The following is a 55,324-nucleotide window of genomic DNA, read 5'->3' as shown; positions in this document are numbered from 1 at the left end:
GATTAGTGACATAAGCATTAGCAACCATAGACAAATGATTCATCTTATTAAGAATTTCTTGTTCGGATAAACTATCAATATTTCATTCATATAATTTATCAGCAAAAATAAAAAATTGGTTTTAAAAAAACCTTTTTTCAAATTGTAAATCAGGAGGAGTTGGTTTAGAATACCAATTCTTGGTAAGGTTTACAGGTTTGGTTTTATCAAAAATTCTTTGAAGTTTTGGTGAAACATCCATTTGTCCAAAGTTTTCTTCAAGGTAAGTTTTCCTACGGCAGCAAATTCATCCAGAGCTACTGCACTTGAGGAAGCTGTCATTGGTCCTAGCATTGCTCCTCAAGCTGCCGCTTACATATAACGAAACTGAAATAATCAAAGCTACACGTGCAGCTGTAGCAATGAAAGCTTGTACAAATGGAATAGGCGCAGATCATACAATCAAAGATCCTGGATTAATGACACACTACAAAAAACTTAATATTTAGCCACGTACAGTTAGCCACGTGCAGTTGGCCGCGTGGGTCCCGCGTGATTGATGTGGGTGTTACTAAATGTGCAGTTTGCAACGTATATTCAATACACATTGCTATTTAGCCACGTGTATTCTATACACATGGCTAAATGTATTTTTCTTTTTTTTTAAAAAAAATGGAAAATTATATATTTTTTTGCCACGTATTCTTATCACACGTCGCCAAAATCAGTATTATTGCTAAAAAAAAATAAAGAAGACAGATCTGTTCTTTTCTTCTTCTTCTTCTTCTTCTTCTTCTTTTTTTTTTTTTTTTTTTTTTCCTGTTTTTTTCCTTCCTAATATTGTATACGATATACGTATACGTACGTATATTTCACTGGATCCGGAGAAAGGACCGGTGTATCCGGCGAGATCCGCGCCGGATCTTCATTCAACTCGTCGTCGACGACGTCATCGAGATCCGGCGAGGGCCGGCGAGAAAACCCACGCCACCGATCGACAAAAACACCCACGCCGGCCACCGATTGACGAAAATACCCACTCCAAAAATACCCAGTTGGCCAAGAATGAGCAAAAAACACCAAAAGACACCAACTACTCCGGTGACAAACAAAAAGGACCCAAAAAAAAAAGGTAACAAAAATACCAAAATAACGACCGACTTCTTCTCCATCATCGACGACTTTTCTTCTTCTCCGGGTGTTGGCGATCGAGTCGGGCTTTCGGGTGGGGGTGAGTCGTTGTCTGCTGAGAAAAAAATACAAATAAAGTCAGAAATTTTTTTGATGAAAAATGGGGAGAGACGAGAGAGTTGGGAAAAAGAAGAAAATCGGGAGAGTTGAAAAAAAAAAAGAAGGAAAAGAGGAGAGACGAGAGAGAGAGATTTCTAAAAAGCAAAAAAGAAATGAGGAGAGATGAGAGAGAGAGAGAGAGAGAGAGAGAGAGAGAGAGAGAGAGAGAGAGAGAGAGAGAGAGAGAGAGAGAGAGATTTCTAAAAAAAAATTAAGAAGCCAGGCAATCGCCTTGGCTTTTAAAACGAAACGAAAAAAAAATAATTAAAAAATTAAAATCAAAGATAAACTTAAAACAGAGGCGCGACCCTTTCCCCCAAAACCTGCAAATGGCAACATGTTCATTAAGCATGTTGCTAAAATTTAAAATTTTAAAAATATTTTAATTCCTGAGAAAAAAAAAATTTAAAAAAATATGAATATTTTAGCCACGTGTCTTATTATACACATGGCTAATTGATGATGTGAAAATTATACACGTTGCTAAATGGCCACGTGGATTTGTACACATGGCTGTATGGGTACGTGTAGAAATTCACGTGGTCATTTGGCCACGTGTAATTAATACATGTGCCCATTTGGACACGTGTATTAATTACACGTGGCCATTTAGCCACGTGTATTAATTACACGTGGCCAAATGGCCTCGTGTAATTAATACACGTGGCTAAATATTTTCTCGCTGCATCTAGCCACATGTTCGTCTTGACACGTGTCTATCTGGCCACGTGGCTACAGTAACAACTATTGTAGACACGTGGCGCATATCACATTTTTTTGTGGTGACATATGGTGTTCTCCATATTAGAACTTGTGCAGCTAAGAAATATGCATCCTTTTGTCCAAAAATCGTTCCTTTTAAACTTCGTCCTTCTTGTCACTCTATTAATTAGGACCCAAAACAATCGTTGGGTTCATCTGCTTCCTTACACGTGCATGAGCTCTTGTTGAGTTTGGAATTCTCTAGAAAAGAAGAAAAAAAAATGTTAAAATAGTGGACTATGTGCTGTAACTGCTGTTCTTTTCCATTACTTAAACGTTAAGACTGTGTGTTGTTCTTAAAAAAAGGTTAAATGTTAAAAACCGTTAGTGCCGTTTAAAATAGCCCGTGAGTTATTTAAAAGGAAGACGTCATATGCCTTAAAAATTCTGTCATATAATATCCATAGTTGGTTTTTTAATGGCAGATGTGCTGCTCTTTTCTTTTATAATTAAGATATTTCTTGTAAGTAGTCTCTTATAATTACATATTTAAATATTTTTAAATTCAAACAAATAATTGTAAAAGATTTTGATACTCAATTCTTATAGAAATTTTAGTCAATGCTGTCTAATTAAGGCCTCGTTATAATAATAAAAAATTATTATGTTAAAAGATAGAAAATATTCAATACGCAATGTATTGCGACTTTAAAGGAGAAAGTGAGTGAAATGAAAAATCACAAAGACAAAGTAAGACCTCGATTATAGTAAAAATGTTAATCAATGCTATTTAATTAATGACCCAATTATGAATTTATGAGAAAATGACTTAGTTTCAAAAAAGTAAAATCATTAAACAATTATGAGATATGATATATTACCGCCTTAAGACATAATTACTGACCATTCACATGTGGTAACTTGTATTTTATTTTATTATTTTATTATTTTTTAAAAAAACCTAAAGATAACTAGGAAAAAAGTTGCTACGTGAATAAGGCAGTTAAAAGTTATGTCTTGAGATAGCAAAATATTATATCTCTAATTGTCCTAATCCTGAAAGTTTTCTCAAATATGATACCTAGTTGATGGTTTGGATTTATTTTCATAACCAATAGTTTTGAAATAAGTTTTACAAATTAAAGAAAGTCCTCAAATTGTATACTAAATTTTATAAACAGGCTAGATTATTTTTCAAATGCATATATGATTTACAGAATTTTATTGGAAACACTTATTACAATTGTTTCTACATAAATAAGTTTTTCAGAATTAAAATTGATAGAATTTGACCTAAAATCAACAATATATATATATATATATATATAAAAAAAAAAAAAAAAAAAAAAAAAAAAAAAAAAAAAACTTTAGCCATATTATTAATTGAAAAAAGTATGTTAAAAAAATTTAGTATAAAAATTTAATCAATAATTTTACATCATAAAAGATTAGAAGAATGATTATTAAATAAAATATAAAATAAATATTATTTAAAATATAATAGTAAAAAATTCACTTATACTTGGTACGTTAAGCCTCAAAATTTATCAACCTGCATGTATGGTCATAATGCGCAACTGCGCGCTCACGGTGTCTAAATGATTTCTTTACTTTCCAAAATACATTTTTATGTTCTTATTATTTTCTTCATCAAAATATTGAGATTCATAAAATATAAATTTATTTCTTACTCATTAATCTTCCAATCCAGAATTAATTTTTTTATTAGTGGTACTAAAAAATTCTCCTTACATCACTGTTATGGTCATAGAAAATTATTGAGCATCTATGATCGATGCTTTGGGACAACGAATATTACATAACATAAAAGGGTGTAACAGCATTCCAAGCAATTTTTAAATTATTTTTTTGAAGTATAGGGAATAAAATTATTTTATGTTTTTCTAAAGAAAAACTCTCTTCAATAACTTCTTTTTATTTTTCTCCATGTCATTAAAATATTAATTTTTTAGTTTTATTTTAATTAAAAGTAGAAAAAAAAATAAAGCAGGATAAAGATAATATATTTTTTTTACCTTTACTTTAATTAAAAGTAGGAAAAAAAAATAAAATAAGAGAAATATAATATATTTTGTGAATAAATAATTAAATGAAAAATAAATAGTGTTTCCTAATTTTCGGTTTTGTTCTTTAAACCAAAAGTTTTAAAAAAGGGTTAACTTCACAGAAGGGTATCTAACTATCCGCAATTCCACAGAAGGGTACTAAACTATCATTTCTCTCGAACCCGGGGTTTTAAATATCAAAATGAGTCCCATAAGGGCATTCTGTCTGTTCTCGATGTCAAAACGTGACGGAATTGGTACCACGTGACTTCCACGTGACTTTTTCAATGCGTTTGGTCTTCTTTGCCCCTGACTTCAACGGATACAATTTCGAACTTATTTGGCAAGTCGATCATATTATCCGATTTTCTCCCAAATTGCTTTGCAAGTCTCCGAAAACCCTAGAGATCCCAATCCGTACTCGTGCGCTAAGAACCCTAACCGTGCTGTTACATTGTGGCTTGTTTCGACAGTATACACAAGAATCAAGCATCAAAGGCTGATTTTGACTAAAGGTAATGAACTTTTTTGCTCTTTCTTTTTCAGTGTAAATGAATATTTATTTAGTCATATTCGTTTATTTACGGATTACTTGTTTTTTTTTTTTTTTCGAAGTGCTGGGCGTTATTTGGGGTTTAGGGACACTTTTCCCGTTGTTTAGGGTTTAGGTTGTTACGGGACCATGTGTTTGGTCATCGGCAATATCTGGGTCTTATTGAAGTTGCCGAGATGGTGTATTTGATATATTTTTTGGGTTGTGGGTCCTATTTTGTTTGGGTTTGTGGTCCCATTTGTTCCTGTCATTATCTTGTTTCAAGTTTGTTGTTCTCTTTTTTGTGGTTTGTTGTCCCATTTCGGGTTTGTTGCTTAGGGTTGCAGAAAAGATCGATTTTTTTAACACTATTTGTTGTGGTTAATGGGTCTTGATGTGTTTGCCATTATGGGGTGACTTTTGTTTTGGTTTGCTGGCTGATGCCTTTATTATGTATGTTGTATCCAGAATTGCATTGCTTTACTCTGCTTGTGGACCCAATGCCTTTACTCTGTTTTTTTGTTTTTGTCTGCTCATTAGGACGTGTCATTGTTTTGTTTATTTGTCTATTTGTAGGACACGTAATGTATCCAGAATCCATAATCTTTGAGGTGCACCATGGTGGCCGATTTAATAGGGAGCATAGGGTCACATATGTTGGTGGGGACATATCACATTAACCTGACCCATATGATAGAGACGAGTTGTCTTTTATTAAGATAGAGAGGGTAGTTAGGACTTATGGGTATGGTCCTGGTGACCTAATTTACTATAATCTACCTACCAAGAGTCTAGATGAAGGGCTACGACTTATTTCTTCTGACCATGATGTCATTCAAATGGTGGAACACCATAGGGAGCATGGAATTGTAGAGTTATATTTGGTTTCCTTTGGTGTAGTAGATGTAGAAGTAGAAGTACACGGAGAAGAGGGTGTTGATGATGAGGAAGAGGAAGACGAATATGAGAGAGTGTCTGAAGAAGGAAGTGACCCATTATTGGATCAGGTTCTAAGTGATGACTCTGATGCTTATGATTTACATGGAGATGCAGAGGTGGGTTTAGAACATGATGATGTTCGTGTAAATGAAGGGTTTGGACTACAACCAGAAGATGTTGTGGATCAGGAGGTTGGAGTAGAAGCAGCAGTTGGTCAAGCAGAAGAGGGTGAGGGTGAGGGTGAGGGTGAGGGTGAGGGTGAGGGTGCGGGTGGGGGTCAGGGTGAGGGTGAGGGTTATTCAGATATTTCCGGTAGTGATGAACTGAACTCACCTAGTGCTAGTGATGAAGAGGGTGTGGCTGAGGCTGAGTCTTCAAGACGGCCCTGTGTCACCAAGAGGGTTCCATTTAGTAAGAATGATTTGGAAGATCTGAATTTGCAGCGAGGTAACACTTTTCGGGATGTCTATGAGTTTAGAAAAGCCATTAAGCAGGCCTCTGTATTGAAAGGGAAGGACTTGACTTACCAAAAGAATTCAAGGAGTAAATGCATTGCAGTGTGTGCAGACAAGAATTGTAAGTACAGAGTTTATCGGAGGCAGTTGAAAGATGAGTCCACGTTCATGCTAATTTCAATTAGGCCTAGACATACATGCCCTAGGAGGTACAAGAATCACTTGATCACTTCGAACTGGGTTGCCGAGGGGTGCATGGACTGTTTTAGGGATCAGCCGAACATGCCTATAGATGTCCTGAAGAAAAAGGTGAAAAAGAAGTAGAATGTTGAACTCCACGACAGTTCCTTGTATAGGGCTAGGAAGAAGGCACAACAGACAATTTATGGAAAGTTGGGTGAGCAATACTATCGATTATGGGACTATTGTGCAGCAATTAGAAGCACAAATGTTGGGAGTTGTGTAATTCTGATGGTTGAGAGACCTATGCCCGAAGTGCCTTGTAGATTCCAGAGGATGTACATGTCATTGGCAGCCATGAAATATGGATTCAGAGATGGGTGTAGGCCCATCATAGGGCTTGATGCATGTTTCTTAAAGGGAGTTTACAATGGACAGTTAATGGCAGCTATTGGAATGGATGCCAATGATAACATGTACCCAATTGCTATAGCTGTGGTGGAGGCAGAGACTAAGGACAGGTGGACATGGTTTCTCGAGGCCTTATTATCAGATCTTGGTCTTAAGGGTCCACGTGGGTGGACTTTCATTTCAGATAGACAAAAGGTAAATATTTTCATATATCTTTTTTTTATGATCTACATGTCTTCTATGTGATTTGATAGAGATATTGTTTTCATGTGTGCAGGGATTGGTACCAAGCCTACATGAGGTGTGTCCTCATGCTGAACATCGAACATGTGTGCGACACTTATATGCCAATTTCAAAGACGATGGTCATAGGGGGGTGTTATTGAAGGACATGCTGTGGAGAGCTGCTTCATCTTACACACAAACTAGATTCTATGCTGCAATGGAGGAGCTCAAGGGCCTAAACCCTAAAGCACACGAGTACCTAGAAAAGGTTGACCCTAGAACCTGGTGTAGAGGATGGTTCAACACAAGTACAAAGTGTGACCTTCTGCACAACAACTTGGCTGAGTGCTTCAATAGTTGGATCCTCAAGTTTCGGGATAAGACCATCCTAACAATGTTGGAAGGAATCAGGGGCAACTTAATGAGAAGGTACCAAAGAAAGAGATATGCTATAAGGGCCATGGAGGGAAATTTGGGGCCAAAAATTAAAAAGAAGTTGGAGATAGAGGAAGATGAGGCCAGCCATTGTACACCAATATTTGCTGGTGATGGTTTGTTTGAGATTGAATGCAAGGGCATGAAGTATGTGGTCAATTTATGCTAGAGAACATGTGGGTGTAGAAAATGGGATGTCTCTGGCATTCCATGTTGTCATGCCATCTCGGGAATATGGCATGGTGGAGAACCCAGAGGATTATTTGAGTCATTACTTTGGAAAGGAGATGTACTTAAAGGCATATGCACCCATCATTTACCCTGTACCAAGTGAGGAGCAATGGGTTAGGACAAATCAACCGAAGGTTGAACCACCTAAGTCAAGAGCAACTATAGGTAGACCTAAGAAAGTTAGAAATAGAGGTGCTGATGAGATATCAAATTCATACTCAATTAGAAAGGGTGGTAAGAAGAACCAATGTGGGATGTGCAAGAAATATGGTCACAATACAAGAACATGCACTGTGAGGATGAGGCATGATGAAAGACAACAACGTAGGAGAACTTTCTACAGAGAATATGCTGCAGATACTGACTGCAATTTTGACAGGGTAATGTTTCTTCTTTGTGATTATTTAGCATGCATTTAGTACCTAAAGGCATATGTTTCTTCATAGTGTGAGTTTTATATGTTTGAGTTGTTTTGTGAACATAATTGATACACATTATGTTTTGTGATGGTTTCTGACATTGGATGTGTTCTTTTTAGATTAGTGAATCATCCAGTGCACCTGCTGTGGGCCATTCCAGTGCACCAACATCTAGTGCCCCATCTACTGCCCCATCTATTGACAACCCTACTGTACCAACAATGGGTCGGGGTCGAAAGAGGGTAAGAGCAAGAGGAGAGAGTACAAGCACTACATCTACTGCACCAAGTAGGGGTGAGAAGAGCACTAGAGGAGCGGGTGCAAGCACAAGATATACTAAGAAGAAGGCTAGTACCAGTTTGGCAACTAGAAGCAGAGTTGGTGGAAGATTGAGAGCACATCCTACACAAACTAACCCAAACACTCGAGGAAAGGTGATGGTTGACCTCACTGGGAACCCTTTTGGACCACCTAAGGTTCCAGGAGGTGGACCTGCATGCTCATGGGGTCCTCCCAGGGTTGCAGGTGGCATTACTTTCAGACCAATTCCCCCTGACTTTGACATAAACAAGGCAAAAGCAACAGGTTCTGACATTCCTCCACCTGTAGGCAAAAAGGATAAAGGGAAGAAGAAAATTTGGCAAGTCTGACCGGATATGTGTTGTACATTTTGGAAGGGCATGGACAACGTGATTACATTTTGCTGGTAATGTGTATTTTTGGATTTCTGTTATGTATTTTGGAAGGGTATTGATGTGTTTTGATGTTATTTGAGTAATTATGAACTTTTATGTATTGGTTTTTATAATTTTCTTGAAATTTTTGTTCTTTAAACCAAAAGAGGACAGATTCTCTTTAGATAAATTACTGTGAATGATTTGATAGAGACACACCAGTTTCCGGTGTCCACCTCTTGTAAGAGAGGCATGCAACCCGCGTATAATTGATGTTTTTTTAACATTTTCCTAACATAAATGTCCTTGGCAGTACTATTTGAATCTTTACTTTTTGATAGTGGATCGGAAAGTGAGGTTAGCATCTTTTGTGAAAAGAAGAGAACTTAGAAACTGTACTCTGACGGGTATTACAGTGCTAGCTGTAAGCCTATAAGCGCATCCTCAATTATCAGAACCATAACTTGGCCCCCTTCATGCATGCGCTCCACTACCGGACGAAAATAGTGATCCAGCGTCACTTCTGCTGGGACGTGCCATCAATGCCCGGCTGTAACACTTTTGACTTCTCTTCAGATTCGGCACTTCTTTCCTAGAGGATAGAGGCGCGCAGTTATTACTTACTTACGTACTTACCGATTATTTTAGTTTGTTTTGAGTGTCAGAATTTTTGAAATCAGACGAATTTGGAGATTTAATTTGGGAGATAAAATTTAAAAAAATTAAATTAAATATAATTTATTTTTTTAAGAAAATAAAAAAAAAATCAGAATTTAACTCTATTTTCAAACAAAACCATTAAAGCATTAAGATTCTTAGACAACTATTAGATATAAATTAGTCTTATAAATTATTATGTGTCGGTAAAGTATGAGAGAAGCTTATATTTTTTTTTTATTGGTGTTATTAAAAAAATATATGAGAAGTAATGATATTAAAATTAAAAAAATATGTAAGTTTTACATGCTTTAAAAACATATAATAATTTTTAAATCAGTCTAATAAATTATTATAATGTAAATAATTACTACAAATTAATTTGTAACTAATTCATGTCTTGCAATTAAATTCTATTGTCACTCTCAACGCTCAAGTAAGTTTTGCTTTATTAATCTTAAAAAAAAAAGGTATTGCTTTATTACATCCGCGGGTTTATGCGTTGAATATCAACGGTTTGTATTTATTAGAGCATTACTAATTAGCACCTTATTTCAAAAATTTTATTGAAGTTTGGTGAAAAACTAAAAAAAATGTACACTTTAACAAACGCTTTATAATTTCTTTATTTTATTCATCAACTATTCGTTAACAACATCTGCATGAAAAATAAAAATAAGCTTTAGAGTTAAACACTTTTTTAGCCCATGAGTTTTCACAATTTTATTTTTTTAATCCCTGAGTTTTAAATTGTATCACAAATAGAACTTCAATTTTAGAAAAAGATTGAATTGATACTTTGATTAAATTTTCTGTCTAAAAACTAACATTCCGTCACTATTTAAAAATATTAAAAATCAATATATATATATATATATATATATATATATATATATATATATATATATATATTAAAAATAAATATAAAAAAATTGAAAAAAAAAATGGGTGGTTGAACCACTCCCGTGGCTCTTAGGGTGGTTCGGCCACCCAGATTGGCCGCTTTGGGGGTGGATGAACCACTCTTGTGGCCTATGGGGGTGATTCGGCCATTTTAAGGACAAGACGAAAAAAATAAAATTTAGAGGGTTTGGCCCTTGGGAGTGGCCGAACGACCCCAAAGGACCAAAACTGATCTTGAATTTTTTTTTTGTTTTGGTCAAGGGGTGGCCGAACCACCCTCCATGGGATGGTTCAACCACCCCAGACTGGCTAAGTGGGTAGCTGAGCCACACCTTTGTTTTTTTTTGTTTTTGTGTACTAATTCAATTTTTTTTTTTTTTTTCCAAAATTGAACTACCATTTGTGATGGAGATTGAAACTCAAGACTAAAAAATAAAATTGTAAAAACTTAAGGATCGAAGAGTATTTAACCTAAACTTTATGAACTACCCCCCTATGGGGTGGTTCAGCCACCCCAGACCGGCCAAGGGGGTGGCTGAGCCACACCCTTGTTTTTTTTTTTTTTTTTTTGTTATTTTTAATTAATTTTTAAAGATTTTTTTTTTTTTTATACAGTGCCACGTGTTAACTTCTGGTGAGCCGTTAGTTTTTGAACGAAAAACTTAATTGAGGTACCAATTCAATTTTTTTTCAAAATTGAAGTACTATCTGTGATGCAAATTAAAATTCAAGGACTAAAAAATAAAATTGTGAAAACTTAAGGACCGAGAAGTATTTAACCTAAACTTTATGAACTAATTGTATTTTTTTAAAGTCTTATGAAGTGATAATTATGCGAAAGTGATATATCAAACTATCAAGTGCGTTAGTTTGTTTTCTCTTTCAAATATTATGTGATTTTAGATTTATTATTGAATTAAAATTTAATAATAATTATTTAAAATGTAATAATAAATTTAAAATATACGAAAAATTTTAGGAGAAAAGAAAAACCAAAATCTCCTGTAGAATTACTCAAATGTATTTTTACTCTCCTTGAATCAAGGGGTCATCGACTTGAGCAAAGTTGTTCAGCAAAAGCACATTTGCTTTGAGTGAAAGTTGTGCATCATTTTCCCTCCACACATCCCGCTAATTTTGGCAGAGCATCTTTTAGTAACTAGGCCATTTGAAGTACGCGGTGCAATCTTGACATAATTTACAAATTTGACACGGATATAATACAAATATATAGAGTTAAGGTTTATGTTATAATCCATTTATAATCCGTCATCCTATTTATGACAAGTTTATAACCTATTAATCCGTTTATGACACAATTTTTTTTTATTAAATTAGCTAAACAGGTTGATGCGACAACCTGAATTGCCAAGCCTAATTTGAAGACCTCATGCATGCGCTCCACTACTGGACAAAACTATAAAGAAATGATATTTATATAATAAATTTATATAATTTTTGCACAACACATTTACATAAGATGAGACTCATGTGAGTGAGATCCACCACATATAAGTGTATTGTGTAAAAGTTGTTGTGTAAGAATCATAATCCCGAAACTATATATGAATTACTTGGCAATTACACTCAACGCCTACCTGCTCTTCTCTAAACCCGCATTTACCTTTCTCACGTTTTCACTCATTATACACTTGTTTGCATTGAGTAATGATTCACCACCATTCAAAAATATAATTTTTTATCACTTTACTTATGTGATAAGGTGATTTTTCACTACTTTTTTAGTTTTTTTTTTATTAAAAAAAAATACAAAAAAAATGAAGGTGAAAAACTACTTTACCATATAGGTAAGATAATGAAAGACTATATATTTTAATAATGTTGAATCATTACTCGCTTGCATTTGACTGACAGCTGGCCGTCTCTGGTAGCATACTTTACCCCGTCAATTTTGAAAGATGCTATAATTTCCATCTCGGGAATAGAAGGTTTTGGTAAAAAAAAAATCACACACACACATATATATATATATATATATATTGATTTATTTTCTTTTTAACTCTTTAATTTGGATAGTTGACTTTAGTTCTTTTCCCATTGTTTGTGTGCATATACATTTGTGCATATACATTTGTATTCTGTTTGGTATCCGATGCAATACGGGAAAAACGAAATCACGCCAAAGTTTTGTACATGAGCTTTGTATATTTGATTAAGGTCGGTCTGAGTTTGTAATTTTAGAAAATGTAATTTAAAATAACGATTTTAAAATGTGTAATTTTAAAAAAAAAAAATTAAAAACGTAATTAAGGATATGATAAAATTGCAAATTAGCAAAGACGGAGGGAAGGGGGGCTAGTAGGGCCATGGCCCGCTTCCAATTTCCTAAAAAAAAATTATAAGGTGAAAAAAAAATCTAAAAAATTAGAAGATAGAAAATATAAATTTAACTTACTTGGCTCTTATCTAAAAAAAAAATTTGGTCGTTCGCTTTTGCCCATAAGAACTTTTGGCTTTTTCCCTGCAAATCAGCCTTTAAAATCTGCGTTTTTAAAAAAGTATCATCTTACCTGCGATTTAAAAAAGTAAATTTATATTTTATAATTTAATTTAAAATTATACTTATTATTTACAAAATCGCAATTTCAAACACATCCTAAAAAGACTTAAACCGCATGTAACTATGAAAAAAGTAAAGCGAAAGAAATATTTACCATCAGATTTGGTAAATCTCACGGGTACTCCAACATTTGCTAGTGTTCTTCTGTTTCTTTATGAACCTTTTGTTTTTTGTTATTTTGTTTTCACATCTTTATTGTGCACATAATATAAAAAGTGTTTTTAAAGCTAAAAATGATATTAAAACTGCTGAACAAACTTTTGCTATATCTAGTAATAATGAAAAATATGAATTATTAGATAAAAAAGTTATTAATGATGCTTTGGTTGAAGGCTATAAGTTTTTGCATATTGGAGCAGTTCAAGTTGCTGTTAAACCACTAGCCAAGCTAGATACTAATGCTTCGGTTATACTTTGTCTTCGTCGTGATGCTAGATTTATTGATTTCCAGACTAGTATTCTTGGTATGATGCAATCTTCTTTGTTTAATGGACCAATCCATTTTAATATTTTCCCTAGCTTCCTTCTTTCTTTGAATGATGTTCATATTACTAAAGCATTGAATTTAAATGTTTTGACTTCTGGTTGTGACATGGAAGAAGGTAGAAGACCTCTTGCTGTCATCTACCGCATTTATTACAAATTGCTAAAAGACGATCTAAATCCTCACGCTGTTGTCAAAAGGTCTGGGAACTCAACTATGTTAATTCAAAGTTCTACACAAGATGCTAAAATATATATTCCTAAAATGATCCAATGGAATGAAATTCACTTTCCTGATGAGTGGATTTTAGAAAATGTTTGCGAGCCTGGTATAGAAGAGGAAACCACTACTCCTGGTTATAATATCCAACAAAATTTAGATGGATCTGTTAAAATTAGGTTTTTCTGATTTAAATCCTTCTAATAGAAGAGAAAGACCATTAACTATTAATTAGGGGTTTAAATTTGGACCCGTTGCCCTAAATCCCGATTTCTCTTCAATGCATTTCGTTCTTTCATTTTCACTTTTTCCTTTTGCGCCGCTGCCTTCTTCAAATCTTCTTGTCTTCTCGCCATTCTTGAATCTTCACGCCATTCCTCACGCTTGCCTTCTTGAATCTTCATTCCTTTCCTCTGTTTCTTTGTTTGCTTTTGCTTTCCTTCACAACACTCAGACCGAGATCGAGAGAGACCTGAGAGGGTTGCTACTGCTATGGTTACTGTCAAAGAAGTGAAGAACTCGAGAGAGAGCAAGAGTTCTAGATTAAGGTGGGTTTTGTTTTAGTTTCTTTTCCTTTGCTCCTTTGTACTGGGTTGTTGGACGTGAAGAACAAATTAAAGGGACGGCTAGAGGAGAAATAAAAGGAGAGATTTCTTGGGTGTTTTTTTTTGGAAGGGGAGGGCTAATCGGCCTCAACAATAACTTACTGACTTCGTCTTTGTTTCTCTACAGATTTGGTGATTTCAAAAGCAGATGGAGAAAAGGAAGTAGACGGTTAGGTTAGATATGGTTTAATTATTTGTAGATCTATTCTTTAAATTGGTTAGATCGGTTTAGGTTAATGTTTTGGTGCTTGAGTGTGTTATTGCTTTCTGATTTGAGTGCACTTTGCTTGAGTGTAGTGTTCTGTGCTCAGTGTGACAAAAGGTGCATGAAAGTAAAGTGAAAATTTTAGGTTCTATAAGATTATGTTTTATTCACACAACTAAGATTGTTTTGATTTTACTTGTAATTCAGTAACATGTTTTTATAGTAATTAATTTGAAGTCTGTTTCGTGCTGGGATATTGGGATTTGGTATCTTGTTGTAGGCAATGATGTAGAAATTTGTTATTTGCATGAACTGGAAAACAAACCTGATTTTTAGATCTGTTCTTTACTAAAGTTTATGCATGTTGTGTTGATATGAGTGGGTTTTGTTTTGTGATTTTTTGTTGCTTGATTTTTTCCAGATTTGAACAATTGGTGTTATATTATAGGGGTGAGTTACAACTAGGCTTATTATGAAAAATGCCAATAAGTCATATGACAAGCCTGTAACACCATTCACAAATGATGAAACCCTATCACCTTCCTTTCCTTCCAAACAGAATTGGAGAACGAGAATATTATGATAAGCATGAGAAATAGTTATAAATTCATTTTGGTTTTCATTATTATTAATTCATATTAGTTATTTATTCATTTAACTCATTTTTTTTCTCTCTTTTATTGTAGTTATATATGATTGAGAGTAGACATGCTGAAAGCTAGAAACCGGACGATACTTGGATATGTTTATAAACTTTTAGTTATGAACTTTTTTTAATATGTTTATGAACTTTTGGTTATGAATTTTTTTAATGTGTATGGATTTTTGGTTTTTAATATGTAATTATGTATGGATGTGGAATTTCCTTGAGGGCATGATAGTTAATATGTATGATTAATAATTTTGATTCATACAATTACGTTCAATGTCTTTGGAATGAAATTTTAAGAAATAGGAACTTGGTTAGCTATTTCTATGGTTAGGTTTCTCTTCAAACATGTTGCGGATCATTACACTAATCTTAGTTCGATAAGATTATGTTTTTAAAAGTTGGGTTAAAATGTTTAAATAAATCTTATATAAGCCCAATACTTATATACGCCCAAAAAGTAAATTTTAATTTTTTTTAAAAAATATTACTCGGTTTGAATAATCTGTATACACTTTTTTGGAGCTGGTTATTGAAATTCAGTAACAGGGAACGACGGAGTTGATTCCTAATTATGACCCTGATTCCTAATTATGACCCAATAATCGGGAATTGTTTTCGGTTTACATTCTTACTATTAATGAAAGAAGAAACCCTTTTGCTAGATCTACTACAACAGAAGAATTTCAGTGGAGAGACAAAGATCTTGAAAAATTTGTCTAGTTCTGATTTTCAACTAAGAGGGGTTTCCACTAATTCATAAGTTTGCTTTGCTTTTTATTCTGCTAAACATTCTACTGCTACATATACTGAAGAAGAAAATGATGTTTCTCCCTCTGCTTTTGATTTTAATGCTCCTCTTATTCACTAATGCAATGTTATCCATGCTTCTATTAAAACATTTTTTCACAAATCGATTGGCCAGCCTAGCAAAAAGATTTAAAAAGAAAATCAACAGCGAAGGCATGCTTATAGTGCTAATTCTTCTGAGAGTAAAAAAGCCTATATTAAAATTCAATGGACTAGTAAAATGATTGAATTAGTCTTCTCCTATTGCTTCCCTGTTACTATTGCAAATAGGTTCATTACATTCAGTCCAGAACCTACTGTAACTATTTCACTGCCCTTACTATTGCTTTTGATCCCTTTATTAATCCTTCTTAGGAACCCAGAATTCCTTTTGTTAAAATTGATCAACCATTTGCTTATGCTCACTCAGCCTATTTCCAACACCTCTTTTGTGTAGAACTAAGCATTGCTTTTGTTAGTGACCCAAACCAGTTGGCGCTCTCTTATTTCCCCCATCGCTTTTATTGGATTCCTGAACATTCTTTGAAAGATATCTCTTATTCCACTAATATATTGAAAGAGACCAAATCGGATTATTTCAATCCAATTTTTGATAAAATGGACACTACCAAATTCCTATATCATGCTGTCTATTTTGATAAAATTATTATAGAAGTTGTTAATAAGGATTTTGCTAAGAAGACTGCATGTTCTATAGCTCCTCCAACTGTTATTGCTGCTAAACTTATTACTTCAGAGGAAAAGAATTATGCTGCTATTACTTCTCCCTCTTTTTCAAAGACAAAACAGTCTAAAAAGAAGAAGAAATGTCCCTCAAAGAAAGAGATGGACATGCTCATGCTACTCCTAAAGCCTTTTAAAGATGATGATGATGAAAATGATGATAATGAAGAAGATGAGGAAGAAGAAAATTCTAAAACATCCTCTTCCCTAAGTCATGGCTTTCTTTTTGGGCATGACCCACTTTGCTCCCAGGATCCGGTCCCGGGTATTGATGATATTTCTTAACTCAACTATTGACTCATGCAAAAGACAGCATTATTAACTCCACAGAACTTCACCGAAAGTTCTTTTGTCTTGATGCAGGATTATTAGCTGCACTGAAAGCTTTGTTATCACATGGCTACAGTGGACAACACTATTGACTTCTACAATCCATTCGATTGTTGTTCTACATGTTGTTCTCTTGCTATCCTACTTGCAATCTTTCTTGTTAATTCTGTAAATATTTCAGTACTTTGAAATAAACTTGCAATTATTAAATTTTGTTTTAAATTATTTTACCATTATTTTCATTCTTGCAAGGCTAGTTTTACCGCCTGATTACCCTATCCACTGCATCATATTTACTGCAACTGTTATTCTCTACACATACTCACCTTCACATTCCCACAACTAGGGGTGTGCACGGGGCGGGGCAAATTTCTGCCATTTTTGCCCCTACCCCGCAACCCTGCAGTTTTGGAAAATGCCACCCGTGAACCGCAAAAGATGAGTTAGATCCATGGGGTGCGGGGTGGTGCAGTGGGGGGGGGGGGGTTGATGCGGGTTTGGCTGTGCGGGGCAGGTTTGGACAAAGAAGATGAAGAGACGAAAACAAGAAACAAAACCAAATCTTGATGATCAACAAAACCCAAATCCAAAATCCAAATCCTGGCAATCAACAAAACTCACATAGGCACATACCCATTGAAACAAGAAACAAAACAATGAAATAAAATTTTGGTACTAGACGGAGCCGCGTGACGCTCACAATCAAATGTACGACATAGCCATGGCTTAAAAGATCACTAACAAGGGGAAAACGAAGATGAAGAGCGGCGGCGAGGTTAACCGGTGAAGAACAAGGGGAAAACGAAGATGAAGAGTGGCGGTGAAGAACAAGGGGAAAACGAAGAGTCTTGGAGGCTAGATCTTCGTGCGGTGCTAGGTTTGAAAACGAAGAGAAGAAAAAGAGAAATGAAAGTCTTGGAGGCCGGAGGCGCTAGGTTAGAAAAGTAGAAAACGAAGGGTCTAGAAGACTAGAAGTTAGGAGCCTGTTTGGTAACCTGTTTTGAAAACAGGTTTTCTGTTTTCAAAACAACAAAACATGTTTTGGAACTGTAGACTAGCGTTTGGTTACTTGTTTTAAAAACAAAAACCGAGAAAACAAAAACACGAAGAAACACAAAAAATGAAAACATGTTCAACCTGTTTCCGAAAACAGCTCTTACAAAAACAAGAAAAAGGCGCCTTTGTTCCTAAGTGCACAGTGACAAAGAAAGATGGTTGATCTGGGGTTCGATTCAGGGGAATACTCAAAAGCATTTCCTGTATCTCAACCTCCACACGAACCTCGTCTCTTTTTCTTCTTCACACAATGCCTCACTTCGTCTTCCTCCTCTCCCTCCCTGCCTCTCTCTCTGGCCACAGAAATTGGAACAATTCCTTTTGTCAATAAAATATTCCCAACAGAAACAAAAGCAGAGCTAGTAGGAGCTTTGGCCGGAGAGAAAAGTGAGAGGGAGACAGAGGGAGAGGTTTAGACTCTAGCAATGGTTGCGTCGGCTTCCACAACATCGTCGCTGTCAAAGGAGGAGCTGACGCTGATAGTGAAGTGGATTTCAGCTTTATGCTCAAATTGTCAAATTTGGTTTTGATTTTGATAATTTTGTGATGAATTCATTGATTTCTGCTTTTGCTAACTGTGGTTATATGGAGGATGCACGCCAAGTGTTCGGTGAGAGTACGCAGAAGGATGTGGTTGCTTGGACTTCCTTGATTGGTGGGTATGTGAGAAATAACTGTGCCCTACAAGGATTGAGGTGCTTTATGGAGATGAGATCGACGGGTGTTAGAGTTGATGAGGTGACCGTTGTTGGTGTACTCTGTGCGGCTGGAATGGAGGGTGATATTTGGTTTGGAAAGTGGGTTCATGGGTTTTACGTAGAAGCAGGGAGAGTACAATGGGATGTTTATATAGGCAGTGCTCTAGTTGATATGTACTCCAAGTGTGGCAACTTTGAAGATGCCCGTAATGTTCAAAGTAATCACAAAGGAATTATAAAGTGTTGGAAAGTAATCACAATAACAAATGACCACCTTGTTAAATGCCTTGAATGAAGAGCTTCCAAGAATACATGACCAAGTTTATTATGGGCATATACATTCTCGCATTGAAGTTACTACATGAAGTTGTCACTCATCTTGGTTATTCTTAATGAGCAAGATGCAAATCTATCTTATATTTTGGATGGCTTCTGAAAATTGTTAGCGTCTATGGCTTTCATGATCATAACTTCATTAGGAAGCATGCAACGAAAGATATTGAGTTCCAATCATATGATGATAATGAGTTTCATGATAGTGATTTATGTGAACTTCTTTATAGAATGGGGAATGCTAGACATCCCAAATTTTTTTCCCAAAAGTTAGTTCCCAAATGATGTGTCACAATCTCATGTGATCTATCATTTTGGGAAATTTGTCACAATTTCATGGGATTGTGACACATCATTTGGGAACTAGCTTTTGATAAAAAAAATTTGGGATGTCTAGCATTTCTCTTATAAGAATATGGATGGTGCTTCAGATGGATTATGACATTGTGCTTTTACTCATATAAATTTTGAGGATTTGTTGAGATTTCTTATACAAGTGTCAATTTGTTTGATAGATGTAACCTTGTCATTTTTTTGTCAGAATAAATTCATGAATGGATATGTATCAATGATGCTTAGGGAGTTTTTTTTTTTTTTTTTTTCCCTTGTTTTATAGCTTGGTATATTCTTCACATATGTATAACTTGGTATGTTTTCTTCCTAAGTGGAAACTATTTTAAAATCAATTGTCCAAACCCTTTAACCATTGTTTTCTATTTTCAAAAATTGTTTTGGAAAACAGTTTGCCAAACGCTTTTTTAACGAAAGAATAACAAAAAACAGTTTTTTGTTTTCGTTTTCGAAAACAGTTTTTAGAAACAAAAACAGAAATGGATTTGCCAAACGAGCTCTAGGTTTCTTTTGTTTTTTGTTTTTTGTTTTTTGTTTTTTGTTTTTTGTTTTCTGTTTTCTGTTTTTTGTTTTTCTATGGTTGCGGGGCGGGGCGGGTCCCTGGGGTTTTTTTAAAACCACAACCCACAACCCGCCCCGCACGGTTTGGACAAAATCCAACCCATATTCGCAAAAAAAAAATACTTAAAAACAGGTATTTGCGGGGCGGGGCGGGGCGGGTTTTTGCCCACCCCTACCCACAACAGTGTCATCCTTTCCTTTAATAAGGATGGTTTCAAGCGCGGGGGGAGGGGGGGCTAGCTTGAATAACAGTTTGGTCTGTTTTGACAAAAATGTTTTTAAACAACATTTAAAATACCAACAATGGGGTTATAGAAGTTTTGGAGAAAAAAAAAAAAAAAATAGGATATGCTTTTTATTTTCAATCATCTTTTCAACCCACTGAATTTTATTTGATCTTTTTCAAGTGTTTTGAAAAAGTATTATTATAAGCAATTCTATGCTGTTGGTTTTCTTTGGAAAGAAAATTCTTTTGTAAAGATGGCCCATCAAAATCATGAAAAGTCATTTTCTTAACAGGAAACAAGAAGTAGAAGGAGAAACATTCTTTTCTTCTTCAATATGAGAAGTGATTGCAGATTGGTTAAGTCATCCATGTAGGATGAATCAGAATTAGAAGAATCTCTAGATTGTAAAATCCTGATGAGATCATTCCTTTCTTCTTCATCAATTTTTAATAAATTAATTTTATTTTTTAATTTACCAGGTGGGTTGGGACACTTATCAGCATAATGCCATTTTTTTGCACAGTTAAAGCATTTTCCTTTAGAAGGTTTAATATTCTTTCGTCTAGGTTTTCTAAATATTTTTTCATCGGTTTATTAAATCTTCTTTTCTTAATATGATGGGATCTTTTTCTAATAAACTTATCTGGTTTTTTTTCCGTCTCTTGGAAGGAGCAATGGGAGGTAAACCAAATTGTTCACAAAAATTACCTATTTTATATTTAGCATTTTTTAATTGTTGTCTTATTATTATTTTTTTTTATCAATACACATTTTTATACCAAGTTTTTTAATAACAGAAAACAAATCACCATAGGTTAAGTTTTCATAATTAATGGTTCCAGTAGTAGAGTCAGCAAGTTCATCTTTTACTTTGTGAGCAAATAAAGAAAGTAATCCATCCATGAATTTTTCTTTCCAATAAAGGTTTAAAGTATTAGTTATAAGCATAACACGAGAAAGAAAAACATCTTGATGCCATCTATAATCAGACATAATAGGACATCGAAGATTATTCAAATAATCAGAGATACGAGTAGTAATATTGGAAGGAATTCCAACAAAATGTTTAATAATGGTATAGATCAGAGTATTAATGCCATCTGGCAATTGTTTGTCATGATCAAGGATGTGTATAGCATCATCATCTTTTTTAACAGCTTGTCTAATCTGGATTCTAGTCACTTCAGTAAGGTATCTATCTCACCAATTTCAAATAGTACTACTAGAGAATCCAGTAGTAATAAGGTTAACAATTTCTTAGTGGCTAAGACTATGATTAGTGACATAAGCATTAGCAACCATAGACATATGATTCATCTTATTAAGAATTTCTTGTTCGGATAAACTATCAATATTTCATTCATATAATTTATCAGCAAAAATAGAAAATTGGTTTTAAAAAAACCTTTCTTCAAATTGTAAATCAGGAGGAGTTGATTTAGAATACCAATTCTTGGTAAGGTTAACAGGTTTGGTTTTATCAAAAATTCTTTGAAGTTTTGGTGAAACATCCATTTGTCCAAAGTTTTCTTCAAGGTAAGTTTTCCTAGGGCAGCAGATTCATCCAGAGCTACTGCACTTGAGGAAGCTGTCATTGGTCCTAGCATTGCTCCTCAAGCTGCCGCCTGCATATAACGAAACTGAAATAATCAAAGCTACACGTGCAGCTGTAGCAATGAAAGCTTGTACAAATGGCATAGGCGCAGATCATACAATCAAAGATCCTGGATTAATGACATATGGTGTTCTACATATTAGAACTTGTGCAGCTAAGTAATATGCATCCTTTTGTCCAAAAATCGTTCATTTTAAACTTCGTCCTTCTTGTCACTCTATTAATTAGGACCCAAAACAATCGTTGGGTTCATCTGCTTCCTTACACGTGCATGAGCTCTTGTTGAGTTTGGAATTCTCAAGAAAAGAAAAAAAAAAAATACACGTTAAAATAGTGGACTTCGTGCTGTTCTTTTCTATTACTTAAACGTTAAGACTGTGTGTTGTTCTTAAAAAAACGTTAAATGTTAAAAAAATTTAATCAATAATTTTACATCATAAAAGATTAGAAGAATGATTATTAAATAAAATATAAAATAAATATTATTTAAAATATAATAGTAAAAAATTCACTTATACTTGGTACGTTAAGCCTCAAAAATTACCTATGATGATCTAAGACCATCACAAAGCTAAAATAAAACAAAAATAATATACATATATCCATAATTTCATAAAATTCATAATAACATCAAATAAGATTAAAGAGAGGTTTATGTGTTCTTTTCTTGAATTCTTTTCTTTTTAACCTTAATTATTTCTTTTGCACATAATGAACATAATCAAGCTTGAACTAATGAAATTCAAACTTAAACCATAAAATCAATGAAACAAATTATTGGAAGCTTACCAAAATACTTCCTAGCACACTTCAAAATTTGAACCACACAAAACTACACAAATTTCACAATTTTCTCTCTTGATCATGGATGTGTGTGTGTGTGTGAAGCTTGATGGGTAATTTATCCTTCCACCTTGGTTCTATTTATAGGAGAATGAATGGTTAGGATCAAGTAGACACATTTTGATCCAATGGATGAGAATTGGTGCATCTTAGCCTTATCTTCAATGCAAGTGGGTTTCATCATTACTAAGGTAGTGCATTTGCATTATAATTAAAGAAATGAAATTTAAGCCAACTCTCTCTCTCTCACTCATGATGGCTTGGCCACTAGGGGGTTTTAATACAAAAAACACAGATCTAGAAGATATTAGGGCCGGCTAGTGTTAAGCTTCTAATTCATTTCTGCTAAAAATTCGTTAGTTGGATCAATTAGGCACCGATTTTGGTCAAAAAGTCAACTGTTACCAAATTGAATACCGACTTCACAAGATTCAAGTATAAACTTAATATATACAATATTGAATAATTAAAAACCATAAAAATATATTTATCAAGCTTAAATTTAGCGGTTAAAGTTCAACTAAAAGTGTCACTTGGCACCTAAATAGTCAACTATAAACCCAAAAAGTCAACATGTAGACTTTTCACTAAATTTTACCATAGGATAGATCTTTCTTTTGTGAGAACAAGAGTCTTTGAATCAACTAAATTCGAGTCCGTTTGACCAGTTTTCGGTTCGATCAAAGTTTAAGGTCTTTTGAACTTTTATCAAATTGAACAAAAACTTGTTGGACCACAAATGGTGCAAACCCAAGTGTAGGTTTTCGCAAGTAATAATTCTCGGTAAGTACGAGGTCGATCCACAGGCAATAGTAGATACTAAGTAAAATTCCTATTATTGTGCAGAAAGGAAAATTGGATTGATTTTTCCACCAAAAAGTGGAGCAATGGATAAATGATAAACTAAACTAAAATTAGCTAAAATAAATTAATAAAAAGAAAATGCTAAGGCTTCAGGGATCCACCTAGCAATTTATTACATATTCTTGAGACATAATATAAAATAGATCAAACATGGGGTGATTGATAATTTGATTTCATAAACATGACACAAAAAATTAAGCATTCAATATATTTTCGAATCATAACAAATCAAACAAAGTAAGCATTTGATATAAACAAAAATCATAATGAATCAAAATAAACTTGTACCATTAAATTACTTTCAAATAAAAAATTAACCCCAAATTTAATTAATAATATAAGAGTATCAAGAATACATAATAAAAAATACTAGGCTTCACCCCTAGCCTTAGCTAGAGATTTAGCCGCTCAAACAATAAAACCGGTTTAGAGCCTCCATAACTGCCCTCTCCTTTGGCTTCTCCCCCATTCGCTTCTTCGCTTCTTCCTCTGGGGCTCTCGTTTCTTAAGACCAAAACATGGTATTTATAGTGCTTCCGAGGTCTTTTTGGGTTTTTCTTGGTGGTCAAGCTAAGGAAAGAATCACATCTTGCATTAATTGCACAGCAGCCCGAGGATGGAAATAAATCAGATCTTGAATCCATGTGTCTTGGTAAAAATTATGGAAAGAAATCATGACATGTCAATCTGATTTGTGCTCCACACGTCCATCACTAGGTATATATGGAAAGAATATGAACTTGTGCATGGAAGGCATTTGCTTTGGAAAGAAATCTGATTGATATGGTCCCCTAATTGTACAAATCCTTAGAAATTTCAATCCTAGTAAGAAAAAGACTCCAAATTCGCACAGAATTGCGTTCTTTTATTGCGGGGCAATTTGGGCATAGTAAAAGTCCGAAATAGGAAAAACCTATTTCAGACTTATTTGTTTCATTTTTCATTAGCTTTCCAACGCCACCAAATTCAACGCAATCCGATATTTGAGCCGAAAGTTATGATGAAAATAAAGTGACATACTCAATCTGGATTCTTTTCCTAAATAAAAGATTTTGTCAACTTCTCTTTTCTTAAAGTCAAATTTAATTTAGACTTTAAATCTTTCCAAAGTGAGAATGCCGACTTTATTAAAATCTTGAAATTTGAAAGATTTTCTTCCAAAACCTTTTTGCCAATAACGTGTAGAGTTGCTGCCTCAATCTTATTTCCCACCTTCTTTGTCAATTTCACCAAGTGGTCCAGTCGCTTGAAAGCTTCAACAATTCCTACAAAAAGAAATACAATTCATTGCATTTATATCAATTTAAGCTCAAATTTAATAATTAAACATTATTCCACAATTAAGTATTAAATGCAATAATTATGACAAAACATAGTATGATAATGCTTATTTTAATAGAGAAAATATGCACTTTTAAGCACTTATCATAGACTTTTCACTAAATTTTACCGTAGGATAGATCTTTCTTTTGTGAGAACAAGGGTCTTTGAATCAACTAAATCCGAGTCCGTTTGACCAGTTTTCGGTTCGATCAAAGTTTAAGGTCTGTTTTGAACTTTTATCAAATTGAAACTATGAACATTTTTTAATCAATGAATATTTATTTTCATAAATATTCATATTTATTCTTTTACCTTATTATTAGGTCTTAAATCTAATTGAAGACATTAAATCTTATGTCTTAAAATCTGGGGCGCTACATTCCTCCCCCTTAACAAAATTTCGTCCCCAAAATTCGTAAACTATACCTCGCATAAAGTTTACATTAAGGGAAGATTTAGATTCCTAAATCTTAAGTCTAGTGATACAGATTTTATGTGAAGCATCTAATTATTAAACATGAAAAATAAACAAGCATACAGCACCGTATGACAAATTATCATATATAGAATTTTAAGCTCATTATAACGAAGAGTATAACAGATCAACCCAATATATAGATTGTAGAAAAGAATGCATTTATTTTACTAATCGAACTAGTATGGAAATTACTAAAGCGGTTGCATTTATTTATCTCGTTATAGGAAAAATTTCCTGTATAACATTTCCCTTTTATGATGATGCTTTCTGATAATTTTGGTGGAAAGCTTGCCAAATGAGAACATGGAAGCCTCGAAGGTGAGGAAGGTGGGGAAGACGAGGCAAGCAATCAGGAAAAGATATGAGTGCGGTACTCATATCGTGGGACTCTCACTCTTCTGTCATCGATCGCCTTCATGGATCTAGAGTAGATGCCATAAAAGTTCCTGATGACGAGGAGGAAAAGCAAGGTGTTTCATCTTAGAAGCATGATCAAGAATAATCTTGCTTCAAGATGACAAGATCAAGGATAATCTTGCTTCATTGTTGAATCAGGTTGTGATGCTGCATTTATGTTGCTTCCCGACTTTGAATATGGTTGAGATGCTACATCATCCTTCTCAAGAAGTGATGATAGGCTCAGATTTATAAGAATCGGCTTTCGGAGTATGGAAAGTTGAGAATTGAAGGGTGCTTTGCAGGGGAGAAGATGAGTGAATTTATAGAGGAGATTCGAGAGGGAAAACAGTACGAGTAGTGCCGATAATGGCTCATAATATCTCCATACCTTTCTCGGAATGCTCCTCCACGTCTGCAAGACGCGTAAAGTGCGGCGAGAAATCCGAAAAAGTTTATGGGTGAATTCGAAATTCGAGAAGGTGAAAAGGTGAAAATTGAAAAAGAGAGGGAACTCACAAATCGAGGACTGTCTGTCGGTGTTAGTGGCGGCTGTGCTCAGAATGACGATTTTTTTTGAACCGCGTCTTGTCCATTGATTACCTTCTCTTTCCTTTTTCCCTTCAGATCTTTCGAAGAACAGCTTCATTTCTATCATTTCTCCTTTAGGTTCTTTGAAGAACAGCTTCGTCTCTTTCATTTCTCCAAATAGCTTTTTCTTCTTCTTTGCAGAACAATATTGATCTGAATGCTGTGCCTGATGTACAACCAGAGATCTAGCGCCCATCGTTCCCATCTCCAAGGGGTCATCTCATGACTACTGACTCCGTGATGCTGGATGATGCAGCTGCTGCATCGGTGGCTAGAGGCATCATTACTCCACGAGATAGAAAGTTATTGGCGGATCGGTCCGATGTTGAAGCCATTAATGACTCTATGGCCTTCAGTATTCAGGGTGTTGCTTCTATTTCAAATATGGCTTAACGTCTGCAGGTTCGAGGGAGTGAGATTCAATCGCTACAAAATCAAGTTTTGGTTCTGCAGCGATTGTTCATGGATTTTAGGCGAAAAAACAGAGTTCTTCAGCAAAAAAATAAAGAGCTCAAGAAACTTGTGGATTCATATGCGAATGGCCTGGGAAAGAGATATACCGAATTGGAGCAGAACACCAACCGTCTTCGAGAACAACACAAGAATCTCTTGATTGAAGTCCAAAATCTTAGGGTTTTCCTCTCAGAAACTTAGCCAGATATTCTATTCGATCTAGCAGTTTTTATTTACAAAAATAAATAACTAACTGCAGTATTATGAAATACCTGCAGGTCGATGCATACCAAAACTCTTTGGGAGTGATGCGGAAAAGTCCTGTTTGCAAGTCTATTATCTTCTTTCAATCAAAGGCAGTCAATCTTGTTAAAGAAGTTGTAAGGGATAATATATTTTCTAACTCTTATTATTTCCTTAATTTCATTATGAAGTTGCTCTAAACAAATAAGTATTTATTAAGCATTTCGTTAAAAAGTTGTAAGGGATAATAAAAAGTTTTGATAAATACGCATTTGTTTAGAGCAACTTCATAATGAAATTAAGGAAATAATAAGAGTTAAAAAATATATTATCTCTTTGGGAGTGATGCAGAAAAGGTCCTGTTTGCAAGTCTACTGTTTCCTTTCAATCAAATGCAGTCAATCTTGTTAAAGAAGTTATAAGGGATAATATATTTTCTAACTCTTATTATTTCCTTAATTTCATTATGAAGTTGCTCTAAACAAATGAGTATTTATTAAGCATTTCGTTAAAAAGTTGTAAGGGATAATAAAAAGTTTTGATAAATACGCATTTGTTTAGAGCAACTTCATAATGAAATTAAAGAAATAATAAGAGTTAAAAAATATATTATCCCTTACAACTTCTTTAACAAGATTGACTGCCTTTGATTGAAAGGAGATAATAGACTTGCAAACAGGACCTTTTCCGCATCACTCCCAAAGAGTTTTGGTATGCATCGACCTGCAGGTATTTCATAATACTGCAGTTAGTTATTTATTTTTGTAAATAAAAACTGCTAGATCGAATAGAATATCTGGCTAAGTTTCTGAGAGGAAAACCCTAAGATTTTGGACTTCAATCAAGAGATTCTTGTGTTGTTCTCGAAGACGGTTGGTGTTCTGCTCCAATTCGGTATATCTCTTTCCCAGGCCATTCGCATATGAATCCACAAGTTTCTTGAGCTCTTTATTTTTTTGCTGAAGAACTCTGTTTTTTCGCCTAAAATCCATGAACAATCGCTGCAGAACCAAAACTTGATTTTGTAGCGATTGAATCTCACTCCCTCGAACCTACAGACGTTAAGCCATATTTGAAATAGAAGCAGCACCCTGAATACTGAAGGCCATAAAGTCATTAATGGCTTCAACATCGGACCGATCCGCCAATAACTTTCTATCTCGTGGAGTAATGATGCCTCTAGCCACCGATGCAGCAGCTGCATCATCCAGCATCACGGAGTCAGTAGTCATGAGATGACCCCTTGGAGATGGGAACGATGGGCGCCAGATCTCTGGTTGTACATCAGGCACAACATTCAGATCAATATTGTTCTGCAAAGCAGAAGAAAAAGCCATTTGGAGAAAGGAAAGAGACGAAGCTGTTCTTCAAAGAACCTAAAGGAGAAATGACAGAAATGAAGCTGTTCTTCGAAAGATTTGAAGGGAAAGGAAAGAGAAGGTAATTAGTGGACAAGACGCGGTCTAAAAAAAAAAAAATTGTTATTCTGAGCACAGCCGCCACTAACACTGACTGACAATCCTCGATTTGTGAGTTCCCTCTCTTTTTCAATTTTCACCTTTTCATTTTCTCGAATTTCGAATTCACCCATCAACTTTTCCGGATTTCTTACTGCACTTTACGCGTCTTGCAGACGTGGAGGATCATTCCGCGAAAGGTATGGAGATATTATGAGCCATTGTCGGCACTACTTGTACTGTTTTTCCTCTCGAATCTCCTCTATAAATTCACTCATCTTCTTCACTGCAAAGCACCCTTCAGTTCTCAACTTTCCATACTCTGAAAGTCGATTCTTCTCATAAATCTGAGCCTATCATCACTTCTTGAGAAGGATGATGTAGTATCTCAACCATATTCAAAGTCTGAAAGCAACATAAATGCAGCATCACAACCTGATTCAACAACGAAGCAAGATTATTCTTGATCTTGTCATCTAGAAGCAAGATTATTCTTGATCATACTTCTAAGATGAAGTATCTTTCTCTTCCTTCTCATCATCGTGAACTTTTCTGGCATCTACTCTCAATCCGGTGATGGCGATCTGTGACAGAAGAGAGAGAACACCACAATATGAGTACCGCACTCATATCCTTTCCGGATTGCTTGCCTCGTCTCCCTCTCCTTCCTGAATTCCATGTTTCTATTTGACAAGCTTTCCACCAAGACTATCTGGAAACATCTTCACAAAAAAAAAAGTCATACAAGAATTTTTTCCTATAATGAGATAAATAAATGCAACCGTTTTAGTAATTTACATACTAGTTCAATTAGTAAAATAAATACATTCTTTTCTGCAATCTACATATTAGTTTGATATGTTATACTTCTTGTTATAATGAGCTTAAAATTCTATACATATGATAAGTTGTCATACGGTGCCGTATGCTTATTTATTTTTCATGTTTAATATTTAGATGCTTCACTTAAAATTTGTATCACTAGACTTAAGATTTAGAAATCTAAATCTTCCCCTAATGTAAACTTTATGCGAGGCATAGTTTACGAATTTCGGGGACGAAATTCTGTTAAAGGGGGAGGAAAAAAAAAAAAAAAAGGTGTACTACACAAGTATTGGGCCAACTTTTTTTAAATTCATTTAAACTTTCTTGAGATTTATTTAAACGTTTTACCCCAACTTTTAAAAACATATTCTTATCAAACTAAGATTAGTGTAATGATCCACAACATGTTTGAAGAGAAACCAAATAATAGAAATAGCTAACCAAGTTCCTATTACCTAAAATTTCATTCCAAGACATTGAAAAGTAATTGTATGAATCAAAATTATTAATCATACATATTAACTATCATGCCCTCAAGGAAATTCCACATTCATACATAATTAGATATTAAAAACCCAAAAGTTCATAAACATGTTAAAAAAGTACAAACCCAAAAGTCCATAAATATATTAAAAAAAAGTTCATAACCAAAGTTTATAAACACATTAAACATATCCAAGCATGATCCAATTTTTAGCTTTCTGCAAGTTTGCTCCCAATCATTTGTAATTACAATGCAAGAAAAGAACCAAAAAAAATGAGAATAAGTTAAATGAATATATAATTAAAATGAATTAATAATAATGAAAACTAAAATGAATTTATAACTAGATATCATGCTCATCAAAGATTACAATAATACTCATTCTCCAATTTTGTTGGCAAGGAAGGTGATGGGGTTTCAACATTTGAAAATGGTGTTACATGCTTGTCATGTGACTCATTGACATTTTTCGTAATAGGCCTAGTTGTGACTCACCACTATAATATAACACACCAATTGCTCAAATTCGGAAAAAAAATCAAGCAACAAAAAATCACAAAACAAAACCCACTCAATTCAACACAACAGGCATAAACTTTAGTAAAGAACAAATCTAAAAATCAGGTTTGCTTTCCAGTTCATGCGAATAACAAATTTCTACATCATTGCCTACAACAAGATACCAAATCTCAATATCCCAGCACGAAACAGACATCAAATTAAGCATTATAAAAACATGTTATTGAATTACAAGTAAGATCAAAACAATCTTAGTTGTGTGAATAAAACATAATTTTATAGAACCTCAAATTTTCACTTTACTCTCATGCACCTTTTGTCACACTGAGCACATAACACTACACTCGAGCAAAGTGCACTCAAATCAGAAAGCAATAACACACTCAAGCACCAAAACATTAACCTAACCGATCTAACCAATTTAAAGAAAAGATCTACAAACAATTAAACCATATCTAAAAAAATGAACCAGATCTAACCTAGCCGTCTACTTCCTTTGCTCCATCTGCTTCAGAAATAACCAAATCTGTAGAGAAACAAAGACAAAGTCAGCAAGTTATTGTTGAGGCCGATTAGCCCTCCCCTTCAACTAAAAAAAAAATATATATATATATCTCTCCCTTTACTTCTCCTCTAGCAGTCCCTTTGTTCTTCACGTCCAACAACACAGTACAAAGGAGCAAAGGAAAAGAAACCAAAACAAAAGAAGAAAAACAAAACCCACCATAATCTAGAACTCTTGCTCTCTCTTGAGTTCTTCACTTCTTTGACAGTAACCGTAGCAGCAGCAACTCTCAGGTCTCTCTCGATCTCGGTCCGTGTGTGTTGTGAAGGAAAGCAAAAGCAAACAAAGAAACAGAGGAAAGGATTGAAGATTCAAGAAGAATTGAAGAAGGCAAGCGTGAAGAATGGCGTGAAGAGAAGACAAGAAGATTTGAAGAAGGCAGCGGCGCAAAAGGAAAAAGTGAAAATAAAAGAACGAAATGCATTGCAGAGAATTTACACTCCTAATTAATAGTTAATGGTCTTTCTCTTCTAATAGAAATATTTAAATCAGAAAAACTAATCTTAACAGATCCATCTGAATATTGTTAGATATTGGAACCAAGATTAGAGGTATCATTTACTACTCTAGCAGGCTCGAAAACATTTTCTAAAAGCCACTCATTAGGGACGTCAATTTCATTCCATCCCATCACTTTAGGAACATATATGCTAGCATCTTGTGTAGAACTTTGAATTAACATAGTAGAGTTCCCAGAACTTTTGACAACAGCGTGAGGATTTGGATTGTCTTTTAGCAATTTGTAATAAGTGCGGTAGATGACAGCAAGAGGTCTTCTACCTTCTTCCATGTCACAACCAGAAGTCAAAACATCTAAAGTCAATCCTTTAGTAATACGAACATCATCCAAATAAATAAGTGAGTCAGGGAAAATATCAAAATGGATTGGTCCATTAAACAAAGAAGATTGTATCATACCAAGAATACTAGTCTGGAAATCAACAAATCTAGGATCACGAAGACGAAGCAAAACGGAAGCATTAGTACTATCTAGCCTAGCTAGTGGTTTAAAAGCAACTTGAACAGCTCCAATATGCAAAACCTTATAGCCTTTAACCAGAGCATCATTAATAATTTTTTTTATCAAATAATTCATATTTTTCATTATTACTAGATATAATAAAAGTTTGTTCAGCAGTTTTCATAGCATATTCAGCTTTAAAAACACTTTTTAACCAAGAAGTATTATAAATCTCCTTAGTGGAGAGCTTAGGGATTTTCCATTTATCAAAATTAACTGAATTATCATCTTCAACAGAGAAAGTAGATCTAGAGCTCACGGATGATTTAGATTTAAACATTATAAAAAAAATTCAAGAGCAGGCACGAAATTTGAGCGTGAAGCAGAGTATGGAACAACAATTTTGGCAATTGCAAATGTATTATTATGGCTGTAGAATACACTTACAGGAATTAGAGCACGAGAACAAGAGTGGAACAGATTACAAAGTGAGTAGAGAATGGAAGACCTGAAAGAAATTTCGTCTGTAAGCTTATGTCTCACCTCAAGACTTGTCCTTTTTATAGGCCAAATACATGGGGTAAAGAGTAATTTCCTGTTTTAAATATATATAAAAGGTGTTCACTTTGCATATTAAGTGCACAATGAAGATGTGAAAACAAAATAAGAAAAAACAAAAGGTTCATAAAGAAACAGAAGAACACTTGCAAATGTTGGAGTAACCGTGAGTTTTACCAAATCTGATGGTAAATATTTCTTTCGCTTTACTTTTTCATAATTACGTGCGGTTTCAGTTTTTTTATGGTGTGTTTGAAATTGCGATTTCGTAAATAATAAGTGTAATTTTAAATTAAATTATAAAACATAAATTTACTTTTTCAAATCGCAGGTAAAATGATACTTTTTTAAAAACGCAGATTTTAAAAACTAATTTGCAGGGAAGAAGCCAAAAGTTTTTATGAGCAGAGGTGAAAGGCCAAAATTTTTTTTGGATAAGAGCCAAGTAAGCTAAATTTTTATTTTCTATCTTATAATTTTTTAGATTTTTTTTTTCTACCGTATAATTTTTTTTTAGGAAATTAGAGGGGGCCATGGCCCTACTAGCCCCCCTTCCCTCCGTCTTTATTAATTTGTGATTTTGCCATATCCTTAATTATGTTTCTAAAATTTATTTTTTAAATTACACATTTTAAAATTATTATTTTAAATTATAGTTTCTAAAATTACAAATTCAGACGGACATTAATCAAATATACAAAGCTCATGTACAAAACTTTGGCGTGATTTCGTTTTTCCCGTGTTGCATTGGATACCCAAACAGAATACAAATGTATATGCACACAAACAATAGGAAAAGAACTAAAGTCAACTATCCAAATTAAAGAAATAAAAAGAAAATATATATATATATACACACGTGTGTGTGTGATTTTTTTTTTTACCAAAACCTTCTATTCCTGAGATGGAAATTATAACATCTTTCAAAATTGATGGGGGTAAAGTAGCTACCAGAGACGGCCAGTTGTCGGTCAAACGCAAGCGAGTAATGATTCAATACTATTAAAAGATATAATTTTTCATCATCTTACTTACGTGGTAAAGTAGTTTTTCACCTTAGTTTTTTTTATATTTTTTTTTAATAAAAAAAAAACTCAAAAAGTAGTGAAAAATCACATTATTACATAGGCAAAGTTATAAAAAATTGTATTTTTGAATGGTGGTGAATCATTACTCAATGCAAACAAGTGTGTAATTAGTGTGAAAACGTGAGAAAGGTAAATGCGGGTTTAGAGAAGAGCAGGTAGGCGTTGAGTGTACTTGCCAGGTAATTCATATATAGTTTCAAGGTTATGATTCTTACACAACAACTTTTACACAATACACTTATATGTGGTAGATCCTACTCACAAGAGTCTCATCCCATGTAAATGTGTTGTGCAAAAATTATATAAATATCATTTCTATGTAGTTTCGTCCAGTAGTGGAGCGCATGCATGAGGTCTTTAAATTAGGTTTGGTAATTCGAGTTGCCGTGTCAACCCATTTAACTAATTTAATAAAAAAAATATGTCATAAACGGATTAATAGGTTATAAACGTGTCATAAATAAAATGACAGATTATAAACAGATTATATTCTAAACCTTAACTCTATATCCTTGTGTCTTATCCATGTCAAATTCTTAAATTATGTCAAGATTGCACCGCGTACTTCAAATGGCCTAGTTACTAAAAGATGCTCTGCCAAAATTAGCGGGACGTGTGGAGGGAAAATGATGCACAATTTTCACTCAAAGCAAACGTGCTTTTGCTGAACCACTTTGCTCAAGTCGATGACACCGTGATTCAAGGAGAGTAAAAATACATTGAGTAATTCTACAGGAGATTTTGGTTTTTCTTTTCTCCTAAAATTTTTCGTATATTCTAAATTTATTATTACATTTTAAATAATTATTATTAAATTTTAATTCAATAATAAATCTAAAATCACATAATATTTGAGAAAAAAACAAACTAACACACCTTAATAGTTTGATATATCACTTTAGCATAATTATCACTTCATAAGACTTTAAAAAAATACAATTAGTTCATAAAGTTTAGGTTAATAGTCCTCGGTCTTTAAGTTTTCACAACTTTATTTTTTAATCCTTGAGTTTCAATTTGCATCACAGATAGTACTTCAATTTTGAAAAAAAATTGACTTAGTACCTCAATTAAGTTTTTCGTCCAAAAACTAACAACTCGCTAAAGGTTAATACGTGGCACTGTATAAAAAAATTAAAAATCTTTAAAAATTAATTAAAAATAACAAATTAAAAAAAAAAAAAAAAAAAACAAGGGTGTTGCTCAGCCACCCCCTTGGCCGGTCTGGGGTGGCTAAACCACCCCATGGGGGGGTAGTTCATAAAGTTTAGGTTAAATACTCCTCGGTCCTTAAGTTTTCACAACTTTATTTTTTGAGGTAATTACCTTTTCCCCCCATGAACTACCGGCCAATGTCATTTTGCCCCCACGAACTACCACTTCGACCAAAAGAGAGCATCAAACTACCATTTTTATACACGTTGCCCCCTTCCGTCAGGAATTCCGTTAATTTTGGATGGAATATGCCATTTTTTACCGTTAATTTTGACTTAAATACCAAAATACCCTCTACAGTAATTAATAAAAAATATTAAAATTAATATATTTAAAAAAAAAAAAAAAAAAAAAAAAAAAAAAAAACCAAAAACCTGAAAGAAAAGGGGTGGCGGCAGCCACCCCTTTAGGTGGCCGGGTGGCCTGCGAGCCACCCCCAGAGGTGGCTCCGGCCACCTCTGGGGTGGCTCGCGGCCCACCCCCGCCTAGGGGGTGGCTGCACGGCCTCCCCAGAACCTGGGGGGGCCGCGCGGCCACCCTAGGTCATTTCTAGGGTGGCCGCGCGGCCACCCAGCTTTCGGGGTGGGCCGCGAGCCACCCCAGAGGTGGCTCCGGCCACCTCTGGGGTGGCTCGCGGCCCACCCCGACCTAAGGGGTGGCCGAACGGCCTCCCCAGAACCTGGGGGGGCCACGTGGCCACCCTAGGTCATTTCTAGGGTGGCCGCGCGGCCACCCAGCTTTCGGGGTGGGCCGCGAGCCACCCCAGAGGTGGCCGGAGCCACCTCTGGGGTGGCTCACGGCCCACCCGACCTAAGGGGTGGCCGCACGGCCTCCCCAGAACCTGGGGGGGCCGCGCGGCCACCCTAGGTCATTTCTAGGGTGGCCACGCGGCCACCCAGCTTCCGGGGTGGCCGCAAGCCACCCCAGAGGTGGCCGCAAGCCACCCCAGAGGTGGCCGCAAGCCACCCCAGAGGTGGCCGGAGCCACCTCTGGGGGTGGCGGCAGCCACCCCTTTCATTCAGTCTTCTTTTTTTTTTTTTTTTTAAATGAGGGTATTTCAGTCATTTTTAAAATTGAGTTAGGGCATTTACGTCTTTGCATGAATTAGACTGACAGAAGGGGGCAAAGTGTGTAAAAATGGTAGTTTGATGCTCTCTTTTGGTCGAAGTGGTAGTTCGTGGGGGCAAAATGACATTGGCCGGTAGTTCATGGGGGGAAAAGGTAATTACCCCTTATTTTTTAGTCTTGAATATCAATTTGCATCACAGATGGTAGTTCAATTTTGAAAAAAAAAAAATCGAATTAGTACATCAATTAACGGCTCGCCAGAGGTTAATACATGGCACTGTATAATAAAATTAAAAATTAAAAATCTTTAAAAATTAATTAAAAATAACAAAATTAAAAAAAATATGTATATTAAAAATTGAAAAAAACTTGGCCAGTCTGGAGTGGTCGAACCATCCCATGGGCGGTCCCTTGACCAAAACAAAAAAAATTCAAGATCGGTTTTGGCCCTTGGGGTCGTTCGGCCACTCCCAAAGGACGAACCCTCCAAATTTTATTTTTTCCGTTTTGTCCTTGGAATGGCCGAACCACCCTCATAGCCCACAGGAGTGGTTCATCCACCTCCAAAGCGCCCAATCTGGGGTGGCAGAACCACCCTAAGGGCCACGGGAGTGGTTCAACCATCCCTTTTTTTTTTCAATTTTTTTTATATTTATTTTTAATATATTTGTTTATTAATTAATTAATTTTTAATATTTTTAAATAGTGACGGACCGTTAGTTTTTGGACAGAAAATTTAATCAAAGTATCAATTCAGTCTTTGTCTAAAATTGAAGTTCCATCTGTGATACAATTTGAAACTCAAGGACTAAAAAAATAAAATTGTGAAAACTCAAGGGCTAAAAAAGTGTTTAACTCTAAAGCTTATTTCTATTTTTCATGCAGATGCTGTTAACGAATAGTTGATGAATAAAATAAAGAAATTATAAAGCGTCTGTTAAAGTGTACATTTTTTTTAGTTTTTCACCAAACTTTAATGAAAAATTTAAAATAAGGAGCTTATTAGTAAGAGTAATGCTCTAACAAATACAAACCGTTGATATTCAACGCATAAACCCGCGGATGTAATAAAGCAAAACCTTTTTTTTTTTTTAAATTAATAAAGCAAAACTTACTTGAGCGTTGAGAGTGACAATAGAATTTAATTGCAAGACATGAATTAGTTACAAATTAATTTGTAGTAATTATTTACATTATAATAATTTATTAGACTGATTTAAAAAATTATTATATGTTTTTAAAGCATGTAAAAATTACATATCTTTCTAATTCTAATATCATGTACTTCTCATATATTTTTTAATAACACCAATAAAAAAAAATATAAGCTTCTCTCATACTTACCGACACATAATAATTTATAAGACTAATTTATATCTAATAGTTGTCTAATAATCTTAATACTTTAATGGTCTGTTTGAGAATAAAGTTAAATTTTGGTTTTTTTTTTTTAAAAAAAAAAATCTTAAAAAATAAGTTATATTTAATTTAATTTTCTTAAATTTTTTTAAATTTTATCTCCCAAATTAAATCTCCAAATTCGTCTGATTTTAAAAATTCTGACACTCAAACAAACTAAAATAATCGGTAAGTTCGTAAGTAATAACTGCGCGCCTCTATCCTCTAGGAAAGAAGTGCCGAATCTGAAGAGAAGTCAAAAGTGTTACAGCCGGGCATTGATGGCACGTCCCAGTAGAAGTGACGCTGGATCAGTATTTTCGTCCGGTAGTGGAGCGCATGCATGAACGGGGCCAACTTATGGTTGTGATAATTGAGGATGGAGAAAGTCTGAATCGTAGACCCGGTGGGACGGCCGACGAGCGACACAGAGACAGAGAGAGAGAGAGAGAGAGAGGGGGGACGAAAATATTTGGGGGAAAATGTTTCCCCCCACGCTGCTATCAGCGTTTTTGATTTTGTTTTTGAAAACATACCACCTACTTAAAAAAAAAAAAAAAAAAAAAAAAAAAAAAAAAATGACGTGGCTGGCTGACTTAGCAATGCCACGTCAGCCTGGTCGTAGTCAGGTTGTAACCGGGTCTACGGAATAGCAGTCCTCTTTGTGAAAAGAAGAGAACTTGGAAAACGGAAAATGATGGATTTACAACACCACCACAACAATTACACAACACCCCCTTATATGGGGTGGAGCCCAGTGTGTGAAGCCCACCCCATGTAAGGGGGTGTTGTGCAATTGTTGTACCGGTGAAGTGTAGGAATCAAACCCCCTCGAATAACTGTACTCTCACAACCATAGCTTGGCCACCTAGATGGGCTGTGACGTCAATGCCCAGCTGTTACACTTTTGACTTCTCTTCAGATTCGGGACACTTCTTTCCTAGGGACTTGGATCCTCATCTGCAGAGGAGTCGGTTAGTTCTATATAAAGGCATTTTGGTAATTTTACATTATATAAAATTATCAAAATACTTTTACTTAAAATCAAAGTGCTCCAACTCAACCGGAGAGAACCCTATTTCCTTCCGTAGTCGGTAGAGGAGCGCAATTATTAATTACGTTCGTGCCGATTATTATCGTCAATTTAAGTGTAATAAGTGATAGATTTTTTAAAATCAAAATTCAATTTTAATTTATTGTACAAATTTTGAGATTTAACTTTATATAATAAAATTTTTTAAAAAATAAAATATAATTTTTTTTAAAAGAAAAAAAAAAAAAAAAATCAAAACTTAACTCTATTTCCAAACGTAAAGTATTAAAATTATTAGACAACTATTAGATATAAATTAGTCTAATAAATTATTATGTGTCCGTAAAGTATATAAGAAGCTTATATGTTTTATTAAAATAAAAAATATATGAAAAGTACCTGATATTAAAAAGATATATAACTCTTATATGTTTTAAAAACTCATAATAAATTTTTAAATCAGTATAATAAATTATTATATTGTAAATAATTACTACAAATTAATTTGTAACTAATTTATGTCCCGCAATTAAATTGTATTGTCACTCTCAACGTACAAGTAAGTTTCACTTTATTACATCCGCGTGTTTATGAGTTGAATATCAATAGTTTGCATTTGTTAAAGCATCATTGGTAAGCTCTCTATTTTAAATTTTTCACTTAAGTTTGTTAAAAAACTTAAAAGAAAGTACAATTTAACAGACTCTATATAATTTTTCTATTTTATTCGTCAACTATTCGTTAACAGCATCTACATGAAAAATATAAATAAGCTTTATGAACTAACTGCGACAATTATACTAAAGTGATATATCAAACTCAGGTGTGTTAGTTTGTTTTCTCTCAAATATTATGTGACTTTAGATTTATTATTGGATTAAAATTTAATAATAATTTTAAAATATATGAAAAATTTTAGGAGAAAAAAGAAAACAAAAATCTCCCTTTAGAATTACTCAATGTATTTTTACTCTCCTTGAATCACGGGTGTCATCGACTTGAGCAAAGTGGTTCTGCAAAAGCACAATTTGCTTTGGGTGAAGGTTGTGCCTCATTTTCCCTCAACACACTTCCGCTAATTTTGGCAGAGCATCTTTTAGTAACTAGGCCATTTGAAGACCTCGATGCATGCGCTCCAGTGGCTCCACTACTAGACGAAACTATAGAGAAATGATATTTATACAATAATCCTACCTTTAGTGCAGGTGACAAAGTATGTATGTTCCTGTTAATAGTGCCTAGAGTATTCTGTATGTAAACCATCTTGAGAATTAAGAAATATACATCCTTTGTCTAAAAATCGTTCATTTTAAACTTAGTCCTTCTTTTCACTCTATTAATTAGGACCCAAAACAATAGTTGGGTTCATCTGCTTCCTTACATGTGCATGAGCTCTTGTTTAGTTTGGAATTCTCAAGAAAAGAAGAAGAAAAAAATACACGTTAAAACAACAGATTTCGTGGTTTTCTTTTCTGTTAAGTTTAAACATTTAAGACTTTGTGTTGTTCTTAAAAAAACGTTAAACGTTAAAAACCGTTAGTGCCGTTTAAAACAGTCCGTGAGTTACTTAAAAGGAAGATGTCATATGCCTTAAAAATTCTGTCATTCAATCCTGATCGTTGGTTTTTTAACAGCAGATGTGCTGTTTTTTTTTTCTTGAAGTTACATCCGTCCCATAAGTGATATCTTATAATTACTTACTCAAATTTTTTCAAATTCAAACAAATAACTATAGAAGATCTTGACACTCAATTATAGTAAAAAATTTAGTCAAACGCTCTCTAATTAAGGCTTCATTATGAATCTATGATGAAAAAAATTTACTATGTTAAAAGATGAAAAATATTCAATACACAATATATTGCGACTTTAAAGAGAAAGAGAGAAGAGGAAAAATCACAAAGATGGAGTAAGATCTCGATTATAATAAAAATGTTAGCCAATGCTATTTAATTAATAACCCAATTATGAATTTATGATAAAATGATTTAGTTTCAAAAAAGTAAAATCATTAGACGACTACAAGATATGATACATTACCACCTCTAAACACAATTACTGACCACGCACACGTGGTAACTTGTATTTTATTTTATTTTTATTAAAAAAAAAAAAAAAAAAAAAAAAAAAAAAAACCTAAAGCTAGCTGGGAAAAAGTTGTTGTATGGACAAAGTGGTCAAGAGTTGTGTATTGAGATGACAAAAGACCATATCTCTAATTACCCTAATCTTGAAAGTTTTCTCAAATATGATATTTAGTTGATGGTTGGATTTATTTTCATAACCAAAAGTTTTGCAATAAGTTTTGCAAATTAAAGAAAGTACTCAAATTGTATACTAAATTATATAAACAGGGTAGATTATTTTTCAAATGCATATATCATTTACAGAATTTTATTGGAAACACTTATTACAATTGTTTCTACGTAAAGAAGTTTTTCAGAATTAAAATTGATAGAATTTGAGCTAAGATCAACCATATCAAAGAAAAAATTTAGCCATATTGGTAATTGAAAGTAGGATGTTAAAAAATTTTGAATATAAAAATTTAATCAATAATTTTTTATCCTAAAAGATTTGAGGAATGATTATCAAATAAAATAAAATATAAAATAAATATTATTTAAAATGTAATAAAAAATTGACTTATACTAAGTACGTTAAGCCTCAAAATTTATCGACCTGCATGTATGGCCATAATGCGCAACTGCGCGCTCATGGTGTTTAATAAGGAAGTACAAAATTTGTGTGTAATTATATATTATTTAATAAATCTAAATGATTTCTTTACTTTCCAAAATTCATTTTCTGTTCTTATTATATTCTTCATCAAAATATTGAGATTCATAAAATATAAAAATAAATAAAAATTATTTATTTCTTACTCATTAATCTTACAATCCAGAATGATTTTTTTTTTATTAGTGGTTGTGAATGAATAGTAATTTCTTAAGTATACATATCTATTATTCATTCTCTATGTATTATTTTAATATAAAAAAATATATTTAATTGATATAAGAAAGAGAAAAAAAAAAGGTAAAAAAGAGAAAAAGAATAAAAAAAGAGTAAAAAAAATAATATTTAATTGATATAGAGAAATGTAAATAAATCTATTGTGGAGTAGTTTTTTATAAGAAAACAAAAAATAATTTTATTCTCTAAACATAAATAAAAATAGTTGAGAATCTGGTATTAATACTCATAGAAAGGTATGTAATCGGTCACTGATTTTTTTAACATTTTCCTAAAATGTCCCTCGTGGTACTATTTGAAGAGTCGTGATTCACAACCGTCTCCCTCTGTCCCTTTTCATTAATGTTCTGTTTATTTCGACGTAAAATGATTTCCGTCGCAAATTATACGAAATCATTTTAAAAAAAAAAAAAAAGAGATTCTAAAAAATATTTTTCGGTGTTTGGCTCGCACGAAAAATTACAAAATTCAAAAATTAGAGTTTGGCAAATATCACCGGAATTCGGCAACGTCCGGTCGCCGTTGCCGGATTCCAAAGAGAAAGTTTGTCGGGATCCGGCCCGATCAATGGCAGGATCGGGTCGGATTCCTGCCATTTTGGCCAGACCTGGCCGGAATTCGGCAAAATTCCTGTCGGAATCTGGTGGCCGGCATCCGGCGTCAGCAAGATACCGGCGACTGGATGTTGTCGGACTCCTGCGCCGATTGGATTCCGAAGATCGATAATTACTAAATTCTAACAATCGGATCAAACGTGTGTGTAAAAACGAAGAGTTTAATTTCGGAAAACGATTTACGATTTTAAAAAATCGTAAATCGTTTTCCGAAATTTAAATAAACTTTTACGGTCAAACTGAAAACGATTTTCGTTGATCATTATTTTAGCCCCTACCAAACACCGTAAAATACCGAAATCAATTTACACCGAAATAAACGTGACGTCAATGCCCAGCTGTTGCACTTTTGACTTCTCTTCAGGTTCGGGGCACTTCTTTCCTAGTGGGTAGAGCCGTCGGTTTAAGTGTTAAATTTTTTAAAATCAAAATTCAATTTTAATTTATTATACAAATTTTGAGATTTGACTTTATAAAATAAAATTTAAAAAACTTTAAAGAAAATATTTTTTTTTTTTTTTAAAAAAAAAGTACGAAAAAAATCAAAATTTAACTCTATTTCCAAACGGACTATTAAAGTATTAAAATTATTAGACGATTATTTGATATAAATTAGTCCAATAAATTATTATGCATCCGTAAAGTATATAAGAAGCTTATATTTTTTATTAAAATAAAAAATATATGAAAAGTACCTAATATTAAAAAGATATGTAATTTTTATATATGAAAAGTACCTAATAAATTTTTAAATCAGTCTAATAAATTATTATATTGTAAATAATTACTACAAATTAATTTGTAACTAATTTATATCCCGCAATTAAATTGTATTGCCACTCTCAACGCGCAAGTAAGTTTCGCTTTAAGCTTTTCTCTCTCTCTCTCTGAAAAACTCCCGTACAGAGAGCTCCCTGTTTGTTGAACCGTTCCGCCGGGGAGGGAGGCCTCGCCTCCCTCCTCCCGGCTGTTTTGTTCCTCTCAGTCTTAGGACTGGAGAGTTTTGTTCCCCCCGGTTGTACCGATGGTGGTTGTTTTGCCCCTAGCTCTGTTGGCTATGGTGGCTATGTTTGTTCTTGTTTTCTTTCTATTTCTGGGCAGGATGACCTTTCTTAAGCAGTCGACGGTGGAGTGAGGCCGGTTTTGGTGTCGTCGATGGCATGTTTTCTGGTCGGACTTTCCTGGTTTTTCTCTTATTTTCGACGCTAGATCTACGCATCTCCGTTGACTCTTGGTGGACACGCGCTACCCAGCCGTCGTCCCTGCCGTGTTCTGCCCTGGGTGCTGGAAGCTGTGGTCGTGCAGGTCCTCGAAGATCGATGCGTGGCCCTCACGCACCAGGACGTCTCTGTTTATTATCCGCGCATGCTGGCCACGCTCCGCACTTTCTGGCCGTGCTTGGCGGCGTCTGGGGTCTCCGGCGTCGGATCTTCGGCCGGGTGCGTTCGGATGCGGCACGTGTCCCACACGCGCCGTCACTCCGGCGAATCAGCCCCCTTATCCACTGCCGGCGACTTATTTAGGGTTTTCTACCTTTGTGTTGTATTTTTCCTTGTTTCTATGTACAGTTTGCCTTTGTGTGACACAAGTTTTACTATAATTTTTTAGTTAGGGAATTTATTGTAATTCTATCAAAATTTATCAACCTGCATGTATGGTCATAATGCGCAACTTCGCGAATCGCGCCCATGGTGTTTAATAAGTACAAAATTTGTGTGTAATTTTATATTATTTAATAAATCTAAATGATTTCTTTACTTTCCAAAATTCATTTTTATGTTCTTATTATTTTCATAATCAAAATATTGAGATTCATAAAATATAAAAAAAAAAAAAAATTATTTATTTCTTACTCATTATTCTTTCAATCCAGAATTAATTAATTTTGAAAAATATTAAAAAAAATCAAATACACACTCTCCTCTCACATGAAAATAGGACCCATATGTGATGAACCCACCCATATAAGAGAAGAAGTGTGCACTAGATTTTTTTTAACACCTCCCTAATTGTTTTTGTTAGTGTTACTAAAAAAATTCTCCAAACATCACTGTTATGGTCATAGAAAATTATTGAGGATATGTGATCGATGCTTTGGAACGATGAATACATAACTGGCCTTGTTTGGCAATGGTTAAAATTTTTTTTCTAAAAAATAATCGACTTTAAAATATTTTAACTTTATATCACATTAATAATTTTTTATTATTAGTCTTCAAGTCTTTTTTTTAGCAATATATTCGATAGCAAATATTATTTTGTTCGAAATAATAATAATAATAATATATTGAGAAGTGGGGTTAGCATCTTTTGTGAAAAGAAGAGAACTTGGAAACTGTACTCTCACGGGTGGTATTACAGACTTACAGTGCTAGCTATAAGCTCGTAAGAACACTCATATTGAATTCTGTATATTTTAATCTAAAATAGTTAAATCAAAATTCACTTTAGCTAGTTTAATTAATGGATTTGAAAAGGTACACTCCATCCGATTATTCATTCTTAACTTTATACTATTTTTTTACTCTTATTTTATTCTTTTTATCTCTTTTCTACTTTTTGTATGTAGAAAATAATAAAATAATAGATAGATTAGTGAATATTACAACTCCACATATAGAGTTGCATTATTTATAAATCTACCAAAACTCTATTTTCGATTTAGGATAAATAATTCAATAGAAGAGTGTTTTTGTGAGTTTATTATCAATTATAGATTTAAATTAGACTTGACAATTTCGACACGACCCGCGAATCAGACACGAATATATAGGGTTTGATTTTATGCTATAATCCGTTTATGACCCGTTAATGACACGTTTATGACCCACCAACATGTTTATGACACGTATATGACTCATTGACCCGTTTTCAACACATGTATGATGCAATAATTACATATTTTTTACCAAATTAATTAAATGAATTGACACGCTAACCTGATAAGTTAACCCACCAACCAAATGAATTGACACAACAACCCAAATTATCCGGCCTAATTTAAATGGACTTTTCTAAGCCCATCCTCAATTATCACAACCATAGCTTGGCCACCTAGCCAGATGCATGCGCTCCACTACCGGACGAAAATACTGATCCAGCGTCACTTCTTATGGGACGTGCCATCAATGCCCAGCTGTTACACTTTTGACTTCTCTTCAATTCTGCACTTCTTTCCAAGAGGGTAGAGGGGCGCAATTATTACTTACGTACGTCCTATTACTATGGTCCTTTTGACAATTGAATTTTAATTTGTTGTATAGATTTTAAAGTTTTTGACGTCATAAATTAAAATTTAATTTTTTTTTAAAAGGTTAAATAAAATATAATTTATCTTTTTTTTTAAAAAAAAAAAGAAAAGTAAAAAAGAATTAGAATTAAACTCTGATATCAAACGGACCATTAGATGACTATTAGATATAAATTAGTCTAATAAATTATTGTGTGCCTGTAAAGTATATGATAAACTTATATTTTTTTATTAATGTTATTAAAAAATATATGAGAAATACTTGATATTAAAAAGATATGTAATTCTTACATGTGTTAAAAATACATAATAATGTTTTTTAATAAAAAAAATACATAATAATTTTTTAAATCAGTCTAATAAATTATTATATTGTGAATAATTACTACAAATTAATATGTAACTAATTTATGTCCCATTACATCCGCGTGTTTATGCGTTGAATATCAACAATTTGCATTTATTAGAGCATCACTAATGAGCTCTTTATTTTAAATTTTTCACTAAAGTTTAGTGAAAAGCTCAAAAAAAAAAAAAGACTTTATTTTTTTATTTTTAATTTTTTTTTTTTGGCATATCTACATAAGAGGGGATAGTAGATTCGAATTAGTAACCTCCACTTCATAAGGTGTGGTCCCTAACCGACTGAATTACTTATCGGAAACAAATACACTTTAACAAATTCTTTATAATTTCTTTATTTTATTCATCAACTATTCGTTAACAGCATCTGCAGGAAAAATATAAATAAGCTTTATAAACTAATTGTTTTTTGTTTAAGTCTTTGGAAGCGACAATTATACTAAAGTGATATTTCAAACTCTCAAGGTGTTAGTTTGTTTTCTCTTTAAAATATTATGTGACTTTAGATTTATTATTATATTAAAATTTAATAATAATTTTAAAATATATGAAAATTTGAAGGAGAAAAAAAAAAACCAAAATCTCCCTGTAGAATTACTCAATGCATTTTTTCTCTCCTTGAATCACGGGTGTCCGTGTCATCGACTTGAGCAAAGTGGTTCTGCAAAAGCATATTTCCTTTGAGTGAAAGTTGTGCCTCATTTTTCCTCGACACACGTCCGTTAATTTTGAGCTTGTTAGGCATAGGTATAGGCATATACAGATGTTAATTTTAAAATTAGTAAAAATAAATGGTGTAGGGTGTTGATTGGAGGGACCCTTGACCGGCTCCCTCCCCATTTTCAATATAAAAGGTCATTATATTCAAAAAGAAGAAATAAAATAATATAAAAAATTAAAAGTGGAATAAAATGGCCTTTTATATTGAAAAGAGGGAGGGAGCCGATCAAGGGTCCCCCCAATCAATACCCGATCATGTGATAGAAAAATAAAAAAAATTTGTATTGTAGTGAAATTTTTTATTTGAATAGTAAAAAAAAATTAATGATGTGTTATAAAAAATGAAAAAAAAAATGAGAATGTTTTGATGTTGATTGATATTGGAAAATATGAAAAAGTAAAAAGAAAAAAAAAAAAAAAGAAAAAAAAAAAGTACATGAACAGTAACACAGTATTACTCTATTATGTTCGAGTGCTTGGCAAACAAGGCTTTTGGCGGAGCATCTTTTAGTAACTAGGCCATTTGAAGACCTCGATGCATGTGCTCCATTACTGGACGAAACTATAGAGAAATGATATTTATACAATAAATTTACATAGTTTTTACATAACATACTTATATGAGATAGACTCATGTGAGTGAAATCCACCACATATAAATGTGTTGTATAAAAGTTATTGTGTAATAATCACAAACCCGAAACTATATATGAATTACCTGGCAAGTACACTCAACGCCTACCTGCTCTTCTCCAAACCCGCATTTACCTTTCCCACTTTTTCCCTCATTACACACTTGTTTGCATTGAGGAATTATTCACTACTATCAAAAAAGAGAATAACTTTTATTCAGTGGTGACAAAAACCAACATCTTTATGCCCATCAATAAGAAGTTGACATATAAGTATGGAATAAAAAAAAACACAAAAATAGTAAGTGTTGGCAAAACACTGGATCATCCTCCTTCCTTCACTCTTTTAGTCTTTAGAAAAAAAAAAAAAAAAACCAAATATCCTCCTCCCAGTCACTGCCCCACGTCGGACCTCGAGATCGGCGGCAACTCCACTGTCGGATCGACAACTCCACGGCGTCGGAAATCGAAGGAGAAGACGACAACGTGACGAAGTTGAACGAGGTGAGTAGTCCCTGGACGGGAAGGATCGTCTCTTCTTGGACCCAAAGTTGGTCAAGGGTGGCCGCGTGGCCATCCCTAGGGTATGGGGGTGGCTTTTGGGCCAACCCTAAATCCATCTAGGGCTGGCCTGATGGCCACCCCAGGCCCTACGCGACCACCCCCTGCCACTGGGGGGTGGCCGCACGGTCCATGGGGCGGCCACGCGAACATCCCCCGGGTCAAGGGGTGGCCTACAGGCCAGCCCTAGATGGATCTATGACTGGCCTGATGGCCACGCCAGGCTCGCGGTCACCCCCGACCCTCGGTATATGGGGCAGCCACCCTTGGGGTCTGGGGTTGGCCCGAACCTAGGGATGGCCTTCGAGCCAACCCTTCTTTCTGAGCGCCACTCACATTCAGCCAGGTGGTCGTCGATCCGTAGGAGGAGCAGCGTTCGGTGGCGTGTTCCAACTCGGGAGTTGGCAGCGTGTTCCGGCCTGGGCGGTGCCGACAGCATCTAGACCCACAGCATCCAGATTGACCCACGTCAGAGGAGCAACGTTCAATGCCGTTGGGTTTGGCCTGGCTGGTGTTCCGACTCGGTCGGTGGCAGCGTGCTTTAGTGCAGGCGTTGGCGGCGTGGTCTGGCCTGGGCGGTGTCGGCGGAGTCCGGCCTGGCTGTGGCAGAATGTTTGCTTGGGCAGGGGCAGTCTCTTTCTTCTAAACGTCCTTGAGAGGAAAATGGGGCAAAAGATCTGGTGTTTCAACAACACTTGAGTTTTTTTGAGTTTTTTGGTTCTGAGATGAAAACCCTTGTTTTATGCCATGACCTGACAGAAGGGGCTCTCATCAAAAAATACACAGTCTGTTTAGTAAGTAATTGTGTTGTGAAATATTTGTGTGTTGTATAGTAAGAAATAATTGATATAATATAAAATTTGAGAATATTTTATAGAAAAGTGAAAAAAAAAAAAAAATTGTTTTTATAATGAATTTTTTTTTTTATTTGAATAGTAATAAAATATAATTAATGTGATATAAAAAATGTAAAAAAATTAAAAATGGTTTGTTAAACAACTCCACAACTTTTCATCATTTTGTCTATGTGACAAGATGATTCTTTACTACTCTTTGAGTTTTTTTATTATTATTATTATTTTATTTATTTATTTATTTATAAAATAAATTAAGATGAGGAATTATCTAATCATATAAATAAAGTAATGAAAAATTATATCTTTAGATGGCGTTGTATCATTATTCGTTTGCATTTGATGCTCCCGGACAGCAGGCCTTCCCTGGTCGCATACTTTACCCCCATCAATTTTGAAAGATGCTATAATTTCCATCTCAAGAATAAGAGGTTTTGGTAAAAAAATTCACACACGCGCGTGTGTGTATATGTGTGTATATATATATATTGATTTATTTTCTTTTCAACTCTTTAATTTAGATAGTTGACTTTAGTTCTTTTCCTGTTTTGAACGAGTAGCACGTGCTTCATCTATTGCTAAACAAAGCCATAAGGCATTACAAAGACAGACATGAGGTACAAAGAGACCTCAACATCCTAAGCCATAAACAAGTCTGACTTGAAGCAATTGCCTAAAACAATACACAAAATTACAAGGACACTCTTTTTGAGCCACTATCTACAATTAAGCACACTCTCAACAAGAAATAGGGTTGATCTAGCTATCACAGCCAACAAATAGTCCAGTAAAAATTGTGCATTACATAGACACACTGTGAAAACAAAAATACAAGAGAATATACAAACAACCAAAAAACCATCATTGCCAGCATCAAAGAAGAAGATCACTGCCTACTGAGGTGGCGCGTGCATAACACGTGCCGTCCCTAGAGGCTCCCCAAACAGCACAAAACCACTGCCAACTACCAACCACCACCAGCTATGGCCTGAGAAATATGGCGTGACCCACACACGCCTAACCATAGAAAGAGTGCCCCCACACGTGCAGACCACGCGCTGGCATGAACGAGCGGCACGACCACTGGCTTCAGACGGCCGGACCGGTTGATGACAGTGAACACAGTTGGGAAGCGCGTGTCATGATAGAGCCAGTAGAAAATTACAGATCTAGCCCACATAGAAAACAAATTGATGAAGCACGGCTAGAGATCCACTGAAGACATGCCCCAGAGAGGCCGATCCTCCAAAACCAACGCTACGTGAAGGCCTTTTAGACAGAAAAAGAAAAAACTAGAAAAAAAAAAATGTAAACACCTCAACCCACAAGGGTTAGGAGAGCAAACCTCCAACGGAACAAGTCCGAGAGGAACAAAACTCCCTGCCCGAACGGCAAGGAGAAAAACTAACCCCCAACGGAACTAGCCATGGAGGAAAACAAAACCTCCTAGAGACTAGGAGGACCAAGGACCGGGAGGAGGAAGGCATGGAGCCTCCCTCCCCCGGCAAGCAAACTGAAAAACAAAAGGTTTCTCTCTCTAGAAGGTGAAAAACTAACCCCCAAACAGCACAAAAAGACTTCTTTATTCTTTTCCTGTTGTTGGTGTGCATATACATTTGTATTCTGTTTGGTATCTAATGCAATACGGGAAAAACAAAATCACGCCAAAGTTTTGTACATGAGCTTTGTATATTTGATTAAGGGTCTGGTTGGTTTTGCGATTTTAGAAAGTACGATTTAAAAAAATAATTTTTAAAAACACCGTTAAGCATTTGGCAAAATTGCAGTTTAGCCTTTAGAATTATGCGTTTTCAAAAAAAGCATCATCTTACCTGCAATTTGAAAAAGCAAATTTTCTGCATTTTCAAATTGCAATTTTTAAAAACGTAGTTTCCAAACGATTTATGTTATGCAATTTAGTTTAAAATCGCACTTATTATCTACGAAATTGCAATTCTAAACAGACCTTAAGAAAACTTAAACCCCACGTAACTATGGAATAAGTAAAGCGAAAGAAATAGGGGTTGTTTGGCAAGAATGGGGACAATACACAGTAATGCGTTCTACTGTTCATGATTTTTTTTTTTTTTTTTATTTAATAAATTTTTTCATATTTTTTAATACCAATCAATATTAAAACATTTCCACTTTTTCATTTTTTGTATCACATCAATAAATTTTTATTACTATTCAAATAAAAAAATTACTATATATAATGATGTAGAAATTTGTTATTTGCATGAACTGGAAAGCAAACCTGATTTTTAGATCTGTTCTTTACAAAAGTTTATGCATGTTGTGTTGATATGAGTGGGTTTTGTTTTGTGAATTTTTTGTTGCTTGATTTTTTCCGAATTTGAACAATTGGTGTGTTATATTATAAGGGTGAATCACAACTAAGCCTATTATGAAAAATGTCAATGAGTCACATGACAAGCCCGCTGAAACCCATCACCTTCCTTCCAAACAAAATTGGAGAATGAAAATATTATTGAAATCTTTGATGGTCATGATAACTAATTATAAATTCATTTTAGTTTTTATTATTATTAATTCATTTTAGTTATTTATTCATTTAACTTATTCTCTTTTGTTTCTTTTCTTGTATTGTAGTTATAGATGATTGGGAGTAGACTTGCAGAAAGCTAGAAACCGGACCAACCGGACCATGCTTGGATATGTTTAATATGTTTATAAACTATGGTTATGAACTTTTTTTTAATATGTTTATGGACTCTCGGGTTTGTACTTTTTTAATAGGTTTATGAACTTTTGGGTTTGTAATATGTAATTTTGTATGGATGTGGAATTTCCTTGAGGGCATGATAGTTAATATGTATGATTAATAATTTTGATTCATACAATTACTTTCATTGTCTTGGAATGAAATTTTAGGAAGTAGGTTCATGGTTAGCTATTTTTATTATTTGGTTTCTCTACAGACATGTTGTGGATCATTACACTAAATTCTAAAACGTTTAAATAAATTCCAAAAATGTTTAAATGAATTTCAAAATACTAGGCCCAATACATATATAAGGCCCAAAAAGTTTTTTTTTTTTTTTTTTTAATCTTCCGGTCCAAATAACCGGAGTATTAGGTTTTGGAGCAAGTTATTGAAATTCAATAACTGAGTAACTCGGAGCCGATTCTTAGTTATGACTCGATAATTGGGAACTGGTTTCCGGTTTACACCTATTATTAATGAAAGAAGAAACTCTTTTGCTAGTTCTATTACAATGGCAGAATTGCAATGGAGAGACAAAGATCTTGAAATTTTTTTACCTAGTTCTGATTTAAAACTAAAAGGGGTTTCCACTGGTTCACAAGTTTGCTTTGCCTTTTATTTTGCTAAACAATCTACTGCTCCATATACAGAAGAAGAAAATGATGTTTCTCCCCTTGCTTCTGATTTTATTGCACCTGTTATTCACTAATGCAATGTTATCCATGCATCTATTAAAACATTTTTTCACAAATCGATTGGCCAGCCTTGCAAAAAGATTTTTCTTAAAAAGAAAACCAACAGCGAAGGCTTGCTTATCGTGCTAATTATTCTGGAAGTAAAAAATCCTGTATTAAAATTCTAGTCTTCTCCTATTGCTTCACCTATTACTATTGCAAATAGGTTCATTACATTCAGTCCAGAACCTACTGTTACCTATTCCACTGCCCTTACCACTGCTTTTGATCCCTTTATTAATCCTCCTCAGAAACCCAGGATTCCTTTTGTTAAAATTGAGCAACCATTTGCTTATGCTCGCTCAGCCTATTTCCAACACCTCTTTTATGCTTATAAGCATTGCTTATGTTAGTGACCCAAACCAGTTGGCGCTCTCTTATTTCCTCCATCGCTTTCATTGGATTCCTGAACATTCTTTGACAGGTATCTCTTATTCCACTAATAAATTGAAAGATACCAAATCGTATCATTTCAAACCAATTTTTGATAAAATTGACACTACCAAACTCCTATATCATGCTGTCTATTTTTTGATAAAATTATTTCTCTCAAGGATTAGGGTGATCACTCTTCCAAACCAAGAAGAGCAATTCCAGACATTCTTCTCCTGAACCTTGCCAAAGCATTCAATACCTTCAGAGATACTCATAATGTGGATGCTTATGGTACGAAGTTTCCTCCTATGTTACATTTTATTATAAAGTTCAAGATTTCCTGAATCTTGAAATGGCAATATGGTAAAGAAGGCGACATCTTGGATCGCCATTGGTTCGTGAAATGCTTGGACAAATTCCCACAAGCTAATCTTATTATAGAAGTTGTTAATAAGGATTTTGCTAAGAAGACTGCATCTTCTACGGCTCCTCCAACTGTTATTGCTGCTAAACTTATTACTCCAGAGGAAAAGAATTAAGCTGTTGTTACTTCTCCCTCTTCTTCAAAGACAAAACAGTATAAAAAGAAGAAGAAATGTCCTTCAAAGAAAGAAATGGACATGCTCACGCTACTCCTAAAGTCTTTTAGAGATGATAACAATGATGAAAATGATGATAATGAAGAAGAATAAAATTCTGAAACATCCTCTTCCTGAAGTCATCGCTTTCTTTTTGGGCATGACCCACTTTGCTCCCAGGATTCGGTCTCGGGTATTGATGATATTCCTAAACTCAACTATTGACTCATGCAAAAGACAACATTATTAGCTCCATAGAACTTCACCGAAAGTTCTTTTGTCTTGATGCAGGATTATTAGCTGCACTGACAGCTTTGTTATCACATGGCTACAGTGGACAACACTATTGACTTCTACAGTCCATTTGATTGTTGTTCTACATGTTCTCCTGCTATCCTACTTGCAATCTTTCTTGTTAATTCTGTAAATATTTTAGTATTTTGAAATAAATTTGCAATTATTAAATTTTGTTTTAAATTATTTTACCATTATTTGCATTCTTGCAAGGCTGGTTTTACCACCTGATTACCCTATCCACTGCATTATATTTACTGTTACTGTTATTCTCTAAGCACACTCACCTTCACCTTCCCACAACAGTGTCATCCTTTCCTTTAATAAGGATGGTTTCAAGAGGGGGCTGGCTAGCTTGAATAACTGTTTGGTCAGTTTTGACAAAAGGTTTTTTTACAAGATTTAAAATACCAACAATGGGGTTATAGAAGTTTTGGAGAAAAAAAAAAAAAAAATAATAATAAAAAAAAAAAAAAAAAAAAAAAAAAAAAAAACAGGATATGCCTTTTATTTTCAATCATCTTTTCAACCCACTGAATTTTATTTGATCTTTTTCAAGTGTTTTGAAAAGGTATTATTATAAGCAATTCTATGCTGTCGGTTTTCTTTGGAAAGAAAATTCTTTTGCAAAGATGGCCCATCAAAATCATGAAAAGTCATTTTCTTAACAAGAAACAAGAAGGAGAAGGAGAAACATCATTTTCTTCTTCGGCCTGAGAAGGGATTGCAGATTGGTTAAGTCATCAATGTAGGTTGAATCAGAATTAGAAGAATCTCTGAATTGTAAAATCCTGATGAGATCATTCCTTTCTCCTTCATCAATTTTCAATGAATTAATTTTATTTTTTAATTTGCCAGGTGGGTTGGGACACTTATCAGCATAATGCCCTTTTTTACTACAATTAAAGCATTTTGGGTTAAATATATTGCAGCCCCTCAAACTACCACCCTTTCTCCGGATGGCCCGCCAAACTACCAATGCTTAGATTCTGGCCCCCCAAACTACCACTTTCTGATTTTTTGGCCCCATCCGTCCATTTATACCGTCAATTTTAAACAGAAACCCGAAAATACCCCTCCTACACTTTGAAATTCCCACGGTTAAGGGAGGGGTATTTTCGGGTTTTTGACCAATTTCTGTTAGAATTAACGGCATAAATAGACGGATGGGGCCAAAAAATCAGAAAGTGGTAGTTTGGGGGGCCAGAATCTAAACATTGGTAGTTTGGGGGGCCATCCGGAGAAAGGGTGGTAGTTTGGGGGGTTAAAATATATTTAACCCAAGCATTTTCCTTTAGAAGGTTTAATATTCTTTCGCCTAGGTTTTCTAAATATTTTTTCATTAGGTTTATTAAATCTTCTTTTCTTAATATGATGGGATCTTTTTCTAATAAACTTATCTGGTTTTTTTCCTACGTCTCTTGGAAGGAGCAATGGGAGGTAAACCAAATTATTCACAGAAATTACCAATTTTATATTTAGCTTTTTTAGCGTTTTTTTATTGTTGTCTTATCATTTTTTGATCAATACACATTTTTATACCAAGTTTTTTAATAACAGAAAACAAATCACCATAGGTTAAGTTTTCATAATTAATGGTTCCAGTAGTAGGGTCAACAAGTTCATCTTTTACTTTGTGAGTAAATAAAGAAGGTAATCCATCAATGAAATTTTCTTTCCATAAGGCTCTAAACTATTAGTTATAAGCATAACACGAGAAAGAAAAACATCTTGATGCCATCTATAATTAGACATAGTAGGGCATCGAAGATTATTCAAATAATCAGAGATACAAGTAGTAATATTGGAAGGAGTTCCAACAAAATGTTTAATAATGGTATAGATTAAAGTATTAACTCCATCAAGTAATTGTTTGTCATGATCAAGGATGTGTATACCATCATCATCTTTTTTAACCCTACACACACCTAAGAGCACCCCTTCCTGCATACCGATTCAAGACCCGAGTAGGCAGGTTGAGGTCCTATGAGGTACCCTCTACTCGCTCTATTCGATTGAACTACAATCACAAGAAAATTTGGTGTACAGCCTTAAAATTATTTTTTTCTCATTGGATTACATTTGAAAATTTGAAGTGACCTTAGTTAATTGTTTGTTAATAGTAATTTGAAAACAAAAAACAAAATTGTGATTATATTTTATTTTATTTCAATAATGTGTCCGCCATATATAACTCCCATTCTAGCCGCAACGATTGTATTTCTTTTGACCCGTGGAAATATTTTTATAATTTTTGAATTAAACGTTACTCTTGTGGAATCATAATCGGGTATCCTTTCAATTTTTTTTAAAAAAAAAAATTAGGGAATTTTTATTAGACATTTGTTCCTATAAAAAAAAAAAATTAGACGTTAGTTTAATAATTTGATTTTGGAATGCTGACTAATTTAGGATACTTGGTTTGCAGCCTTATTATCTCAGAAGCAACAAGCATCATCTCTTGGACTTGTCTCAGCTACACAATACTCGAAAGGCATTCCTCCAAACCCATCACTTGAGAGCTTCTTAAAAAAAATGCAATATTTCGAGGTGTATTTAATATTATGAATTATTGGGTTGAAATAAGATAGTTGAACTCCACACTTCATATTCTCATTACTTACGTGATACTCCTTGTTATGACCAATCTAAAGAAAACGAGAGACAATGGGAGGAGGAAATGGAGACAACTGGACCCCTCATGAGAATGACATTTTTGTCTAGCTTCTTATCCAATG

At 34.2% G+C, this 55,324-nt stretch overlaps 1 protein-coding gene and 2 long non-coding RNA genes across 3 annotated transcripts; 2 read left to right on the top strand and 1 right to left on the bottom strand.

Moving 5' to 3' along the window:
• Positions 1-13,373: 13,373 nt before the first annotated feature.
• Positions 13,374-15,059, top strand: LOC133865391 (uncharacterized). The gene is made up of 3 exons (XR_009899710.1): positions 13,374-13,930; positions 14,115-14,161; positions 14,879-15,059. It is a non-coding gene; the product is annotated as an uncharacterized LOC133865391 (long non-coding RNA).
• A 2,856-nt stretch (positions 15,060-17,915) lies between these two features.
• LOC133866293 (pentatricopeptide repeat-containing protein At1g50270-like) lies at positions 17,916-18,753 on the top strand. The gene is made up of 2 exons (XM_062302821.1): positions 17,916-18,170; positions 18,259-18,753. Exons 1-2 carry the CDS (start codon positions 17,916-17,918, stop codon positions 18,751-18,753), a joined length of 750 nt encoding a protein of 249 aa, XP_062158805.1.
• A 5,116-nt stretch (positions 18,754-23,869) lies between these two features.
• LOC133867325 (uncharacterized) lies at positions 23,870-31,678 on the bottom strand. The gene is made up of 3 exons (XR_009900038.1): positions 30,746-31,678; positions 30,501-30,547; positions 23,870-24,517 (listed from the first exon to the last, which is right to left on the bottom strand). It is a non-coding gene; the product is annotated as an uncharacterized LOC133867325 (long non-coding RNA).
• Positions 31,679-55,324: the final 23,646 nt, after the last annotated feature.

Source organism: Alnus glutinosa, chromosome 4 (genome assembly GCF_958979055.1).
Source record: "Alnus glutinosa chromosome 4, dhAlnGlut1.1, whole genome shotgun sequence".
In the NCBI taxonomy this organism is placed as follows: Eukaryota; Viridiplantae; Streptophyta; class Magnoliopsida; order Fagales; family Betulaceae; genus Alnus; species Alnus glutinosa.
This window is presented reverse-complemented; position numbering and strand designations above follow the sequence as displayed.

Coding starts and splice junctions, on each gene's coding strand:
- LOC133866293 (XM_062302821.1), top strand. CDS start 17,916: ATGGTTGATCTGGGGTTCGATTCAGGGGAATACTCAAAAGCATTTCCT. Junction 18,171..18,258: donor AGAGGGAGACAGAGGGAGAG/GTTTAGACTCTA, acceptor AGTGGATTTCAG/CTTTATGCTCAAATTGTCAA.